Below are 72,089 nucleotides of genomic sequence, written 5' to 3' on the forward strand. Positions count from 1 at the left end.
CCCGACACTACAAAGCCGAGAAAATAGAAACCGGGTTAGATATATTACACAGCATACCGAAAGGATATACTATGAACAGTCTCGAAGAACTGGAAAATATACATTCATACAAGGAAATATCCACACGAAATGCTCAATGAACTCACGACTTTAAAGGTAAATACCATCATGAAAATTTAACCGACATAACAGAATGCGAACTGATGTAAAAAATAAGATACCGTCTGTGTTTCTTGCTGCCGCTTTTCGTACTTGGAACCATTTCTACAACCTTTTACGTATCATGTTCGTTGTACATTCATGAGCCAAGACATTATGACCACTGCCCACTGCGAGATTGAACGTCTCCCGTTGGTGTTACAGGCATCTGATGCAATAACAAAAGAATGCAAGAGGCTCTGACTCTGAGCACTATGGGACCTAACTTCTGTGGTCATCAGTCCCCTAGAACTTAGAACTACTTAAACCTAACTAACCTAAGGACATCACACACATCCATGCCCGAGGCAGGATTCGAACCTGCGACCGTAGCAGTCCCGCGGTTCCGGACTGCGCGCCTAGGACCACTAGACCACTGCGGCCGGCAGAATGCAAGAGGAAGAGAGACGAATGGGCAGTCATTATAGCGAATATACGGGTCGGGTCGCAAATGTGGAAACGCATTGATATAAGCGGTTTTGACAGAGGGTATATCGTTACGGCGCTGTGGCTTGAAACGAGAATCTCTGAGCCAGTGAGGCTGGTCGCCTGTTGGCGTACTACTGTCGTAAGCACCTGTGCAAAGTGGTTGAAGGATGGTGAAATAACGCGTAGGCCGCATGGTGTTGGACGACCACGTCTCATCACGAATCGTAGAGGATACTCCCCACTGTGTTATCCAGGATGGGCAGCGCTCTGTGGTAGATCTGACGACGAAGTACAATGCTGGTGCTCGCACAAGTGTTAAAGGCCATTCTTGAACATCAAGCCGCACGTCACACAATCCCTGCGTGTTTCTCTGTTGACCCAACGACATAGTTACGACTGCAGTGGCCGCAGAATCACTGAGTTTTCACCGTGGATCGATAGAAACGTGTCGCCTGTGAAATGAATCGCATTACTCATTACACCAGTTCGATGACTGGGTCCTCACACGCTGTCACCCAGGCGAATGGCTTCACGCCACAGATGCAGGCCAGTGAGAGCAGAATTACGCTATAGGGTACATTGAGATGGGCTTTCATGGTATCTGTGGTGCTAATAGAAGGGATCATGAACTACGTGAACATTATTACGGACCATCTGCATTGCTTCATGTTTGAAGTCTCCCCCTACGGCGAAGACATATTTCAGTAGGATAACTGTCCATGTTGCGAGGTCTCAGTCGTGGTATAGTTGTTTGAGGGGCATTATATAATGAACTCACATCGATATCTTGGCCAGCAAATGTGCCTGATCTGTAACGTTTCCAACATGTACTGGGCCTCAGCTGCATGCCCGTAGACCAACATCCCGTAATTTGCAGGAATTTGCGTGCGTAGACATCTGGTTCCACATACTTCTGTAGCACTGTAAAGAACTTGTAGAACCATCACCAAGCAGAATCTCCGTTGAGCTGTGTTTGAAAAGTGGGACAACATTCTAATGAAGAGGTGGTCATAAAGTTTCGGTTCATCGGTGTAAATCGCAATATATATTTTTCAGTTGGGTCACGTTTGATATTTTGGTCTTTTCCAAATTCACAGTTGTTGGAGACTACGTTGTTTTATACTGTCATAGTTTCAAAGTAAACCAATCGTCACCTTAGAAGGTTCCACGTTTCTTTTACATATGCTGCAAACCACACTTATGATTACTGTGATGATACGTTTTTCTACACTGTGATTTTATGTTCACGTACTTTTATCCACTTAATGATTCAAGTTTCTACATAATTGTTGCATCAGTTAAGTTATTAACCACAGGTACTGTAACTATATAAGTTGTTTCTTGGTAAACAGGACCTAAAGATGACGCAAATGTAGCACTGAATTTATTCGTGTGAATAATAAATACATTGAAAATATGGCTATGGTGTTCTGTTTCTGTTACTTACATTGCCAGACGCAGTCCCAAGTTCACAAGACGGGTGAACGTTCACCAGTAAACAACATACACTCCTGGAAATGGAAAAAAGAACACATTGACACCGGTGTGTCAGACCCACCATACTTGCTCCGGACACTGCGAGAGGGCTGTACAAGCAATGATCACACGCACGGCACAGCGGACACACCAGGAACCGCGGTGTTGGCCGTCGAATGGCGCTAGCTGCGCAGCATTTGTGCACCGCCGCCGTCAGTGTCATCCAGTTTGCCGTGGCATACGGAGCTCTATCGCAGTCTTTAACACTGGTAGCATGCCGCGACAGCGTGGACGTGAACCGTATGTGCAGTTGACGGACTTTGAGCGAGGGCGTATAGTGGGCATGCGGGAGGCCGGGTGGACGTTCCGCCGAATTGCTCAACACGTGGGGCGTGAGGTCTCCACAGTACATCGATGTTGTCGCCAGTGGTCGGCGGAAGGTGCACGTGCCCGTCGACCTGGGACCGGACCGCAGCGACGCACGGATGCACGCCAAGACCGTAGGATCCTACGCAGTGCCGTAGGGGACCGCACCGCCACTTCCCAGCAAATTAGGGACACTGTTGCTCCTGGAGTATCGGCGAGGACCATTCGCAACCGTCTCCATGAAGCTGGGCTACGGTCCCGCACACCGTTAGGCCGTCTTCCGCTCACGCCCCAACATCGTGCAGCCCGCCTCCAGTGGTGTCGCGACAGGCGTGAATGGAGGGACGAATGGAGACGTGTCGTCTTCAGCGATGAGAGTCGCTTCTGCCTTGGTGCCAATGATGGTCGTATGCATGTTGGCGCCGTGCAGGTGAGCGCCACAATCAGGACTGCATACCACTGAGGCACACAGGACCAACACCCGGCATCATGGTGTGGGGAGCGATCTCCTACACTGGCCGTACACCACTGGTGATCGTCGAGGGGACACTGAATAGTGCACGGTACATCCAAACCGTCATCGAACCCATCGTTCTACCATTCCTAGACCGGCAAGGGAACTTGCTGTTCCAACAGGACAATGCACGTCCGCATGTATCCCGTGCCACCCAACGTGCTCTAGAAGGTGTAAGTCAACTACCCTGGCCAGCAAGATCTCCGGATCTGTCCCCCATTGAGCATGTTTGGGACTGGATGAAGCGTCGTCTCACGCGGTCTGCACGTCCAGCACGAACGCTGGTCCAACTGAGGCGCCAGGTGGAAATGGCATGGCAAGCCGTTCCACAGGACTACATCCAGCATCTCTACGATCGTCTCCATGGGAGAATAGCAGCCTGCATTGCTGCGAAAGGTGGATATACACTGTACTAGTGCCGACATTCTGCATGCTCTGTTGCCTGTGTCTATGTGCCTGTGGGTCTGTCAGTGTGATCATGTGATGTATCTGACCCCAGGAATGTGTCAATAAAGTTTCCCCTTCCTGGGACAATGAATTCACGGTGTTCTTATTTCAATTTCCAGGAGTGTATATCCATACGACCAGTCAGTTGAGAGCAAGCAGAAGCATGTCGTGGACGTTCCGCCATAGTGTGTCGACATTGTTACGTCAGAAATCACTAACAGCAACGAAATAAACATCTCCAAATCAAGTGCTTAAGGAATTCTCCAGAAGATTTTGAATAGAGGAAAAATATGTGAAAAGTCTGAGAGATTGCTCACCTCTGGTATAGTGTTATGCTTCTTAATGTTCTTAGGGACGATGATCTTTATTGCTTGGTTGCTATACTAGATACGAGCTGACTTCATTCAAATGCTGGAATGTTTGTCAGTACTTAACACTCTTGGTTGTGTACTCCAGTGGAGGAACAGCAGTAAGCTTTACCTGCGTTCAAAGAGAGGTTCAAATGGCTCTGAGCACTATGGGACTTAACATCTGAGGTCATCAGTCCCCTAGAACTTAGAACTACTTAAACCTAACTAACCTAAGGACATCACACACATCCATGACCGAGGCAGGATTCAAACCTGCGACCGTAGCAGGCTCTCGGTTCCGGACTGAAGCACCTAGAACCGCTCGGCCACTGTGGCCGGCGCCTAGGGGAGAATTTTTTCTTTGGAACCTGGGTGAAAACGTTGCGGACTGCCCAATACATCGGCCTCATTTTTCAGAAACATTGGATGGTGCCGGTCGGTCGGCGGCCACATCCCAGTAGGCTGCTGCTATGGGCAGAGCATTGATGACCGCCAATAAAGCAGAGGATGGGCCCTTGTTAGGCAGGAAGCCAATGAGATGACTGTGTGTTTCTGCGAATTATCGTGGGACAGGTCAGTGGCGCCCAGACGTCCAGACTCTGCTACAAAACATATTTGTGAAGGCACGAGGCTTTTAGGAAGTTTATGGCCGTTCTTTGGAGTACTGTGGTTCCATCCAGGTCATGCTTTTAGCAGAGACACAACGTAAGCGAGTGGGAAAGAGGCCACGAAGCTGAATATTTTTTCCTTTTCTCCCAATTAATTTTTAATGTCGCTGGTTGTTCAAATCTGTGGATGCAGAGCAAGGGGCGGGGTCTCCCAGCTTCGAATGCCCCACTCCAGCTCGAGATTGGCTTGTGCTAAGGTGGGAGAAGTCTAAGATGTGAATGTGCTATACTACCGAGGTGGCGAGGAAAGCTGAGAGAAAGAGAAGACGACACTATTCTACTGGCGCTTCGCTGGTAAAGAACTGCAGGTCTTTACCTGAATGGTGAGACTTGAGTCTTTTGCTAGTGTGCCAGTCACCATCTGTGCTAGTCAGAGGTATTGCTCCTAGTATCATGCACACAACGTGTGATGTGTGGGTGTAGTTATTTGTCTTGAGTCGGCCGTCTAAATATTTGACATATTCCATCACGCATAGTCGTGGCACGGAGTCGAACTGGTTTGACAGACCAGCAGAAGGGGCCACCTGCACACTGGAATCCATTGGGGTTTCAGAGGCTCATAGGGAAGTACCTGCGTTCCGAATTAGCCGAACGCGAAACCGCCTACTTGCATTTTTCTTCGGACGAGCGCCATTAATAACAGTTTGCTGCCGTTCATGACTCCAGTCGCCGACTGCGTCGTGGTGTGCCGTCCTGACCAGCAGAAGGATAAAGTATTCGCTGCTACGGCGTAGGGCTCAAATCTATGCTTCTCAGCCCACTGTTCTTTGAAACCATATTTTTCTTTATGGAATATTAGAGTAGAGATGCTTAATAGTAGCGTACTTTTTGGGCCATACCACGGATTCACATGTATGAAGTCAGGTAAAGCGATTGGTTCTGGTTGGTGTCGTGTGTTGATCCCCAGCTGATCACTTTGTTCACCATAGACCGCATATTACTGAAAGCGTTTGTCCAATAAAAAATCTTTGTATGTCGTTTCTTTAGCCATTTTTTTTTGTCTTGTGATGTTAAGAATGAATGAATATATTGTTATTTAGACCTCAACTCCTCCCAGTGTTGTGATTAACATTTCCTTTGCCATTTTTATTAAAGTCCTGATTACAACTGAAACGAAAACAGTTATTTTCTGAAAAAATGATCACCGGTAACGAGACATGGTGTTATCAATGTGAACCTACCACGATAAAGTGCAGAATCAGTCTCTGACAGTTCGCCAAGAGCGAAGAAACTGCGAATGTGAAGTGCGAGTTGAACAACATCGAGAACAAGTACCCTTATAAGACTTTCGCACGGTTGTGTGAACGTTCTGTGCGTTCTCCTCAAACGAGAGGTGAACATGCAGAACATCTGAAGCATTATGAGACTGCATAGATCATTTGAAATACTAAGCCACTATCTTAATTTTTCTACATGTTTGTTATTAATCCAGTCTCGAAACCTTATTAACAGACAGGATAGGCCTCTGGAAATCCGATATGTACTGAGTTCCATGCGAATGCGGCGTATATTAGGCGGGTCAGACTGCTGGAACAGCCGAGGAGAAGCGCAACGAACATCGGTGATACACCCGACTAAAAACATCCGAGGACGTCAGCTGCCGTCGAGTACCACCTACAGTATAATCATAAAATGGAGCACGACAAGACTGGTGCCTTGACGTTAACCCTGTGTTTCTGTGACGGCGTAAGTAAGATCTCTAAGGGAATAAAGGCTCCCGAAAATCTAATAATCTTTAATGGAGGTTTTACTTTTAAGCATGCCTTGGGATTCGGTACTCTATTCAAATCTCGCTGGTCATCTCAACCTTCAGACCTGGGAAATGCTGGGCCAGTATGCGTTTGAATGATTATCAGTGCGGACTCTGAGAAACTGAGCTATGACAACACTTTACTGACAGACTGAGGACTAGGCAGCAGTTCGCAGAACTCGCTCAACACGAAAAGAACTGGCAAACTAATTGACGGAGTTGTCTCATCTTTGGTAGTGTAATAGTTTTTAGTTCCAGCAATCGCCATACAAGCGTTGTATTGCGTTGTTTTGTTTTGTCAGATGACAGTCGCCGGATAGTCAGTGTTTTGTTCCTAGTTGCACCTAGTTACTCGAGTAAACATGGCTGGTGCAAGGCTTACATTCGATGAAAGGAAGTCAGTTTTGAAGTGGTATTTAAAGTACGGAAACATTAATGAGGTTCAACGGCAATGGCAAAATGAGTATCAAACAGAGCCACCGTCACGTTTAACGATTCGTCTCATTCGAGACAAATTTGAAGCCGAAGGCTGTGTTAAATATGTACACAAACAACTATCTGGACGACCTGTAACAGTAACAAGTCCAGCTAACTCCCGTCGTGTGTTACAACAATTCACTCGCTCACCACAGAAGTCTGCGAGACAGTGTGCCCGTGAAACTGGAGTGAGTCGCTCAAGTGTTCGGCGAATTTTGAAGACAGCAAAGTGGAAGTGCTACACCCCACGATTGATAAACGCAGTGAACGAGAACGACCCAGATCCTACAATGGAGTACTGCGAGTGGTTTACTAACATGGTGCGCAACGATGAAGAGTTTGCAGAGATAATTGTGTGGTCTGATGAGGCACAGTTCAAACTCAATGGTACAGTAAATCGCCACAATTGCATCTACTGGGCCGCCAAAAATCTGAACGTCCATGTAGACAAAGCCGTGAATTTGCCAGGAGTAAATGTGTGGTGTGGGTTGTCTTACCGGGGCTTGATTGGGCCATTCTTCTTTGACGGCACAGTTACCGGTGAAGTGTACCTTCAGAAGCTTCAGACATCCATTTTACCTGCCATCCGAGACTCGTATGGACACGGAAGAGTTTACTTTCAACAAGATGGTGCCCCAGCCCACTACCAAAATCGTGTTGGGGCATATTTCGACGAAAATCTACCAGGAAGATGGATAGGCCGTAGAGGTGCTGTGGAGTATCCACCACGTTCCCCAGACCTAACTCCTCTGGACTTTTGCCTGTGGGGAACACTAAAGGAAGTCGTTTATCGACAAAAGCCACGCACATTGGATGAACTTCGAGAATCCATCGTACATTCATGTGCAAATATCCAACTGAACACGTTGCAGTCAGTAGTTCACGCTGCAGTACGACGGCATCGTTTGTGTGAAGAAGTTCATGGTGACCATTTCGAACACATACAGTGATATCTTTAAGTTGGACTTTAAACTACACTTTCACCAAAAATGAGACAACTCTGTCAATTAGTTTGCAAGTTATGGACTTTTAAACAGTGGATACATTTTTTGGACCCTTGTGTATTTCGCGGGAAACTGAACGCAGCTGTTCGGCTGAACACCCGAAAGCATACGATTAATCAGCCACGCCGAGAGAACCTGAGAAATCATATTCGTGACTACTGTGTAACAGTGCGATAACAGTGTGTATATTCGTGGAACTGTTAAGGGTTCGCGAAACTGAGGGCTTTACTGCAGCGTCTGCTACTAGGCCGCTGGCCTCAGCTGCTGCGGGTTTGATCCGCAAGGAGACCAGCCCAGCCAACCCTGGAGGAAAGAGCGTGATCCAGGACACGTGGTCAGTCTCTGCTGGCGGCCACTCAATTACACAGATAATTGTCCGGCCTGGGAACAAAGACAGCCGCCGTCGGGGTGCCTGGCAGAGGGTGGGCGCGCACGTCTCGCGCAAACCCAATTACCGACCCTCGGGGGAGGCTGGAGGTGCGCGCATCTGCGGACGGGCACTTCACTGCCCGCCCCTCACTCAGGGACCTGGTGGCTGACACACACGTGCGAGCTCAAGACGCTCCACAAAAGCTGCCCTTACGTCCGGCACCAAACTAACAAGACGGAGTTCCAACGATGGTGTTGGAAATATTTGCCGCATAAGCCAGCAGGCGATCTTGCACGATTGCAAAGTAATTGTTCACAATTTCATTCCTCCTCCTCCATTAATACAAATTTGTCGTCTTGATCGCACCTTATTTTTGACTCTAAGACAAAAACAAGACGTATCATGAAGGAATTATCCGATTGGGACGGATATCGGTAGATATGATGTACATGTACAGACAATGATTACAGTTTCAGAAAAATTTGGTGATTTATTCAAGAGGCTTCACTAATTGTGCAGGTCAATAATGCCTTGCTCCATATCTGGCCAATATCAACCAGTTATTTGGGTTGCCATTGACCGAAAGAGATTTTAGATGTCCTCTTCAAAAAATATCGTGCCGAATTCTGTCGAACTGGCGCGTTATATCGTCAAAATCCCGAGATCGTTGGAAGGCCTCCCCAGAAAGCTCCACACGTTCTCAGTTTGCCAGAGATGCCGCCATCTTTCTGGCCAAGGTAGGGTTTGGCAAGCACGAAGACAAGCACTTGAAACCCTCGCTGTATGGTGGCCGGCAACACCCTCAAGAAGTGTAAGCACCAGCTGGTTTGAAACTTCCTGGCAGATTAAAACTGTGCGCCAGACCCAGACACCAACTCGGGATCTTTGCCTTTCCCAGGCAAGTGTTCTACCATCTGAGCTACCCAAGCACAACTCAAGCCCCGTCCTCACAGCTTCAGTTCTGCCAGTACCTCGCCTCCTACTTTCCAAACTTCACAGAAGCTCTCCTGCGAACCTTGCAGAACTAGCACTCCTGGAAGAAAGGATATTGCGAAGACATGGCTTAGCCACAGCCTGGGGGATGTTTCCAGAATGAGATTTTCACTCTGCAGCGGAGTGTGCGCTGATATGAAACTTCCTGGCAGATTAAAACTGTGTGCCGGACCGAGACTCGAAATCGGGACCTTTGCCTTTCGCGGGCAAGTGCTCTAGCATCTGAGCTACCCAAGCACGACTCACACCCCGTCCTCACAGCTTCAGTTTTGCCAGTATCTCGTCTCCTACCTTCCGGAAGGAGTGCTAGTTCTGCAGGCTTCGCAGGAGAGCTTCTGTGAAGTTTGAAAGGTATGAGGCGAGGTACTGGCAAAACTGAAGCTGTGAGGACGGGACGTAAGTCGTACTTGGGTAGCTCAGATGGTAGAGCACTTGCCTGCGAAAGGCAAAGGTCCCGATTTAGAGTCTCGGTCCGGTACACAGTTTTAATCTGCCAGCAAGTTTCATATCAGCGCACACTCCGCTGCACAGTGAAAATCTCATTCTACAAGCTGGCTTGCCATGAAGGGCAGCAAAACGTGGCGTCAATATTGTCGACATCCTGCTATACTGTAAAGTTGCCACAGATGACAAAGAAAGAGGCCCTGCTATGAAAAGAAATGGTACTCCATAGCATCGCTCCTGGTTGTCTGAGCCCATGGCGAGCGATAGTCAGTTTGGCACTCATTGATGTGCAGGGCGTCTCCAGACACGTGTTCGATGGTCATCGGGTCTCAGTTGCAAGCGGAACCCATCGCCGAAAACAAGTCAACCCGATCAATGAGATTCATGGAACAGAACGTGTCTGGAGAAGCAATCGACAGCGATAGGAAGTCAAACCGACTGCAGCCCGCCATACCGCCCGACAACCAGGAGTAATGGTCTTGGGTACCACTTTGAGCAGGACCCCTGTCGTTGTTATCCGCGGCGCCCTTGCAACACAGCGGTACGTCTACGATATTCACGCCACGTTCTGCTGCCCTTCATGGCACGCAAACCTCTGCTTACACTTCTTCAAGGTGATGCCCGCCCGCATACGTCGAGAGTTTCAAGTGCTTGTCTTCGTGCTTGCCAAACCCTACTTTTGCCAGCAAGATAGCTGAATCTCTCCGCAACTGACAACGTTTGGAGCTTTCTGAGGAGACCTTCCAACCATCTCGAAATTATGACGCTGTAATGTTCCAGTTCTAACAATACATTTCAAGAGGATATCCAACAAACCTTCCGGTCAATGCCAAGCCTAATAACTGCTTTCAATTCCCAATTAGTAAAGCTCTTTCTCTTGAACAAATCATCGAATTTTTTTGAAACTGTATCCGCTGTCTGTACATGTATGTCACTTCTACCTATTTCGTTTCCCTTCAAAGCAAGCCATCCTGCGCTGACATTTCAGCAAGATAACGCCCGCGTGCACACGGTGAGAGTTCCTTCTGCTCGTGTTCGTGCTTGCTAAGCCATACCTTGCCCATCAGTGTCGCCGGATTCCTACCCAATTGACAACGTTTGGAGCGTTACGGACAGGGCCCTGCAACCATCTCGGGAATCTGAGAAAACCAAGACAAAGAAGTTCCGTTTCAACGATAAAAGCAAACTGTAATTTCTTGCTCTCATAGTTCACTTAAAATTATCCTCTCACTAGCTATTCTAGTCACGACGTAATCAACCAGTGGGCAGTCCTCTTTGGGCACTTGTTTGTAGATTATAGACGATACAGACTGATTAACATCGAAAGAAGAATGATAGGTAGAAAAATAAGAGCAGATAAAGAACAAGGGTGAAGTTGTTATGTATTTGACAGTAATTACCCCATCGCCGTGATGAGTTGCAGCCTTCAAAAACTTGGTTTCATGTAATTTTGTGCTGTTACGACTTCTGCAACACTCGTTAGCAGCAGACACTGGCTGCGCCAAAGGCTAAGACGGCGTGGAGTTTTACAATTATTTATTCAACATTCTTTACAATTTATCCCTCGTCGTCGCTACACAGCCCTGCGGATCCCTCCGCCTGGCTGCTGCTGTGTAGATTCTCCGACATTGCGCGCAACGCGCGCTGCTGGTCACACTCGGGAGCCACAGGCCACCAGTGTTCCGCTGAAGCCAGGATGCCCTGTGGTTGAGATGAACTCGTCGCCGCCTGGCGCCCCAGTACGGGCACGCCCACGGAGCCACGTCGCCGTGAGGTCAGCTGCCGACGCCTGCAGCACTGGCGGCTGGGAAGCCATCAGTCGCAATGTCCGCGAGGTCCCGTCATGGACGGACCACGCGCCATGGGGCCAGGTTGCCGTGATGTCCGGACGTCAGTCTCCGGCGGCGCCTGTGACCGAGACCGCGCTGTGGCTGGTCCTGCTGGAAGTTCTCGCTGTAGTTAGTCAGCCATGGTGCCGACCGAACTCGGGCCGACCTCCAGAGTTGAAGTTGATATCTGGCGGCGAACGGATGACTCCTGACTTCCGGAATTGTCACACTATGAAGACTGAACATTTGGACACGGACCACGTCCGTCCTCAGATCTGAACTGCTTCCTAATGGCTTCTGTCTGTTGCTGCCTATATGAAAAAAAGAGATGGGGCCCGTCCACGCCCGCACCAACGTGGTGACCAAACCAAAAGTTCTAGTGTCACCTCCGTAAACATGTTAGTTATCTAGTAGGTGGATCACAGGATGCTGGGCTGTGATGTTGTCCGTGCGTCTGGGTAAGGCTACGCATTAACACGGTCCATCAGGTGATAGATAGTGGACAAAACGCGAGTGAGGGTAGCGATTTGAAGAGCAGAGGGAAAAAAGTGCCATGGCTCGTGCCGTGGGAAAAAAACCTCTGCGACAGTGGGATGGGTAGTAAGAGCAGTAGTGGGTTACTAGCTGCGATAGCTCATGCAAGGTTGGATTTGTTAGTATAGGTATCATGCATCATTACCGTGACAAGCAATGGCGATGTGTCCCAGTTGCTGCGGCTGGTACATTCCTGGAACAATCAAGATCGTTATACAGTAGTGGGAGATCGGCCATAGATCATCTCACTGTGTGGGGGATGTGTGGAGCTTGTTTGCATGCAGTGTACGGTACGGCTTCCCTGTGTGGTGCCAGTTATTCGGCAGTGTGTTCCAGCTGGATATCCAGTAATGGCGTCTGATTAACAGGGGCTCGCCTGTGCCGTTATGTTTGCGTATGCTTGGCCATAGATGTTATGTCCTTGCAAGTATGTCTTTTGGTCTTTTATGTTTCCATCTATGGTTGTGGTCGTAGTTCCCCAGATTCAGAATAAACGGGTTCTGCGAATGTCTGGAGTTTCTGTATAGTCTTGTAGTGAGTTTGTGGATTACCTCCGTGAGAGTCTCAAGTCGGTATTCCCGGTGAAGGTCCGCGATGCGTGTGTATCGTGGAGCATTGCTTATGATTTTGAGTACTTTGTTTTGTATGAGCTGCAGACGGTGCAGGCGTGTAGGCGCAGCGTATCCCCAGACGGGAGCTGCGTACGTTATCAGGGGTCGGATAAGTGTCATGTACATGGACCTCGACACCCTTCTGTTCAGTGTGCTACGCCTGTTGAGCATAGGATAGAGCTGTTTGAGCCTCGCGCTAGCTCGGTTGGTCATGTGTTGTATGTGGTCCCCCCAGAGTAATTTCCGGTCCAGCCAGACACCGAGGTATTTGACTTTCTCGCGGAAACGTATTGGACGTGCATGTAGAGTTATTGGTCTGCAGTAGCGGTGTTTGCGCAGTTGCTTCGGTCTTTTAGTGAACAGAACGGCTTCGCACTTGTCGACGTTTACTCTAACACGCCATTTCTCCACCCAAGGCTCGGCCACTCTGAGTGCAGTCTGTAGGCGTGACGTAATGTTTGATGGTTTCCAATCTTGCGCGAGGATGGCGGTGTCATCCGCGTAGATTGCCATCATTGTGTTGTGTGTGGTTGGGAGATCGTTTATGTAGAGGTTAAACAGTAGGGGCCCTAGGATGCTTCCCTGGGGTACTCCCGCGTGTATACCGTGTCGTGTTGATTGTTTTCCCTGCACGTCAGTGTTGAAGCTCCTGTCTGTGAGGTATGAGTGTATTAGACGCAGCAGCCCGTCGGGGAATCCCGCGTCGCTGAGTTTGCGGATGAGGCCGTTGTGCCATAGACGGTCGAAAGCCTTTTCGATGTCCAGGAACACTGCCCCTGTAGCTTTGTTTATGTTGAAGCCATGTGTTATATGTTCAACGACCCGTAGGAGTTGTTGTGTAGTGGAGTGGTGATTCCTGAAGCCGAATTGCTCCGGTCTCAGGATGTCATTTGTTATGCAGTGCCTAGTGATGCGTTTGAGAATCACCTTCTCAACAACCTTACTGAGCGAGCTCAGAAGGCTGATGGGTCGGTAATTTTGTGGGCGTGCTGGCCTCACTTCCCCTTACTCAGCACTCTCCAGGCTTCGCTCGGCGCTCGGTTTGTGTGCGTCCTTGCGTCAGCCTGTTGGTAGACTACTGCTGTCAGCAAGACTATCTGTGCGTGCTTACTTTGCAACGCCTCGGTCGCCGGCGTGCTACTGTTTTGCCATTCTCCACTGCTTGAAGCAACGCTTACTACATGTGGCCGCAACAGTGCGAAGCTTAACTAACGAAAGCTGATCTCTGTGACTTTGATAACCGCGTATAGACGCTCAATCACGTCTTGTACGAAAGTATCCTAGTGTTTAGTTAGTGCTGTGTATGGAACGTGTGTATTTCATTAGCATCTTTATGTTTGTGTATTGTTTGTCGTCGCAGGTTCCAATCCTGCCTCGGGCATGCATGTGTGTGATGTCCTTAGGTTATTTAGGTTGAAGTAGTTCTAAGTCAAAGGGACTGATGACCTCAGAAGTGAAGTCCCATAGTGCTTAGAGCCAATGTTTGTGTTGTGATTATTATGTGTGATGAAATACGAAATAAAATGATTCTGGACCCAGACATATAAGGGAACTGGAAGTGAACCGACCAATTGTTGCGGCAGTTTGGAAATGGCGAGCGGCTCGGGCGTGACGATGAGTGCTCTCATTGGAGGAAACCAGCTGCAACACGTAAAGTGTCAGTTATCAAGTAATTTTAATCAGACTACAGTGTCATATTCACGGTCTCCTTTACAGATAACCACACTTACCTGACGCTCTCCCAATAAACCAATTTCGACCTCTCGCCTTCCATTCTGCAATCCTTACATGCTCGTTCCAATTCATATCTCCTGGCAACGTTACACCTACATATTTAATCAAAGTGCTCGTGCTGCACACCACAGCCTCGTCAGCAAACTGCCGGGGATTGCTGCTCACTCTGCCCCCCATATTGTTCAACTGGCGACCGCAACAGGCCTTTAGGAATATTCTGATACGAGTGTCAAACATTTGTGAAGGAACTTGTAAAGTTGTTAGCCGTGGCGTGGGGGCGTCGTATATTTATACAAACACGAGTTATAGCCAGTAGAGGGCGCGAGTGATAAGCTAATATAAGTGTCCAAAATCACAAAATCACATTATTTTGAATTTCGGGCAGCCACAGCCAAAAGTCCACGTGTTTATAAGGAGGCAAAAAAACCGCTCTGACTGTGCAAAGTTTTTTTAATTAAAAGCACGACCAGTTTCACACCAATTCCGGTACATCCTCAAGTAGTTCAAACAGGGATTAGAAAGGAAGTATTTTAAAATTTTTCTTTTTACACTAGTTTAGTAAATATTGTTGTATGGAGTAGAATGGTCCTCTGCACTACCAACTTACAATTTATGCAAGTAACTAATGTACAGTGCTATTTTACTCAATGTAACAATATTTACTAAGCCAGTGTAAAAAGAAGAAAAAAAATACTGTCTTTCTAATCCCTTCTCAGATCAGCACCCTGCTGAGGGTGCGCATAAATTGGCGTAAACAGGTCGTAGTTTTAATGAAGAAAATTACTACAATCCGAGCGGTGTTTTTGCTCATCTTATAGAAACAGGTTCAACAAATTAGGATATTCATCGTCATTAATTAAAGTCGTTTCACCTGAATAAAGACATAAAATATAATACAACATATAGCAACAACAACCACACATAAAATTTCTGATTTCATTACCAATTGCAAAATAACTGCCTGTTCTCCCTCTTAAGTGCCTGCTTCACTGTGTTCGACTCAGTTATTCATACCATTTTATACACGATATCTCGACAACCGAGCCAGCTGTTTTCTCCAGAGGCAGAGAGATGTCACTTAATGCATACCCGCAGCGAGTACCCGTAGCATCACAGTTCGCAGCACCTAAATTTAGAACACGATTAGATCGATCGTCGAAATACCGTGCGTAAAATGGAATCAACAGTTCGGCTGTACATCCAGAAAAACACCACCAAACGATCACGCAGAGAAAAACTTAGAGTGTTTCTAACTCAGTTGCGTGAACACAAGGAGGTGGAGATATTACGAAAATCCAACTAAAGTCAAATGTATCGTTTTGTTGTCAATGGGTAAGACGTAAAGTTAGCATAACAATTCCTTATTTGTGTTTTTGGTGTGGTCTTCAGTCCGAAGACTGGTGTGGTGCAGCTCTCCACTTTGTATTTCCGATGCTAGTCTTTTCTTCTCCGTATAACTATTGCAAATTAGGTATTCTTTGATGTGTCAGGATGAGTCACGTCAACCTCTCCCTGTTTTTAATAATGCAGTGGCCTGGAAAGGTCTTTTCTCTTCGATTCGTGAAACCACTTCTCCATCTGAACCATAGCATCCCCTTGCAGCACCATATTTCATAAGCTTCTTCTTTTTTTTTTGTCTTAGAGACACTTAACGTTCTCATTTCAGTTCCATACGAGACTACACCCACGATACATTCTTTCAAAAAACGTTTCCTTCACTTAAATTTATATTCGATATCAACACATTTATCCTTTTTAGAAAACCAGGTGTTGCTGTTGCCGATTTGCATTTTATATCCTCCGTACTTCAGTCACCATCAAGTAACGTTGCTGCCCAAGTAGCAAATCTCATCCACTGGTTTCAGTTTCTGATTTGCTAATCTAATACCCTCTGAGAAAACCTGATATAATGCGACTTCGCTCATTAGCCTTGTTTTACTTTTGTTGATATTCAACTGCTAACCTCTTTTGTAGACACTACCCACTGCCGTCTTTGACAGAATTTTTGTCTCATCGATAAGCCTGTTTTCATTTCTTCGCCGTGAATATTAATACTCTTTTGAGATTTCTTCTTGGTTTCCTTTACTACCTTCTCGATGTATAGACTGGATAACATGGGGGATATATTACAAACCTGTCTCACTCCTTTCTCAACTACAACATTTCATTCTTACAAGGTTCTGCCTTCTGATTTCTGCACAAATTGTAGATGACCAAACGCTCCCTGTGTCTGGTATCTGATAAATTCGGAATACCTCATCTTGTTGTTGGAGTGTTTAATTATTTTCCTATTATTTTAATTTTATTGAAACACTTCTCAGTTTGTAATTATTAATTTTCACCGAATATGGCGCTGACCATTAGATAGGTTCGTTTGCATGAATCTGGGCGCTATGAGCGCAGAGGTTCAGGGAGATGGTTGGCGGCTAGGAGCAGCGAGGAAGTAGAAGGCTAACATATCTACAGAGTTCACTCAGACGTCGGCTGTAAAAGGGGCCTAAATTTATTTAGGAATACCCATTTAGAGCGCCTCTTGAAAACAGTGCCAACAATTATTGTATGCTGGTTTCTTGTTAGAGAAATTCACTTAAAAAGATGTAGCAACATCCCTTAATCTCACTTTTGACAGTTTTCAGGAGCTGTCAACATGCAACATCTGCGCTGGGGGTCAGAGTCCACCACAATTAACCTCTTGCTGGAGGGGCATGTTCGTGAGAGACTTGTAGTAAGATCTCAAGCACACTGAAGGCACATAAGACTATCTAATACAGATCGTGAAGTTCACAATTCGAGAGGCTTCAGTTGCCAGAGCAATTTACGCTATTATGAGATGAACAGCTGGCTGACAGTCTGCAGTTGCACTCTGACGACCTTGTGTCTGTAGACTAGGTAACAGGTCTCCCTCTCTACCTCCCCCCCCCCCCCCCCCAGTCACTCTCTTCCTCTTCTTTTCAACCTCTCTCTCGCCTGCCCTCTCGCTCCGATCAACTCTGCACTTTCTTTCTAAATATCATCACATACTCATTTCGTAGATTTCGAATATTGAATCGTAACCTGTGAAAATCGATAGTAGGTACTCCAGTCTTGTGATTTAAATACAAAATATTACTTCGTCATCTGTACTCAAACGAAAGGAAAGCCGTTACAGCGCAAAACGTTAGAGTTATCCAGCCGTATTTAGTTTCCTCCCAGTGCGACGTTTGTAGCACTGACCTTCTTATTCACTCACATCTCCGTGATTAGTTGCGATTAATGAGCGTAACAATTCATTGGTTGATTCAAGATGGTGTACGATGCTTTCGAGGTTACCGGTAACTAAATCTACTTCCTTGGGTTCCGCGTGTTACAAGAAACGATGTACCAGCGCAGCTTAGCATTTCTTCTTTTTTCAGCATGTTGGACCAATTTTACTTGTGCGTCCTGAATGGTAATGCATCGTAACTTTTTACTCTGTTCTCAGTATCGGTTAAGGTATTGCAATCACGCCACACATATTACACGGTCGGTTTTACGGCTTCATTGACGGAAGTTGCGACCCCCTGTCGCTTGAGGGCTCCGAAATGCAGCGAGTAACACGGCGATGTGTGAGAAACGCCGTGCTGCAATCGAGTTGAAATGAGGAGTTGGTTCACACATGAAGCACTCTCTCCTTCAGTATAACAACGTCAGACCTTACACGAGCCCTGCGACATTTGCAACAATCTGACGCCTCGGGTTCGCTGTCATCGATCGTTCTCCATACTGTCCAGATTTAGCCCCATCCGATTTTCATCTGTTTCCAAAACTTAAAGAGTACCTTCGAGGACTTCACTTTGATGGTGATGGAGCGGCGCAAGCAGAGGTAGGGTTGTGGCTCCGATTACAGTGTCAAACATTCCACATTGACGATATCAACAAACTGGTCTGTCATTGGGAGAAATATGTTTGTCGCCAGTGTGACTATGTTGACAAAATATGTGCAGAGCTGCAGAAAAAAGATGTAGATATTAATAAACCTTGTTTTATTTAAAAATCCTTAAGGCTTCTCATATAAAAAATTCGGAGGTATTGCTTTTCGGCACGCTACCGTATCTTCTCTATTCTGCACGACAAAGGCTCAAACTGCTCCCTGTCCCCCACCCTCAGTGTCCAAATTTCTGCGTCATATAAAGGAACGCCGTATGTGACACACACTATTAGTTGATTTCTCAATTTGATATTTATATTACTGCAAAGTATCTTCCTATTGTTGAGAAATGCGAAATGTAGCGTTGCCGCTCGGGATTTTGTTTCACCTGCACACGTTCTTTCATTATTCTTCGTACTGTTAAGCACACCTGAGATTTTCTGCGTTTAAAACCAATTTAAACTACTTTCTAGCTCCTGTTTACTCATCTTTTATTTTTCTAATATTGGTTTCCATTGCATACTCATTTCGAGAATATTACACTGCTTAAAACATTTCTATACGTCCATTGTTTTAAAAGAGAACAAAATCATCTACAAATGTAAAACACCACATTCTTTCACGTTCACATTTAATTTACAGTAACTCTATCATACATTCATGACATAACGTATATCGAAAAGAGTGGAAGACAGCCAGTGATCATACCTTACGCATTTTCTAAGTCTCCTTAGGCTCCTTCACTATGACCACCATCTTTCGCCTAAAAAATCTGAACATATTTTCTGTTTACCCACTTATACGTTAATCATCATGTATTAAAGTTTCACACGTACATCGCTACCAAGAGTCTCCACCCGTTCCATATAGTACATATATATTACCGGGAAAAATCGCAACATCAAAAAATAATTAATGTAGAGTAACGAAATTGAGGGAATACATTTGTCTAGGTAACATATTTAATTATTTAACATTGAAAAATCACAGGTTAACGTAAGCGTGAGGTATGCCATTGCAAGTGCTACGTCAGTAACAAGCTGGTTCATTAATAACCGGTGTAACCGTCAGAACGTTGAATGCAAGCATGCAAACCCGCGTGCATTATGTTGTACAAGGGCCAGGTGTCATGTTGTGGGATGGAGTTCCATACCTGTTCCACTTTGTCGGTCAACACAGGGAAGACTAATACTATTTGTAGATGACACAGGACTTGGCCGATGACGTCCCATATGTGCTCGAATGGAGACAGATATGGTGATCTAACATGATCAATGTAGGAATCAGCATGGGTTTCGAAAAAGACGATCGTGTGAAACCCAGCTCGCGCTATTCGTCCACGAGACTCAGAGGGCCATAGACACGGGTTCCCAGGTAGATGCCGTGTTTCTTGACTTCCGCAAGGTGTTCGATACAGTTCCCCATAGTCGTTTAATGAACAAAGTAAGAGCATATGGACTATCAGACCAATTGTATGGTTGGATTGAAGAGTTCCCAGATAACAGAACGCAGCATGTCATTCTCAGTGGAGAGAAGTCTTCCGAAGTAAGAGTTACTTCAGGTGTGCCGCAGGGGAGTGTCGTAGGATCGTTGCTGTTCACAATATACATAAATGACCTGGTGGATAACATCGGAAGTTCACTGAGGCTTCTTGCGGATAATGCTGTGGTATATCGAGAGGTTGTAACAATGGAAAATTGTACTGAAATGCAGTAGGATCTGCAACGAATTGACGCATGGTGCAGGGAATGGCAATTGAATCTCAATGTAGACAAGTGTAATGTGCTGCGAATGCATAGAAAGAAAGATCCCTTAACATTTAGCTACAATATAGCAGGTCAGCAACTGGAAGCAGTTAAATCCATAAATTATCTGGGAGTAGGCAATAGGAGTGATTTAAAATGGAATGGTCATATAAAGTTGAACGTCTGTAAAGCAGATGCCAGACTAAGATTCATTGGAAGAATCCTAAGGAAATGCAATCCGAAAACAAAGGAAGTAGGTTACAATACACTTGTTCACCCACTGCTTGAATATTGCTCACCAGTGTGGGATCCGTACCAGATAGGGTTGACAGAAGAGATAGAGAAGATCCAACGGAGAGCAGCGCGCTTCGTTACAGGATCATTTAGTAATCGCGAAAGCGTTACGGAGATGATAGATAAACTCCAGGAGTTTTGTTGAAGTTTCGAGAACATACCTTCACCGAGGAGTCAAGCAGTATATTGCTCCCTCCTACGTATATCTCGCCATGAGGATAAAATCAGAGAGATTAGAGCCCACACTGAGGCAGACCGACAATCTTTCTTTCCACGAACAATACGAGACTGGAACAGAAGGGAGAACCGATAGAGGTACTCAAGGTACCCTCCGCCACACACCGTCATGTGGCTTGCGGAGTACGGATGTAGATGTAGATGTCGACACTCAATAGAGCTTGTTGGGTTACCACAGCTGTATATGGACGATCGTTACACTGTTGGAGAACACCCCTGGAATGCTGTTCATGAATGTGCAGTACAACAGGTAGAAACACCAGACTGACGTACAAATATGCTGTCAGGGTGCTTGGAATAACCACGAGGGACCTCTGGCTGTCATACGAAATAGCACTACTGACCATAACCCCAAGTGTATGTCCCGTGGGACTAGCATTCAGACAGGTTGTTTGCAGGCCATCAAATGACCTCCTACGAACCAACACACGGCCATCACTGGCACAGAGGTAGTACCAGCATTCATCATAAAACGCAACAGACCTCCACCCTGCACTCCACTGAGCTCTTGATTTACACCACTAAAGTTGCAAACGGCGATGGTTGGAGGCACTGGAACGCATGCTACAGAGCGTCTGGCTCCGAGCTGTTATTGAAGTAACAGATTTGTAACAGTTCATCATGTCACTTTGGTTCAAACTACTGCCCAAATTGCTGCTGCAGACGCAGTACGATGCGTCAGAGCCATACGCCGAACACGATGATATTCCCTCTCGGTAGTCCAGAGCCCTGTTATCTTTCGACCGTACATTCTAGTGACCACCGCTGGCGGTATTCATCTAAACTGGCTACATATTCTGCCGAGTCTTTCTGCAACGTAAGAAAAAAAAAGGTTCAAATGGCTCTGAGCACTATGGGACTTAACATCTGAGGTCGTCAGTCCCCTAGAGCTTAGAACTACTTGAAGCTAACTAACCTAAGGACATCACACACATCCATGCCCGAGGCAGGATTCGAACCTGCGACCGTAGCGGTCGCGCGGTTCCAAACTGAAGCGCCTAGAACCGCTCGGCCACACTTGCCGCCGCAACGTAAGAGAAGGAACATCCAGCTTCTTGTGGCCGTATTACACGACATCGTCCAAAGTGAGTGATGTGTTAATAATGACGTCTTTTTCGCCCTAAGAGTATTCTTGACTAAAATGAACTCTTCACGTCCAATCTCAATGGTAACTAACGTTCACGGCTGTTACAGCGCGTATTTAAAGCAAACCTGGTCTGCATCCTTATAGCGACGCTACTGGCGCCCATATTATGAGACTGGAGTGAAACCTGAAAATGTATCATATTTCAGATGTAGAAACACGCCTACCCACTTTCTTTTACATCCGCAATTCCTTGTTGGTGTTGTGAGTCTTTCCCGTCAGTGTATAATGTTTCTTAAGTATTCACTTGCGGCACCTCTTTTCATAGTCTTCTGTTCTCATCTTGCCTGGACTTTCTATCGTCCACCGTTTTACACAAGGCTACATTCCGCACAAACAGCTACCTTCGAAACGGACTTCCTTACATGTACATTTACATCCATTTCAATGCTAACAACTTTCTGTAACTTAGAAATGCTTTCCTTTCTATTGCCGGCCCACATTTTATATACTCTCTACCTTCACAACAAACTTTGGTTCGTTTAACTGATTGTGAGAGAGCGCAAGAGTGGGCAAGTGTTGGAAGGTGATAGCAGTAGAGATACGTACGTTGTTGTAATGTAATGTGTTGGCATGCTACACACGTATTGAATAACAATCTAAGATAGATTCACATTTCCCCAGAGTAGTGCAGGGTCCGTGGGCCAAATAGCTTTCAAACGAAGAAGACGAAGTATATCAGACCTTCTGCTGGAAAAAAATGTGTGAATCAACCATTTTGTTTTTATTGCAAGCCGTTGTCTCTGTGTTGAGTAAGGATCAGTTTTATTTGTAATTAGAAGCTCTGTTTTGTGAAAGCAATCAGCTCGGTAGTTTGCTGTCTCTGCATAGCTGGTTCATACTGTATTAGTGCCAATAACAAATACGCGGCAACAGCCTGCATGACGTATGTTTACTGAGGTGGATAGTGCCTGATTATTAAGTAAACAGTTTAGTAGATTGCAATCGAGAGAAGGAGGCTCTCAAGCTAATACAATTAACAGCCCACTGTAATGTTTAGCACAACAGTGTCGGAACATGAGTAGCATCATTAAATGACGAGACATTAGGTTCATTTTTCTGAACACTACAGCTACAGTTTTGTCATAATCGGAAATTGAGGATCTCCGTGAGACAGTGGCATAAACAACTGAATAAGTTGAGTTTTCCTTCGCCACGTCCTCGGACACCCATCGTGTGGCGAAAACTATCACTCCCGGTCGCGACCGGAATCCAGTTGAGATAAATTACGCGATGTACTTTTACGAAGATTAACTAGTAAACGTCTACTGGCGGACCTGAATAAACGTCATTCACTGTTAAACTGTTAAAACGTCTCATACGAGCCATACAGTGGCTGCCTGAAACAAGCAATCTGAAAGGACTTAACTCAGCACTTGGTAGAGAAAGTTATAACAGATGGTTCCAAATGTCTCCAAGACAGCTGCACCATAGAGCAGACGCTGGATAGCTGGCGTCCAATTTGAATGGACTTCCGAATGTAAGCTAGCGTTCTCAGCTCTCAAACACCGTCTAACGTAAGGTACAGGTCTCGCCCATTTTCCCCCTGCGTGCACACTCATTCTGGAAACGAATGCCTCCCGTTAAGAAACTGGAGAAATGTTCTTGGATCCATGATGGACCCTACGTAGAAGAAAAACCAAACAACCGCCATATTTCACTCAGTTCATATTTATTTTCTTTAAGCTACTAGTTTCTGTACTTCACTGCTGCCATCGTCATGTCCGGTCCAAGTTGTCTAACCACTGGAGGTACTCATTTCAGAAAACTGTTCACGGAATTGTAAATTGTCGTAGCTATGTTGGGAAAGTACCAGAGTTCCAAGCGCTAATAGAAAGCACTTGTGCTCAAATCGTTATAGGCACTGAAAGCTGGCTAAAGCCGGATATAAGCTCAGCCGAAATTTTTGCGAAGAACCTAACGGTGTTCCAGAAAGATAGGCTAAACACGGTTGGCGGTGGCGTGTTTGTTGCTGTTAGAAGTAGTTTAACTTGTCGCGAAATTGAAGTAGATACTTCCTGTGAGTTGGTCTGGATAGGGGTCATTGTTGGTAACAGGAATAAAATAATAATTGGATCCTTTTACCGACCTCCCAGTTCGGATGATACGGTTGCCGAAAGGTTCAGAGAAAACTTGAGTTTGATTTCAAACACGTACCCGACTCATACGATAGTAGTTGGTGGTGGCTTTAATTTACCCTCGATATGTTGGCGAAAATACATGTTTAATTCCGGAGGTACGCATAAAATATCATCCGAAATTGTGCTAAACGCATTCTCTGAAAGTTATTTCGAGCTGTTAGTTCATGAGTCCACGCGAATAGTAAACGGTTGTGAAAACACACTTGACCTCTTAGCAACAAATAATCCTGAGTTAATAACCAGCATCAAAACCGATATAGGGATTAGTGAACACAGGGTTGTCGTAGCGGGATTGAATATTGTAATCCCCATATCCTCGAAAAATAAGCAAAAAAATATACCTATTAAAATAAAGCACATAAAAATTCACTTGACGCCTTCCTGAGAGACAATCTCCACTCATTCCAAATTAATAATATAAGTGGAGACCGGATGTGGCTTAAATTCAAAGAAATAGTATCGGCAGCAATTGAGAGGTGTGTACCAAATAAACTAGCAAATGACGGAGCTGATCCTCCTTGGTACACAAACCGGGTTAGAACACTGTTGCAGAAACAACGAAACAAACATGCCAAATTTAAACAGACGCGAAATCCCTAAGATTGGCGGTCCTTTACAGAAGCTCGAAACATAGCGCGGAGTTCAATGTGAGACGCCTACAACAGTTTCCACAACGAAACTTTGTCTCGAAAACTGGCAGAAAATCTAAAGAGATTCTGGTCGTATGTGAAGCATGTTAGCGGCAAGAAACAATCAGTGCCTTCCCTGCGCGATAACAATGGAGATACTATCGAAGACAGTGCTGCCCAAGCAGATTTACTAAACACAGCCTTCCGAAATGCCTTCACAAAAGGAGACGAAGTAAATATTCCAGAATTCAATAGAGAACAGCTGCCAACATGAGTAACGTGGAAGCAAATATCCTCGGAGTAGTGAAGCAACTCAAATACCTTAATAAAAGCAAGTCTTCTGGTCCAGACTGTATACCAATTAGGTTCCTTTCGGAGTATGCTGATGCATTAGCTCCATACTTAACAATCATATACAACCGTTCGCTCGACGAAAGATCCGTACCCAAAGACTGGAAAGTTGCACAGGTCACACCAATATTCAAGAAAGGTAGTAGGAGTAATCCACTAAATTACAGGCCCATATCGTTAACGCCGATATGCAGCAGGATTTTAGAACATATATTGTGTTCGAACATGATGAATTACCTAGAATAAAACGATCTATTGACACACAGTCAACATGGGTTTAGAAAACAGCGTTCCTGTGAAACACAACTAGCTCTTTATTCACATGAAGTGCTGAGTGCTACTGACAAGGGATTTCAGATCGATTCCGTATTTCTAGTTTTCCGGAAGGCTTTTGACACTGTACCACACATGCGGCTTGTAGGGAAATTGCGTGCTTATGGAATATCGTCTCAGTTATGTGACTGGATTTGCGATTTCCTGTCAGAGAGGTCACAGTTCGCAGTAATTGACGGAAAGTCATCGAGTAAAACGAAAGTGATTTCAGGCGTTCCCCAAGGTAGGCTTATACGCCCTTTGCTGTTCCTTATCTATACAAACGATTGGGTAACACTCTGAGCAGCCGTCTTAGGTTGTTTGCAGATGTCGCTGTCGTTTATCGGCTAATAAAGTCATCAGAAGATCATAACAAACTGCAAAACGATTTACAAAAATATCTGAATGGTGCGTAAAGTGGCAGTTGACCCTAAATAACGAAAAGTGTGATGTCATCCACATGACTACTAAAAGGAACTCCTTAAACTTCGGTTACACGATAAATCAGTCTAATCTAAAGGCCGTAAATTCAAAAAATGTTCAAATGTGTGTGAAATCGTATGGGACTTAACTGCTAAGGTCATCAGTTCCTAAGGTTACACACTACTTAACCTAAATTATCCTAAGCATAAACACACACACCCATGCCCGAGGGAGGACTCGAACCTTAGCCGGACCAACCGCACAGTTCATCATGACTGCAAAGCCCTAGACCGCTCTGCTAATCCGGCGCGGCCCGTAAGTTCAACTAAATACCTAGGTACTACAATTACGAACAACTTAAATTGGAAAGAACACATAGAAAATGTTGTGGGGAAGGCTAACCAAAGGCTGCGTTTCATTGGCAGGACACTTAGAAAATTTAACAGATGTACTAAGGAGACTGCCTACACTACCCTTATCCGTCTTCTTCTAGAATACTGCTGCGCGGTGTGGGATCCGTACCAGGTAGGACTGACGGAGTACATCGAAAAAATTCAAAGAAAGGCAGCACGTTTTGTATTATCGCAAAATATGGGAGAGAGTGTCACAGAAATGATACAGGATTTCGGCTGGAAATCATTAAAAGAAAGGTTTTTTCGTTGCGTTCTCACTAAATTCCAATCACCAACTTTCTCCTCCGAATGCGAAAATATTTTGTTGACACCGCCATACCTAGGGCGGAACGATCACCACGATAAAATAAGGGAAATCAGAGCTCGTACGGAAAGATATAGGTGTTCATTCTTTCCGCGCACTATACGAAATTGGAATAATAGAGAATTGTGAAGGTGGTTCGATGAACCCTCTGCCAGGCACTTAAACGTGATTTGCAGAGTACCCGTGTAGACGTAGACATATCTCAGAACATAGGTTAAGGAAAGGCAAACCCACGTTTCTAGCATTTGTAGACTTAGAGAACGTTTTTGAAAATGTTTACTGGAATACTCTCTTTCGAACTCTGAAGGAGACAGGGGTAAAATACAGGGAGCCATAGAATTCAGATTTGCTTGATGGCTCCTGTTGTACTGCACCAGTTTTTGAGGTACATCTTCCCACTGTGTGCGTAAGGGCCTGAGGGTGGCGCCAGTGAAATGCCGAAACCGGCAGCTAAAAGCTATGTTCTCATCCAAAATGGTTGGGAATTTTTTTTTTATTCCATTTTTTGAAAGATATGTCTAGAATGATACTACGAAAAGGTTTTTTTATCCGTGCGTTACAGAGGTTTCTGCATTCCGGTGTTGGAAAGAGGGTCACGGTCGCTTTAACGCGGTCTAAGCCGGAGTCGCCCACTCAGGTGTAAAACTTGTCGTACCGTGGGGCACGTTCACGAAATGATTTATACTGCAGTACGCATGCAAACATATTAGCCGAAAAAGCTGACGAAACACATGTACAGGCTGCCGAACGCAACATATCCACCACAGCCAGATCGGCTTTTCTTGCCAAGAAGAACGAGGGAATTGCTTTCCAGGAGCAACTGGAATTACAATAAGGATGTGCGATCCTGAGATTGCAGACTAAAAGTAAGAAACGAAAACACTTTGTTGGTCAAATTTTGGTAAGAAGTGGTCTAAATATAGCTTTTAGTCCGCCATATTGAATTAGCCATCTTGAATTTTGAAAAGGTATCTTCATATGTGTGTCCCGCGACATCAGAAATATATAATAATTTATAGTTTTCATGCAGGTTGAACTAATAGTACATATAACAGTTTTTCGTAAACTTTAAACAGGTTTTTCTCGGTAAGTGATTTTTCAAAACTGCGCACAGCATAAAATAAAAACCGTTCAACGTATTATCTTCTACCTTTGACCGCCGAAATATATACACTTGTCTTGGAAGCTTATACCGATAATACAAGAAATTTATTAATGTTAAATATTTTTAGTAAAACCATAAAGAATGAAACATGTCCTCCAAAATCGAACTAGAGTTAGAGTCAGCACCATAATGTTAAATTTAAGGTTATTTCGTAGTGGTTTAGTATAATCCCCCCTAAATTTAATTTAATGTTGTCAGAAATTATCCATTTTTGATTCCACATAATCCCTGAGGGGCTACTCTGCATGCAGTCTGCATATCTCAAACTCGCAGGCCTTTGACGCCTTGATCAAACCATAATTATTGGCGCCATTTTTTTTCCACGAAAATCTAAAGTAAACTATTATCAGTTATAATCCCCAAACAAAACCATTGTATGTCTTTTCCTTGTCTCATGAAAAGATTTCCAAACTCTGACTATTTTTGGCTCATTTGAATGAGAACTCGGACTTAAAGAAAAATAAATAACAACTGATTGAAACACGTCTGTTGTTTGGTTATTTTTCAACACACTGGAGCAATATTGTCACACTGCACAACTAATGAGTCCGAACGTTCCACTGTAAACGGGCAGAATACACCGCTGCGGTCGGCAGCGCCTATATAAGAGAACGAGTCCCTGTCGCAGTTGTTAAATCGATTACTGCTGTTACAATGCCAGATTATTTCAAGATTTATCTGAGTTTGAACGTGGTGTTATAGTCGGCGCACGAGCGACGGAATACAGCATCTCCGAGGTAGCGGTGAAGGGATTTTCCTGTACGACCATTTCACGAGTGTACCGTGAATATCAGGAATCCAGTAATACATCAAATCCCCGACATCGCTGAGGCCAGGAAAAGATCCTGCAAGAATGGGACCAACGACGATTGAAGAGAATCGTTCAAAGTAACAGAAGTGCAACCCTTCCGAAAATTGCTGCTGATTTCAATGCTGGGCCATCAACAGGTGTCAGCGCCCGAGCCATTCAACTAAGCATCATCGATATGGGCTTTCGGAGCCGAAGGACTGCTCGCGTACCCTTCATGACTGCGCGACACAAAACTTTACGCCTCGCCTGGACCCGCCAGCACCGAACTTGGACTGTTGATGACTAGAAACATGTTCCGTGTTCGGACGAGTCTCGTTTCAAATTGTATCGAGCGGATGGACGTGTACGTGTATGGAGACAGCTTCATGAGTCCATGGGCCCTGCGTGTCATCAGGGGACTGTTCAAGCTGGCGGAGCCTCTGTAATGGTGTGGGGCGAGTGCAGCTGGAGTGATATGGGACCCCTAATAGTCTAGATACGACTCTGACAAGTGACACGTCTGTAAGCATTCTGTCTGATCACCTGCATCCGTTCACGTCCATTGTGCATTCCGACGGACTTTGTGAATTCCACCAGGACAATGCGACACCCCACATGTCCAGAGTTGCTACAGAGTGGCTCCAAGAACACTCCTCTGAGTTTAAACACTTCTGCTGGCCACCATCTCACCAACATGAACATTATTCAGCAAATCATGGATGCCGTTTAACGTGCTGTTCAGAAGAGATCCCCACCCCTTTGTACTCTTAAGGATTTATGGACAGCCCTGCAAAATTCATAGTATCAGTTCCCTCCAGCAGTACTTCAGACATTCCACGTCCTATTGCAGCACTTATGCGTGGTCGCGGGGGCTCTACACGATATTAGGAATGTGTATCAGTTTCCTTGTCTCTTCAGAGTATATGCATGTAAAACGCTGTATCTTCCCAACGAAGTTACAGATTTAAAAGAAGGGTCTCTCCACCCTCTAGCGTATACAAAAATCCCTTGAGTATCTCCTCAAAAGTGTACTATGAGTTGAACACTGATCACAAGCCGCTGGTGGCGATATTTGCACCTGATCATCACAACACAGAATGCACAGCCAGTACACCTGAAGTACTGATCCATGATTCTCAGTATATTACCATTATAAGGTTACACATAGGCCACAGGTCACCATTGCAGTGCAGACGCTTCATTTCGGTTACCAGCAAGTCGAGATGATGCTCCTGATGTCTACTTACAGGTCTGTTGGCAAAAAGACACCCGTTCACCAACAGCTCTGACGGATCTTCGGCTGACAACGTTGCACCTAGCAGATGCGATGGCTGAAGAACGGCATTCGCGGCATATTTGGAATTGCAAGTGTTGTGGGTGGCTACCAGGGTTTCATCCAAGACAACAGGTGACTAAAAGCTTCTTCACACCTCTACCAACTTTGTGTGGACCATGGAGTAATCTTGTTTTCATCAACAGCAGAAGGCAACCGCATGATTAAGATAGACTTCCTAAAGTTAGAGACTTTACCTCCGATCAGGGGCATTTGACATCATTGCAAGCCTGTATGTATGCTATAATATAAGAAAGGTCATCAAGCTAGTCGTGCATAGACGGGTATGCACCACATCTCGGCCAGTACCACGTCAACAGTTCCATTTCTGGCCACCACTGTAGGGTCTCTGTGGGTGCCACCAAGTACACTTCCGAAACCGTTTATATGGCGTCTGTGGATGATAGTAACGGGCTCTGTTCACATTTCCCCTATGTACTACAAATGTCTACCATCTGTTGTAGCCCAAATATTTGCAATCGAAGGCGTCCCTAAAGGCGTCCTCTCTGACAATAGACCATTCTAGTCCCAAACCTTATCAAACTGTTGTATATTCAGTGACATTCAGCATCTTCCACCCATCCATTCCACCCTCCTTCTAATGGTCCGGAAGACTGTCTGGTGCAGAGATGCAATGCAGATATCGCCCAGACTGTACAAGAGATGAAGTGATGGCACCAGTGGCAACATTTTTGGGCTGGATCAAATGGCTCTGAGCACTGTGGGACTTAACTTCTAAGGTCATCAGTCCCCTAGAACTTAGAACTACGTAAACGTAACTAACCTAAGGACATGACACACATCCATGCTCGAGGCAGGATTCGAACCTGCGACCGTAGCGGTCGCGCGGTTCCAGACTGTAGCGCCTAGAGCCGCTCGGCCACCCCGGCCTGCAACATTTTTGGGATGCAATTATTTATTAGCTGCATGAACCTAACGGGCCACGATAAATACTATGTCGTAACTCACATTCCAGTAATTACACAAACAATGATCATAATTATAATAATAAAATGATCCGAATCACTAATTTTATACAGGAAAACACACATAGAAAATATTCAGAAAAAGAAACAGAAGGTCATAAGAAAAATTTTGGGCCCAAAACTTGTAGACGAACAGTATCGGCTCAGAGGCAATATTCTAATATTCACAATGACACTTAGAAAACGTAGATTAAGATTCTATGGACACATCAAAAGAATGTATCCGGACAGACTTACAAATCAAATAGTTGAATTCTATGAAATAGGAGTAAATCTAAAACAGACCCAATGAAATGGATTGGCGAAATCAAAACAGATCTGAACCAGCAGGAATTACACCAGAGGACATACAAAACAGGGAAATCCTCAGATCCAAAATTCACAAGTGGCAAGTTGACCAAGGGGAGAAACCAAGGAAGAAGACTGCAACAACGTGGTCTCAAGAAAGAAAAGAAGCCCACAGCAAAAGAATGAAAGAAGTATGGGCACAAAGAACACAATATTTTAACAGTACAATGAAGACTGGATGAATGTCAATTCTGTTAGTGTTTTGTCCAGCTTGTTACTACTTAATCTAAAAGATTTAAATCACACACCTTTACTCAATAGGTGCCATACTACGTCTATCGACAGAAAAGTCGAACATAATTGCTTGATTGTAGACAACCTAGGATAGCACTTGGCTTTCTACAGCCGGACGAATACCAACTGTTACCACAAGTCCACTCCTCATTCTTGTGTATGGGCGTAAAACACGTGGGCTCTCACGCACCATTATCGACCTCCTGCTAGAGCAGTGGCCACCCTACAAACCCAGCGGGAATGATTCGGCGACACACAGTCCAGATGTGCCCGCGAAAGTTTTCACGCACATGACGAGTCATTCTCGTTGCAAACAACAGAGCTACAACCACAACCACCAGCACAACTGGACCAGCAGTCAGCGCATCGACTCCATCACCAAGGAGATTTTTACGTACCCAGACGTATAAATGGCAGAAGCAACCACAACAGATCCATCGCAACACTGAGGAGGAGATGTATAAACACTAATACCGGCGGAAAAGAAAAGTATACATCAATTAAGAGTGCCCAAAACGGATCCCTCACCACTCCCAGGCGGAGGTGTATCAACACTAGCACCAGAGGAAACCACAAGTAAACAGCAGTTAAGACAGCCTTTTTTGTTTTTTGTTTTCCTTGTTTTCAAGGTCCAGTCGTTTGTAAAATTAAAGCCACAGTGAAAATCAATTAAAGCTTTGCGCACATGTGTTGCACAAGAAGCACTGGATGTGAGAACAGCCAAAGCTGACAATTATTCTTATGGCAAAAGCAGCTGAACCTAAACGTTTTAGCTGATCTGTGTGGTTTTTCCAGCTAGTTTTCAACACTATGCACCAGTAAGAAGTTAGAACGTTCAATATTGTCTACTGTTTCTTTTTGAATGCTAGGTAAATACCAATTCGGCTACTTTGGGCAGTAAAAAAACTGAATGAACTGCGTTCTTTCAAAGTTTAAAGTTGTCCCATTTGCACAAAACCCTTCAGTAACACTCACAAAGAAAACATATACTAGTAAATGTAGGTTAATTCTTACAAAGAAGTAAACAGCAACCAGCCACTATTAACACTGCTATTTATTTAGTGCCTGATTGCTGTTTCCTTCTTTGTAAGAATTAACCTACATTAATTGTACACAGCCACGGTCTCACCATGTCCGTTTTAGACAAAATAGCATCAAACATATACTATTTTCTTTGTCGATGATTGTTTGCTCTGCTGCACAACAATGCTTGTAACACGAGCAAACAGGACTATTTCATGATTCAAATAAAATGGGAAATCATTAACATAAATAACAACACTAGTGGGGCAATGATCGAACCCAGTGGGACCCCTATTCAAACTTCTTCCCATGCTGATGATGTGGTGTCTCTGTTTGTATTACTCGAATTCGCTGGGGTAACTTTCTGCATTCTGTTTCTTAAATAAGCAATGAGTTTTCTGGTCTATGTATTCCATAAAAACTTGACTTCTCTACTAGAATAATATGACACAGTGAAATAAATGCCTTCGACAAGTCACAGAAGGTTCCAGTAGGTAATATTTCATGATATAAATATTATTACATGCTTAGAATATGTACGCTACTGGCCATTAAAATTGCTACCAAGAAGAAATGCAGATGATAAACGGGTATTCATTGAGCAAATATATTATACTAGAACTGACATGTGATTACATTTTCACGCAATTTGGGTGCATAGATCCTGAGGCATCAGTACCCAGATCAACCACCTCTGGCCGTAATAACGGCCTTGATACGCCTGAGCATTGAGTCAAACAGAGCTAGGATGGCGTGAACAGGTACAGCTGCCCATGCAGCTTCAACACGATACCACAGTTCATCAAAAGTAGTGACTGGCGTATTGTGAAGAGCCAGTTGCTCGGCCACCACTGACCAGACGCTTTCAGTTGGTGAGAGATCTGGAGAATGTGCTGGCCAGGGCAGCAGTCGAACATTTTCTGTATCGAGAGAGGCCCATACAGGACCTGCTGCATGCGATCGTGCATTATCCTGCTGAAATGTAGGGTTTCGTAGCAATCGAATGAAGGGTAGAGCCACGGGTCGTAACACATCTGAAATGTAACGTCCACTATTCAAAATGCCTTCTTTGCGAACAAGAGGTGACCGAGACGTGTAACCAATAGCACCCCATACCATCACGCCCCGTGATACGCCAGTATGGCGATGACGAATACACGCTTCCAATGCGCGTTCACCGCGATGTTGTCAAACATGGATGCGACCATCACAATGTTGTAAACAGAACCTGGATTCATCCGAAAAAATGACGTTTTGCCATTCGTGCACCCAGGTTCGTCGTTGAGTACACCATCGCAGGTGCTCCTGTCTGTGATGCAGCGTCAAGGGTAACCGCAGCCATGGTCTCCGAGCTGATAGTCCATGCTGCTGCGAACGCTGTCCAACTGTTCGTGCAGATGATTGTTGTCTTGCAAGCGTCCCCATCTGTTGACTCAGGGATCGAGATGTGGCTGCACGATGCGTTACAGCCATGCGGATAAAGTGCCTGTCATCTCGACTGCTAGTGATACGAGGCCGTTGGGATGCAGCACGGCGTTCCGTATTACCATCCTGAACCCACCGATTTCGTATTCTGATAACAGTCATTGGATCTCGACCAACGCGAGCAGCAATGTCGCGATACGATAAACCGCAATCGCGATAGGCTACAATCCGACCTTTATCAAAGTCGGAAACGTGATGGTGCGCATTTCTCCTCCTTACACGAGGAGATGTCAGTACTTCATTCTTCTCTTATCAAATACGGTAATATCCGCATTTAAAACAAATCGTACGGCTTACATCCGTTCCGTCTTCTTCACAGAAATCAGCCCTGACTTTTGGAGATGAACTGTTGTAACATATACTACCAGCTACAAATCAAACGTAACTTTTGCACATCATAATTTTTATGGAAATGAAATTGCAACACTCTAGAAAATTCCGCGGCACCGTTCCGTTTAGGCCCACGGACTGCCGCCTGCATTCACGACAGAGCCCACGAGAGAATCGCAGCCACCGCCTCGGCCATCCGCTCCTCAGAGTCGGGCCACATCACATCCGGGACGACGTGAGTCACTCCAGCCTTCGCCAGCCCAGCCTGATCCAGCTGTCCAGCCTTCTCCAGCCCAGCCTGCTTCAGCTGGACTCCGCGCAGCGCCGCAGCACCCGAGGCACAGCGACCTGCCATTACTGCGGTGTGTTCCGACCTTAATGTATGCTTACTGCTTCGGCAGGCGCGGCCAGGAAGCAATCGTCGTGCCGAAAGAATGGTCGAGGGTGGCAAGTAGCCGCGAGGACGCGGACAGCAGCCTGCGCTATCTGCCCTTGATCTCGCTCACCGGGGCACCGCGGAGCCTGGTTGTGCAAGATCTCGACCGAGCATTCGAGGAATCATACGACGATAATGGGTACAAAGATCTAGTTTACTGCATGTAAATTCATGAGAGGTTGAAGTAGACACGTGTAGCAGCCCTTTCACTGTCATGAAGACGGCGACACTTCTTGAGATAGACTCAAAAAGACGAACGGACGGTAGTTTCGTAATATCTTCCCTCGCGACTAGGACTGAAAAATATGTACTATACTCATAGGAGTATCGCAAGAACAGTATATTATTCAGAAGAATGTCGAAAAAAATTTATCGATGCCTTGATGTATCGATTTATACATGGTGACAATTATTGAACTATATGAAAAATAACGTAAATTCACCAACTGAGACATAGTCGCGTATACAAACAGTGATCCAATACTGTCAAATGTTTTTTATTTCAATCTTTGATCACAATATGTATTATTTAGACGATGACCGGTTTCAGTCCGTAATGACCATTCTCAGATCTATAATATTCAAATATATACACCTAGTAAGCAGTGTGTTTCAACATAATACAGCAGAACTTATCACAATACACTATCACACAACCAGGGAGATGTACAGAAAATATGGTAAAACATGCCTTTTTTACACCATGTCCTAAAGTGATTAGGCCGTAATCGTATATTCAAAACATATAAATATAATCAGCATAGCATCTTCATAAAGATCTAAAATAAGGTGTAGAATAGGCCGCATCGACCACACAGTCATTATTGCAACTGTCTACTGAAGTACAGTAGCTAACAGAAATCTGTTTCTCTACATCATCCCTAGATGTCGCTACTGTCAGCTTAGACGTAGTCATCATTTGCGCAAAAACATAATCTGATAAAAACCCATTATGTAATATATATGTAGCAGACTTTTAAATTTGATAACTATCATAAAAACTATTCGGGTAACTCTATTCGTCTATTAATGTATCACAATTTAGTTTCTGTGATAGCTATCAATTTTAAATTAACTTCTTAATGCCTGAATAAATTTCTAGATGAAAGATTAAAATCAAGAACTGTGGTACTTTAGAGGTGCCCGGAACACTCTGGAAAAGGCAGCACTTAGCAAAAGCCTTGGTAGCTAGATGAATAATCAGTATCTAGCGGCACTGGCATTCCAAGGCCGTTAACCTTTCAGTTATAAGCACATCATTGGCATGACACGAATTCGCGACACAAGGCGTTAAAGGGGTTAAAACGTCAAGCCTGACGCTGGAATGTTATTATATGAACAGCGAAAATATAGTAAGAGAGAATTAGTTTTCTTTTCATTATTTTGTGTGTGGTGCCAGGAAGAAAGGCTTTCGGGAACGTTGGAACTGTGTGAAAAGTTTGTCAAAAGTTGCTAAGTGCTCTGGTTCTCAAATGTTGGATGAACAGAGTTTCGATAACTTGCGCGCCGACAGTGTGCTGCTTCAAGAGAAGCAGGGTGAGTCAAATGACGTGTCCCACAGGACAGAGTCTACATTGATGATCCAATAGTCTTGGCCCATAGGACGCTTCATTACCGAACGATCTACCATCCCATCTTGTTCTGTGTTGAAACGTCTAATGTAGCGTGGAAACATCAGTAATTTGCGTTTGAGATATTGTCGCCGGATCTGACCTTTGTTGTCACCACGAACGAATGTCTGTCAACACTTGGAGTTTGGGTCCGCTGTTAGACGGCACCACATCAAAATCTAAAACTTGTTAAGCAGAACTCCGCATCACTTCTGCTAATGTTATAAGTTTTGTTGCTGAGTAAATTAATCCATTGGCTTATACAACCGGCTCATAATCGGTCGCTGGTTTCAGATCCGTTATCACATCGCCCAATGTGAGACGGGCCGAGCAGCTATACGTCAATGAATAGTATCAACAGGTTTATGAAAAATTCCTATAACAAACTACGAGATTTTGATAAAAATATGTAAAGAATAATGCACCGATTTTCGTAAATGTAAATAGTAAGCATAGGGTCAAGTATGGAGAAAAATATTATTAAGTCAGCAAGTTAACTACTTCTTGGCAATCGTTGGATGTACTATTACACAATGCCCACCCACAGTGAAGAGAACAGCTGTCAAAAACCTGAAGAAACACGTTTTGTAGCTTGGAGCCTCGCGAGACGTGCAGGAAGAGAGTCAGGGAGGTTTTGGAAGGTACCGACAGGGGTCTGGAGCCATGCCAGCTCCAGTGCCGGGGTCAAGTTGCACTGGGTTTCTCGACTGGCGACTCATGGCGCGAACAGTGTGATCGAAGTGGTCCCCTGGATTCTCGATTCGGTTTAAATCTGAGAAATACGTTTATAACCCTCATACTTTCTTTCTTTCTTTCACTGGTGCCATGTCCCGCATTGACGCAGGGTCGGCATTGTTAAGAACGGATTTGGCAAGGTTAGTGGAAAGGGGTGGCCGGATGCCCTTCCTGCCGCCACCCCGAACCCACTGGGACGGAATTAGTATACCCTTGCTGTCTGCGTCTAGCGTAAGTCATGGAAGAGTGCGGACGTGTTCAGATGTCTGCGAGTCGTGTAACTGAGGCGGAACGTGGGGACCAGCCGGGTATTCACCTAGCGGGATGTGGAAAACCGACTAAAAACCCCAACCAGGCTGGCCGGCACACCGGCCCTCGTTAATCCGCTGGGCAGGTTCGATCCTTGGGCGGCGCGCCTACCCGAGTCGAGGAAGCAACGCGTTAGCGCGCTCGGCTTCCCTGGCGCGTCGCTTATAACTCTCCTACCTCTCCGGCTAATTAGGTTTTCCTATATGACCGTGTACCTAATCTATGGGAAAAAGGCATCTACTATGAAGAATAATGCAAAACCGAGAGAAGTAGATGAAGTTATAACCGAATCGCCACTGCACAATACTTTAGCAATGACGGTTAGAAACAAAGGTCTGTTAACTTTATATATTTTTACTATGTAAACTAGGTTTTAATTAGCAGTAGTTCGTGGAAAATTTGGAAACAAGGTTTCAAAGTACGTTATTAATGAAAATAACCAACGGTTGCCAGTTTCTCACCGGAACAAGAATAATTAAATTGAAACTGAACTTTATACTCGTTAGCAATTTTACGTAAGAAGAGTTATGGCGTCATGACGTAGGAACAGTACCTAACGCACACTTTCAAGTACACCACACATGTCACAGTAGACAGAAAGTAATTAAATAGCAAACACATATAACATATAATATTAATTTACAAAGATCAATTAAAGTAAGATTGTTTACTGGCTCTGGACAGAGACGTTTTGCTAGCTTACTCACCGTAACACTCTCTGTCATAATTGTAGAAAGCAGAAAGATTGTTTGAATTTACTCATTGGTAACGACTGTCATTTACCTAGCAATTATTTCTTTGTAATGAAAGTTATAAATTACGCCACAAGCTATAAATTAGAAACTGTGCTTTGGCAGTGAAATTCAGTGTCCAAGTTACGTAAAGTTTTATTACACTACTGGCCACTAAAATTGCTACAACCAAGAAGAAACGCAGATGATAAACGGATATTCATTGGACAAATATACTATATTAGAACTGACATGTGATTACATTTTCACGCAATTTGGGTGAATATATCCTTAGAAATCAGTACCCAGAACAACCACCTGTGGCCGTAATAACGGCCTTGATACGCCTGGGCATTGAGTCAAAAAGAGCTTGGATGGTGTGTACAGGTACAGCTGCCCATGCAGCTTCAACACGATACCACAGTTCATCAAGAGTAGTGACTGGCGTATTGTGAAGAGCCAGTTGCTCGGCCACCATTGACCAGACGTTTTCAATTGGTGACAGATCTGGAGAATGTGTTAGCCAGGGCAGCAGTCGAACATCTTCTGTATCGAGAAAGGCCCGTACAGGACCTGCAACATGTGTTCGTGCATTATCCTGCTGGAATATAGGATTTCGCAGGGATCGAATGAAGGGTAGAGCCACTGGTCGTAACACATCTGAAATGTAACGTCCACTGTTCAAAGTGCCGTCAGTGCGAACAAGAGGTGACCGAGACGTGTAACCAATAGCACCCCATACCATCACGCCGGGTGATACGCCACTATGGCGATGACGAATACATGCTTCCAATGTGCGTTCACCGCGATGTCGCCAAACACGTATGCGACCATGATGCTGCTGCAAACAAAACCTGGATTTATCCGAAAAAATGACATTTTGCCATTCGTGCACCCAGGGTCGTCGTTGAGTACACCATCGCACGTGCTCCTGTCTGTGATGCAGCGTCAAGGGTAACCGCAGCCATGGTCTCCGATCTGATAGTCCATGCTGCTGCAAACGTCGTCGAACTGTTCGTGCAGATGGTTGTTGTCTTGCAAATGTCCCCATCTGCTGACTCAGGGATCAAGACGTGGCTGCACGATCCATTGCAGCCATGCGGATGAGATGCCTGTCGTCTCGACTGCTAGTGATACGAGGCCGTTGGGATCCAGCACGGCGTTCCGTATTACCCTCCTGAACCCACCGATTCCATATTCTGCTAACAGTCATTGGATCTCGACCAACGCGAGCAGCATTGTCGCGATGCGATAAACCGCAATCGCGATAGGCTACAATCCGACCTTTATCAATGTCGGAAACGTGATGGTACGCATTTCTCCTCCTTACACGAGGCATCACAACAACGTTTCACCAGGCAACGGCGGTCAACTGCTGTTTGTGTATGATAAATCGGTTGGAATCGTTCCTCATGTCAGCACGTTGTAGGTGTCGCAACCGGCGCCAACCTTGTGTGAATGCTCTGAAAAGCTAATCATTTGCATAAAAATTCAAATTGCTCTGAGCACTATGCTACTCAACTGCTGTGGTTATCAGTCCCCTAGAACTTAGAACTACTTAAACCTAACTAACTTAAGGACATCACACACATCCATGCCCGAGGCAGGATTCGAACCTGCGACCGTAGCAGTCACAAGGTTCCGGACTGCGCGCCTAGAACCGCGAGACAACCGCGGCCGGCAATCATTTGCATATCACAGCATCTTCTTCCTGTCGGTTTCCCTGACTAGGCCAGCGTGTCTTCTTACAAAATGTTAAGATTCCATGCGTCTTCTCTTTCTTAACAACAAATAGCATTTGTAACTTGACAACATATTTATAAGGCTAATATTCAGCAGAACTAATAAAACGAATTTCGTAAAACACGTAGAAAATGTATGATCATCCACAGAGTTGTGGTGCTGTAGGGTATACTCACTCTGGTGCCCTTCGGACCACGCAGTACGCTGCGAGGTGTGTGACACGCTGCATTGTCCTGTTGGTATTCGCCACTTCGCTGTGGAAAAAAAAACCGCATGGTGGTGTGCATTTGCCCTCAAGGATAGATGCGCACTTGTGTTGATCCATAGTACCTTCCAGAATGACGAGATCAACCAGGGGATGCGACGGAAACATACTGCACACCATAACGTCCCTTTCTCCGGCCTGGAACCTTCAATAAATTGTTGCAAGGTGTTTGCTTCCAGACGTTCCACGCCGTACATGCCAAGTACCATGCGTCTGACGGAACATTAACGTGATTCATCCGAAAATGGCACCTGTCCCAGTGGAGTGGACGTCTGGTTGCAGTGTTTGCGTGAAATTTCCAGCTTTCTACAGCATTCCTCGTCCGTGAAAAGCAGTCAGCACGGGTGCACAAACGTGGCGCCTGCTGAGGGGGCAATGTTCGTTGAACGGCCGTTGAGAAGTACCTGTCGGTTGCCCCTTTGATCATCTGGGCAGACAGTCGCACGACTATCCGCGCGTTCACAGCTTCGGAGCTGTAGTCCACATATGTAATCTATGGCCCGTGTTGTACCAGAGTTGCCTTCGCACTTGGTTTGGATAGTGCTATTTTCCCATACTTGGTATATTTTAACCGTGGCGGCACGCGAACAGTTCTCAAACTGGGCCGTTTTGGGAATGCTTCCACCATTTGCTCAAAAGCCAATGATCATGAAGTTTCCACACGACCTCACCACACTTTACTTAATGCACCATTGACACTTCCTTTCCTGTTTCAGTCGCGAATGGTCCGCAGGGACGACGATTGCTCATAGGTCTCCTCGTGAGTTCGAATTTCTTCTTTTCGCGAGATGTACGTATGAGGAAGCAATATATTGGCTGACTTTTCTACTAACGTACGATCTCGGTATTTTGACATTAAACCACACTGTGATATCGAAAGCTTCTCTTGTAGCGTATGCTTCTGGAGGTGGTTCAGCATTGCTGTGGTCGACTCGGTCTAAGATGATCCTTGTCAATTGCTGTGGGACTAGGCACCGTAGTTACGCCTGCCCTTTCAACCAGCCACATATAAAGCGATTTCGAACGTGTTATATGGCAACACTTCCTTGTTTCCGCAGTTATGTAGTCGACTACTGTTTAGGCCTGTAGCCGTTGGTGCTATGAAAGTGAAAGCTTTAAACAGAACTTATAGCTGTCAGGGATCTTCTCGGCCTTCTCGACTTGTAGTTTCAGTGGTGCCTCAGTTGCAGTGACGTGTTAACTGACAATGAACTCGACTGTTTATGAACCGTTTTTCCGTACTAGATCATGTGTTCAATAATGAACGATCAATAACACATGCTGGCTATAATGCCTAGCGGAAATGTTATCACTTCTACCCATACAGTTCAACTGATTAATTTCGCTGAAGCGTTCTCTGAATATACTCGTACACCACGTCAAATGTTGTGGAACGCTATTCGAAACCCGTGTTATTACCTATGTAGATCGCACTTTCAGATAAATCTGGGGGTCTTCTAGTTTTTGCTATGCTACGAACCATAGCAAGACTACTCTGTGCAATGGAAAAGAAAAGGCAATTATACGTGCTCTTCTTCACAGCAATTCGTCACGCTGTGGAATACTTTGCCTGGTGCTACTAACATTAAGATCAGAAGGGTCTCCTGAGGGGAGGAAAGTGAAGGTCATAGCTGTCGATCTGCAGCAAACTGTAGCAGTCTAAATTAAAAATTTTGCCATTTCGTAAGAATACTGAACGTATGAAACTGCCTAGACATTGATACAAAAGTTCGTAGCTCATTTAACAATTTTGGCACTGGCATAAAATCTTAATGTGGCCTGTTTAGTGTTGGTCGTATGCTGCAACTGTATGTAACTGGATTTCTCGTTAACGAACTGATAACTGACTTCATTACTTCCGATTACAGATTCTGTTCTAGAATCTGTGGAGATAATCCCCTTTTGAACATGAACTTAATTATGGAAATTACTTTTTTATGAATGTGATTTTAATTGCCATAAAATACATCTGACTGTAAATTAGACTGCATGGAAGAAAAATTCGCAAGAATACTCGTAATAACTGTTACGTGATATAAATGTGCTTGTTACAAAAACGCACTATTTAAATTTGGACGAAGTTTTACTAACTGTATCGATACATAATAATCTGTCAGTAATATTCAACTTTATTCTACTTTGGCTGTACTGCAAATTATGATCTGAAATAAATCACTGCTCAGCAGATTGACTTCCTATTCTTATTTTATGTAAGTTGCTGCTGTAACAAATTAGTTTTTTAATGCCTTTTCAAAAGTATTTATTACTGTTCATGCAAAAGGGCAAGGTGTAACAATGCAAATTTTACTGTGCATGTTTCTTTGAAAAGTATTTACAGATGACAAACGGAAATACTTCGAAATTAAGTCCTTTCAGTGACACAAAATTAAACTGTAACTAATATGAATAATGAGTATGCCCTCCTTCCATATTCTCATACTTGATAATGTCTGCTTCTACAAACTATTTCTATCACAAAAACTTTTTTTCTTGACTTTATAACAGAATATTAATTAACTCTTTTACAATCAGGACTTTTTTTGACTTACTGAGTATCACTGGGGTCATATAGACCCTGAGTAATTTAAACCAGACATGTTCTCAGTATTTTGATGAATAAATGGTAGAACATACACTATAGCTGTTCGGTGTAGCAGTAATGCACCTGTTTTCATAAATAGTACGTTCAAGAAACAAAAGAAAAAGAAAGATTAGGGTCTTACTGACGCCAGTGTTACTCAGCGCCAGAAAAGAAAAGGAAATAACACTAAAAATTAAAAAAAATGAAATAGTTTAATGTACTGTAAATATAAAACTGGAGAAAACGTCATTGGATATAAATGACTGAGAGAGAAAGGGAGCGAGAGAGAGTCACACCTTTCAGTAAAAAATAAATTTGAAAACAAGTGAGATGTGATATTTCAATGTGCTTAAGGGGTCATATTGACTCTAGTGTTACTAGGAAGGGTACAACAACAGTTGATGGAAGAAGCTCTAACAATGGGTATAAAAATAAGTGAGAAATGGTATTTTATCTGTCGTAAATGTTTTCTATAACAGGTGTTCAATGTAAGATTCGTCACTCTATTTTTCATAACAGTTACATTCAAGAAACAAACAATTACATTGGGATCATATTGACCCCAGTAGTACCCATTGGAAACAAAATTAAAAATGAATAAAATAATGTGTTATGTATATATTCATTATATTAATATAAATGAAACGTCACTAGGTAGGATTAACTCAGGCACAGAAATTCATATATTTTGAAAATAATAGGTATGAAAACAAGGGAGATACATATTTCTAATGTAATTATATTGTCATATTGACCCCAGTGGTATTTGGAGGGCTGACTAATCCAGATAGAGAAGCAATAATTAGAATATTGAACATACAAGTGAGTTCTCACTAATTACCAACATGTTGATGTTGCTGACCTCCTTGAAATCTTTGCACAACAATAATTACTGAACTCATATTTGCAACTAATAAACTCAAAATAATCATAAAAGAAGAAAAGAGAACAAACTACAGGGTATCCTCAATGCATCTGCCTAGAAAGGGAATCCAAGCTACAACATCAAACCGCTACACGTATAACACAAGGTTGTGGGAAAGGAATGGTGGATTTGGTAACAACTGTGTGCCTACCACCAGAACAAATATCTTATTCGCAAAAAGTCAGTCAATCATTAGTCTTATTCTCTCTTATTTACCATTACTCCACTACTCAAGCACAGTGTCATGTTATCATATCATAAAAAGCTACAAGCAATATGTGTTCTATTTATGAGGTAGTGGAATGGCCAAGAACTCATAGGAAATTTCGTTCCTACCGTCGAAAATCTGCTGTCAGGCACTAGCAATAACAACAAAGCTATGTTCATATTGATCATTCTCTTACTATTGCCTAATTGCATGTTCCAGAACGATTTTTGATTTCCTAAGTTACATAGAATCTCTCTCCCTCCCTCCCCCCCTCTCTCTCCGAGCTTCAGCACATCTAGAGCTCTTTGTTCTTTCTCTTGTCTTACCAAGTGACAATTAGCAACAATCCTACCTTTTTCCTCTTAACATATATATCTCCCTTAGTAACATCGTTGTTTATGCCTTTTCATTTCATGTTAACTTGTCTCATAACATATCTTCACATTGTATTTTCAATACAAAATATTAACTTCATCTTTTATCATCTGTAAACGTCTCACAAAAATTCTTGCCTCATTGCTTCTTTACATAAAACTGAGAAATGCTTTTCTTTCTATTGCCGGCCCACATTTTATATACTCTCTACCTTCACAACAAACTTTGGTTCGTTTAACTGATTGTGAGAGAGTGCAAGAGTGGGCAAGTGTTGGAAGGTGATAGCAGAAGAGATACGTACGTTGTTGTAATGTAATGTGTTGGCATGCTACACACGTATTGAATAACAATCTAAGATAGATTCACATTTCCCCAGAGTAGTGCAGGGTCCGTGGGCCAAATAGCTTTCAAACGAAGAAGACGAAGTATATCAGACCTTCTGCTGGAAAAAAATGTGTGAGTCAACTATTTTGTTTTTATTGCAAACCGTTGTCTCTGTGTTGAGTAAGGATTAGTTTTATTTGTAATTAGAAGCTCTGTATTGTGAAAGTAACCAGCTCGGTAGTTTGCTGTCTGTGCATAGCTGGTTCATACTGTATTAGTGTCAATAACAAATACGTGGCAACAGCCTGCTTGACGTATGTTTACTGAGGTGGATAGTGCCTGATTATTAAGTAAACAGTTTAATAGATTGCAATCGAGAGAAGGAGGCTCTCAAGCTAATACAATTAACAGCCCACTGTAATGTCTAGCACAACAGTGTCGGAACTTGAGTAGCATCATTAAATGACGGGACATTAGGTTCATTTTTCTGAACACTACAGCTACAGTTTTGTCATAATCGGAAATTGAGGATCTCCGTGAGACAGTGGCATAAAAAATTGAATAAGTTAAGTTTTCCTTCGCCACGTCCTCGGATACCCATCGTGTGGCGAAAAATTTCACTCCCGGTCGCGACCGGAATCCACTTGAGATAAATTACGCGATGTACATTTACGAAGATTAACTAGTAAACGTCATTCACTGCTACACTGTTAAAACTTCTCTTACGAGCCATACACTGGCTGCTTGAAACAAGCAATCAGAAAGGACTTAACTCTGCACTTGGTAGAGAAAGTTATAACAGATGGTTCTAAATGTCTCCAAGACAGCTGCACCATAGAGCAGACGCTGGATAGCTGGCGTCCCTTTTGAATGGACTTCCGAATGTAAGCTAGCGTTCTCAGCTCTCAAACACTGTCTAACATAAGGTACGTGTCTCGCCCATTATCCCCCTGCGTGCACACTCATTCTGGAAACGAATGCCTCCCATTAAGAAACTGAAGAAATGTTCTTGGATCCATGATGGACACTACGTAGAAGAAAAACCAAACAACCGCCATATTTCACTCAGTTCATATTTATTTTCTTTAAGCTACTAGTTTCTGTACTTCACTGCTGCCATCGTCAAGTCCGGTCCAAGTTGTCTAACCACTGGAGGTACACATTTCAGAAAATTATTCACGGAATTGTAAATTGTCGTAGCTGTGTTGGGAAAGTACCAGAGCTCCAAGCACTTGTGCTCAAATCGTTATAGGCACTGAAAGCTGGCTAAAGCCGGATATAAGCTCAGCCGAAATTTTTGCGAAGAACCTAACGGTGTTCCGAAAAGATAGGCTAAACACGGTTGGCGGTGGCGTGTTTGTTGCTGTTAGAAGTAGTTTAACCTGTCGCGAAAATGAAGCAGATACTTCCTGTGAGTTGGTATGAATAGAGGTCATTGTTGGTAACAGGGATAAAATAATAATTGGATCCTTTTACCGACCTCCCAGTTCGGATAATACGGTTGCTGAAAGGTTCAAAGAAAACTTGAGTTTCAGTTCAAACACGTACCCGACTCATACGATAATAGTTGGTGGTGACTTTAATTTACCCGCTATATGTTGGCGAAAATACATGTTTAATTCCGGAGGTACACATAAAATATCATCCGAAATTGTGCTAAACGCATTCTCTGAAAATTATTTCGAGCTGTTAGTTCATGAGTCCACGCGAATAGTAAACGGTGGTGAAAACACACTTGACCTCTTAGCAACAAATAATCCTGAGTTAATAACCAGCATCAAAATCGATATAGGGATTAGTGAACTCGGGGTTGTCCTAGCGGGATTGAATATTGTAATCCCCATATCCTCGAAAAATAAGCAAAAAATATACCTATTACAATAAGGCACATAAAAATTAACTTGACGCCTTCCTGAGAGACAATCTCCACTCATTCCAAATTAATAATATAAGTGGAGACCAGATGTGGCTTAAATTCAAAGAAATAGTATCGGCAGCAATTGAGAGGTGTATACCAAATAAATTAGCAAATGACGGAGATGATCCTCCTTGGTACACAAACCGGGTTAGAACACTGTTGCAGAAACAACGAAACAAACATGCCAAATTTAAGCAGACGCGAAATCCCCAAGATTGGCGGTCCTTTACAGAGGCTCGAAACATAGCGCGGAGTTCAATGCGAGACGCCTACAACAGTTACCACAACGAAACTTTGTCTCGAAACCTGGCAGAAAATCTAAAGAGATTCTGGTCGTATGTGAAGTATGTTAGCGGCAAGAAACAATCAGTGCCTTCCCTGCGCGATAACAATGGAGATACTATCGAAGACAGTGCTGCCCAAGCAGATTTACTAAAAACAGCCTTCCGAAATGCCTTCACAAAAGAAGACGAAGTAAATATTCAATCGAGAACAGCTGCCAACATGAGTAACGTGGAAGCAAATATCCTCGGAGTAGTGAAGCAACTCAAATAACTTAATAAAAGCAAGTCTTCTGGTCCAGACTGTATACCAATTAGGTTCCTTTCGGAGTATGCTGATGCATTAGCTCCATACTTAACAATCATATACAACCGTTCGCTCGACGAAAGATCCGTACCCAAAGACTGGAAAGTTGCACAGGTCACACCAATATTCAAGAAAGGTAGTAGGAGTAATCCACTAAATTACAGGCCCATATCGTTAACGCTGATATGCAGCAGGATTTTAGAACATATATTGTGTTCGAACATGATGAATTACCTACAATAAAACGATCTATTGACACACAGTCAACATGGGTTTAGAAAACAGCGTTCCTGTGAAACACAACTAGCTCTTTATTCACATGAAGTGCTGAGTGCTACTGACAAGGGATTTCAGATCGATTTCGCATTTCTAGTTTCCCAGAAGGCTTTTGACACTGTACCACACATGCGGCTTGTAGGGAAATTGCGTGCTTATGGAATATCGTCTCAGTTATGTGACTGGATTTGCGATTTCCTGTCAGAGAGGTCACAGTTCGCAGTAATTGACGGAAAGTCATCGAGTAAAACGGAAGTGATTTCAGGCTTATACGCCCTTTGCTGTTCCTTATCTACACAAACGATTGGGAAACACTCTAAGCAGCCGTCTTAGGTTGTTTGCAGATGTCGCTGTCGTTTATCGGCTAATAAAGTCATCAGAAGATCATAACAAACTGCAAAACGATTTACAAAAATATCTGAATGATGCGAAAAGTGGCAGTTGACCCTAAATAACGAAAAGTGTGATGTCATCCACATGACTACTAAAAGGAACTCCTTAAACTTCGGTTACACGATAAATCAGTCTGATCTAAAGGCCGTAAATTCAAATTCAAAAAATGTTCACATGTGTGTGAAATCGTATGGGACTTAACTGCTAAGGTCATCAGTTCCTAAGGTTACACACTACTTAACCTAAATTATCCTAAGCATAAACACACACACCCATGCCCGAGGGAGGACTCGAACCTCAGCCGGACCAACCGCACAGTTCATCATGACTGCAAAGCCCTAGACCGCTCTGCTAATCCCGCGCGGCCCGTTAAGTTCAACTAAATACCTAGGTATTACAATTACGAGCAACTTAAATTGGAAAGAACACATAGAAAATGTTGTGGGTAAGGCTAACTAAAGGCTGCGTTTTATTGGCAGGACACTTAGAAAATGTAACAGATGTACTAAGGAGACTGCCTACACTACCCTTGTCCGTCCTATTTTAGAATACTGCTGCGCGGTGTGGGATCCTTACCAGGTAGGACTGACGGAGTACATCGAAAAAATTCAAAGAAAGGCAGCGCGTTTTGTATCATCGCGAAATATGGGAGAGAGTGTCACAGAAATGATACAGGATTTGGGCCGGAAATCATTAAAAGAAAGGCGGTTTTCGTTGCGACTGAATCGTCTCACTAGATTCCAGTCACCGACTTTCTCCTCCGAATGCGAAAATATTTTGTTGACGCCGCCATACCTAGGGCGGAACGATCACCACGATAAAATAAGGGAAATCAGAGCTCGTACGGAAAGATATATGTGTCATTCTTTACGCGCACTATACGAGAATTGTGAAGGTGGTTCGATGAACCCTCTGCCAGGCACTTAAATGTGATTTGCAGAGTATCCATGTAGACGTAGACGTATCTCAGAACATAGGTTACGGAAAGGCAAACCCACGTTTCTAGCATTTGTAGACTTAGAGAACGTTTTTGAAAATGTTTACTGGAATACTCTTTTTCGAACTCTGAAGGAGACAGGTGTAAAATACAGGGAGCCATAGAATTCAAATTTACTTGATGGCTCCTGTTGTACTGCACCAATTTTTGAGGTACATCTTCCCACTGTGTGCGTAAGGGCCTGAGGGTGGCGCCAGTGAAATGCCGAAACCGGCAGCTAAAAGCTACGTCCTCATCTAAAATGGTCGGAAATTATTTTTTTTATTCCATTTTCTGAAAGATATGTCTAGAATGATACTACGAAAAGGTTTTGTAATCCATGCGTTACAGAGGTTTCTGTATTCCGGTGTTTGAAGGAGGGTCGCGGTCGGTTTAGTGCGCTCTCAGCCGGAGTCGCCCACTCAGGTGTAAAACTTGTCGTACCGTGGGGCACGTTCACGAAATGATTTATACTGCAGTGCGCATGCAAACATATTAGCCGAAAAGCTGACGAACCACATGTACAGGCTGCCGAACGCAACATATCCAGCACAGCCAGATCGGCTTTTCTTGCCAAGAAGAACGAGGGAATTACTTTCCAGGAGCAACTGGAATTAGAATAAGTAAACTATTATCAGTTATAATCCCCAAACAAATCCTTTGTATGTCTTTTTATTGTCTCATGAAAAGATTTCCAAACTCCGACTATTTTTGGCTCATTTGAATGAGAACTCGGACTTAAAGAAAAATAAATAACAACTGATTGAAACACTTCTGTTGTTTGGTTATTGTTCAACACACTGGAGCAATATTGTCACACTGCACAACTAATGAGTCCGAACGTTCCACTGTAAACGGGCAGAATACACCGCTGCGGTCGGCAGCGCCTATATAAGAGAACGAGTCCCTGTCGCAGTTGTTAAATCGATTACTGCTGTTACAATGCCAGATTATTTCAAGATTTAACTGAGTTTGAACGTGGTGTTATAGTCGGCGCACGAGCGACGAAATACAGCATCTCCGAGGTAGCGGTGAAGGGATTTTCCAGTACGACCATTTCACGAGTGTACCGTGAATATCAGGAATCCAGTAATACATCAAATCCCCGACATCGCTGAGGCCAGGAAAAGATCCTGCAAGAATGGGACCAACGACGATTGAAGAGAATCGTTCAAAGTGACAGAAGTGCAACCCTTCCGAAAATTGCTGCTGATTTCAATGCTGGGCCATCAACAGGTGTCAGCGCCCGAGCCATTCAACTAAGCATCATCGATATGGGCTTTCGCAGCCGAAGGACTACTCGTGTACCCTTCATGACTGCGCGACACAAAACTTTACGCCTCGCCTGGACCCGCCAGCACCGAACTTGGACTGTTGATGACTGGAAACATGTTCCGCGTTCGGACGAGTCTCGTTTCAAATTGTATCGAGCGGATGGACGTGTACGTGTATGGAGACAGCTTCATGAATCCATGGGCCCTGCGTGTCATCAGGGGACTGTTCAAGCTGGCGGAGCCTCTGTAATGGTGTGGGGCGAGTGCAGCTGGAGTGATATGGGACCCCTAATAGTCTAGCAAGTGACACGTATGTAAGCATTCTGTCTGATCACCTGCATCCATTCACGTCCATTGTGCATTCCGACGGACTTTGTCAATTCCACCAGGACAATGCGTCACCCCACATGTCCAGAGTTGCTACAGCGTGGCTCCAAGAACACTCCTCTGAGTTTAAACACTTCTGCTGGCCACCATCTCCCCAACATGAACATTATTCAGCAAATCAGGGATGCCGTGTAACGTGCTGTTCAGAAGAGATCCCCACCCCTTTGTACTCTTAAGGATTTATGGACAGCCCTGAAAAATTCATAGTATCAGTTCCCTCCAGCAGTACTTCAGACATTCCACGTCCTATTGCAGCACTTATGCGTGGTCGCGGGGGCTCTACACGATATTAGGAATGTGTATCAGTTTCCTTGGCTCTTCAGAGTATATGTATGTAAAACGCTGTATCTTCCCAACGAAATTACAGATTTAAAAGAAGGGTCTCTCCACCCTCTAGCGTATACAAAAATGCCTTGAGTATCTCCTCAAAAGAGTACTATGAGTTGATCACTGATCACAAGCCGCTGGTGGCAATATTTGCACCTGATCATCACAACACAGAATGCACAGCCAGTACGCCTGAAGTACTGATCCATGATTCTCAGTATATTACCATTATAAGGTTACACATAGGCCACAGGTCACCATTGCAGTGCAGACGCTTCATTTCGGTTACCAGCAAGTCGATATGATGCTTCTGATGTCTACTTACAGGTCTGTTGGCAAAAAGACACCCGTTCACCAACAGCTCTAACGGATCTTCGGTTGACAACGCTGCACCTAGCAGATGCGATGGCTGAAGAACGGCATTCTCGGCATATTTGGAATTTCAAGTGTTGTGGGTGGCTACCAGGGTTTCATCCAAGACAACAGGTGACTAAAAGCTTCTTCACACCTCTACCAACTTTGTGTGGACCATGGAGTCATCTTGTTTTCATTAACAGCAGAAGGCAACCACATGATTAAGATAGACTTCCTAAAGTTAGAGACTTTACCTCCGATCAGGGGCATTTGACATCATTGCAAGCCTGTATGTGTAGCGCTATAATATAAGAAAGGTCATCAAGCTAGTCGTGTATAGCCGGGTATGCACCACATCTCGGCCAGTACCACGTCAACATTTCCATTTGTGGCCACCACTGTAGGGTCTCTATGGGCGCCACCAAGTACACTTCCGAAACCGTTTATATGGCGTCTGTGGATTATAGTAACGGATTCTGTTCACATTTCCCCTATGTACTACAAATGTCTACCATCTGTTGTAGCCCAAATATGTGCAATCGAAGGCGTCCCTAAAAGCGTCCTCTCTGACAATGGACCATTCTAGTCCCAAACCTTACCAAACTGTTGTATATTCAGTGACATTCAGCATCTTCCACCCATCCATTCCACCCTCCTTGTAATGGTCCGGAGGATTGTCCGGTGCAGAGATGCAATGCAGATATCGCCCAGACCATACAAGAGATGAAGTGATGGCACCAGTGACAAAATTTTTGGACTGGACCAAATGGGTCTGAGCACTATGGGACTTAACTTCTGAGGTCATCAGTCCCCTAGAACTTAGAACTACTTAAACGTAACAAACCTAAGGACATGACACACATCCATGCTCGAGGCAGGATTCGAACCTGCGACCGTAGCGGTCGCGCGGTTCCAGACTGTAGCACCTAGAGCCGCTCGGCCACCCCGGCCTGCAACATTTTTGGGATGCAACTATTTATTTGCTGCATGAACCTAACGGGCCACGATAAATACTATGTCGTAACTCACATTCCAGTAATTACACAAACAATGATAATAATTATAATAATAAAATGATCCGAATCACTAATTTTAAACAGGAAAACAGACATAGAAAATATTCAGAAAAGGAACAGAAGATCATAAGAAAAATTTTGGGCCCAAAACTTGTAGACGAACAGTATCGGCTCAGAGGCAAATAGGAAATGAAACAATATTCTAATATTCACAATGACACTTAGAAAACGTAGATTAAGATTCTATGGACACATCAAAAGAATGTATCTGGACAGACTTACAAATCAAATAGTTGAATTCTATGAAACAGGAGTAAATCTAAAACAGACCCAATGAAATGGATTGGCGAAATCAAAACAGATCTGAACTAGCAGGAATTACACCAGAGGATATACAAAACAGGGAAATCCTCAGATCCAAAATTCACAAGTGGCAGGTTGACCAAGAGGAGAAACCAAGGAAGAAGACTGGAACAACGTGGTCTCAAGAAAGAAATGAAGCCCACAGCAAAAGAATGAAAGAAGTATGGGCACAAAGAACACACAATGTTTTAACAGTACAATAAAGACTGGATGAATGTCAATCTGTTAGTGTTTTGTCCAGCTTGTTACTACTTAATCTAAAAGATTTAAATCACACACCTTTACTCAGTAGGTGCCATACTACGTCTATCGACAGAAAAAATCGAATATAATTGCTTGATTGTAGGCAACCTAGGGTAGCACTTCGCTTTCTACAACCGGAAGAATACCTACCGTTACCACAAGTCCACTCCTCATTCTTGTGTATGGGCGTAAAACTCGTTGGCTCTCACGCACCATTATCGAGCTCCTGCTAGAGCAGTGGTCACCCTACAAACCCACGCGGGAATGATTCGGCGACACAAAGTCCAGATGTGCCCGCGAAAGTTTTCACGCACATGATGAGTCATTGTCGTTGCAAACAACAGAGTTACAACCAGCACCACCAGCACAGCTGCACCAGCAGCCAGCGCATCGATCACCAAGGAATTTTTTACGTACTCAGACGTATAAATGACAGAAGCAACCACAACAGATCCATCGCAACACTGAAGAGGAGATGTATAAACACTAATACCGGTGGAAAACAAAAGTATACATCAATTAAGAGTGCCCAAAACGGATCCCTCACCACTCCCAGGCGGAGGTGTATCAACACTAGGACCAGAGGAAACCACAAGTAAACAGCAGTTAAGACAGCCTTTTTTTGTTTTTTGTTTTCCTTGTTTTCAAGGTCCAGTCGGTTGTAAAATTAAATCCACAGTGAAAATCAATTAAAGCTTTGCGCACATGTGTTGCACAAGAAGCACTGGATGTGAGAACAGCCAAAGCTGACAATTATTCTTATGGCAAAAGCAGCTGACCTAAACGTTTTAGCTGATCTGTGTGGTTTTTCCAGCTAGTTTTCGTCACTATGCACCCCTAAGAACTTAGAACGTTCAATATTGTCTACTGTTTCTTTTTGAATGCTAGGTAAATACCAATTCGGCTACTTTGGGCAGTAAAAAAACTGAATGAACTGCGTTCTTTCAAAGTTTAAAGTTGTCCCATTTGCACAAAACCTTTCAGTAACACTCACAAAGAAAACATATACTAGTAATTGTAGGTTAATTCTTACAAAGAAGTAAACAGCAACCAGCCACTATTAACACTGCTATTTATTTAGTGCCTGATTGCTGTTTCCTTCTTTGTAAGAATTAACCTACATTAATTGTACACAGCCACGGTCTCACCATGTCCGTTTTAGACAAAATAGCATCAAACATATACTATTTTCTTTGTCGATGATTGTTTGCTCGGCTGCACAACAATGCTTGTAACACGTGCAAACAGGACTATTTCATGATTCAAATAAAATGGGAAATCATTAACATAAATAACACCACTAGTGGGGCAATGATCGAACCCAATGGGACCCCTATTCAAACTTCTTCCCATGCTGATGATGTGGTGTCTCTCTTTGTATTACTCGAATTCGCTGGGGTAACTTTCTGCATTCTGTTTCTTAAATAAGCAATGAGTTTTCTGGTATATGTATTCCATAAAAAATTGACTTCTCTACTAGAATAATATGACACAGTCAAATAAATGCCTTCGACAAGTCACAGATGGTTCCAGTAGGTAATATTTCATGATATAAATATTATTAAATGCTTAGAAAATATACGCTACTGGCCATTAAAATTGCTACCAAGAAGAAATGCAGATGATAAACGGGTATTCTTTGAGCAAATATATTATACTAGAACTGACATGTGATTACATTTTCACGCAATTTGGGTGCATAGATCCTGAGGCATCAGTACCCAGATCAACCATCTCTGGCCGTAATAACGGCCTTGATACGCCTGAGCATTGAGTCAAACAGAGCTAGGATGGCGTGAACAGGTACAGCTGCCCATGCAGCTTCAACACGATACCATAGTTCATCAAAAGTAGTGACTGGCGTATTGTGAAGAGCCAGTTGCTCGACCACCACTGACCAGACGCTATCAGTTGGTGAGAGGTCTGGAGAATGTGCTGACCAGGGCAGCAGTCGAACATTTTCTGTATCCAGAAAGGCCCATACAGGACCTGCTACATGCGATCGTGCATTATCCTGCTGAAATGTAGGGTTTCGTAGGAATCGAATGAAGGGTAGAGCCACGGGTCGCAACACATCTGAAATGTAACGTCCACTGTTCAAAATGCCGTCATTGCGAACAAGAGGTGACCGAGACGCGTAACCAATAGCACCCCATACCATCACGCCCCGTGATACGCCAGTATGGCGATGACGAATACACGCTTCCATTGTGCGTTCACCGCGATGTTGTCAAACATGGATGCGACCATCACAATGTTGTAAACAGAACCTGGATTCATCCGAAAAAATGACGTTTTGCCATTCGTGCACCCAGGTTCGTCGTTGAGTACACCATCGCAGGCGCTCCTGTCTGTGATGCAGCGTCAAGGGTAACCGCAGCCATGGTCTCCGAGCTGATAGTCCATGCTGCTGCGAACGCTGTCCAACTGTTCGTGCAGATGGTTGTTGTCTTGCAAGCGTCCCCATCTGTTGACTCAGGGATCGAGATGTGGCTGCACGATGCGTTACAGCCATGCGGATAAGGTGCCTGTCATCTCGACTGCTAGTGATACGAGGCCGTTGGGATGCAGCACGGCGTTCCGTATTACCATCCTGAACCCACCGATTCCGTATTCTGATAACAGTCATTGGATCTCGACCAACGCGAGCAGCAATGTCGCGATACGATAAACCGCAATCGCGATAGGCTACAATCCGACCTTTATCAAAGTGGGAAACGTGATGGTACGCATTTCTCCTCCTTACACGAGGAGATGTCAGTACTTCATTCTTCTCTTATCAAATACGGTAATATTCGCATTTAAAACAAATCGTACGGCTTACATCCGTTCCGTCTTCTCCACAGAAATCAGCCCTGACCTTTGGAGATGAACTGTTGTAACTTATACTACCAGCTACAAATCAAACGTAACTTTTGCACATCATAATTTTTATGGAAATGAAATTGCAACACTCTAGAAAATTCCGCGGCACCGTTCCGTTTAGGCCCACGGACTGCCGCCTGCATTCACGACTGCGCCCACGAGAGAATCGCAGCCACCGCCTCGGCCATCCGCTCCTCAGAGTCGGGCCACATCACATCCGGGACGACGTGAGTCACTCCAGCCTTCGCCAGCCCAGCCTGATCCAGCTGTCCAGCCTTCTCCAGCCCAGCTTGCTTCAGCTGGACTCCGCGCAGCGCCGCAGCACCCGAGGCACAGCGACCTGCCATTACTGCGGTGTGTTCCGACCTTAATGTATGCTTACTGCTTCGGCAGGCGCGGCCAGGAAGCAATCGTCGTGAAGAAAGAATGGTCGAGGGTGGCAAGTAGCCGCGAGGACGCGGACAGTAGCCTGCGCTATCTGCCCTTGATCTCGCTCACCGGGGCACCGCGGAGCCTGGTTGTGCAAGATCTCGACCGAGCATTCGAGGAATCATACGACGATAATGGGTACAAAGATCTAGTTTACTGCATGTAAATTCATGAGAGGTTGAAGTAGACACGTGTAGCAGCCCTTTCACTGTCATGAAGACGGCGACACTTCTTGAGATAGACTCAAAAAGACGAACGGACGGAAGTTTCGTAATATCTTCCCTCGCGACTAGGACTGAAAAATATGTACTATACTCATAGGAGTATCGCAAGAACAGTATATTATTCAGAAGAATGTCGAAAAAAATTTATCGATGCCTTGATGTATCGATTTATACATGGTGACAATTATTGAACTATATGAAAAATAACGTAAATTCACCAACTGAGACATAGTCGCGTATACAAACAGTGATCCAATACTGTCAAATGTTTTTTATTTCAATCTTTGATCACAATATGTATTATTTAGACGATGACCGGTTTCAGTCCGTGATGACCATTCTCAGATCTATAATATTCAAATATATACACCTAGTAAGCAGTGTGTTTCAACATAATACAGCAGAACTTATCACAATACACTATCACACAACCAGGGAGATGTACAGAAAATATGGTAAAACATGTCTTTTTTACACCATGTCCTAAAGTGATTAGGCCGTAATGGTATATTCAAAACATATAAATATAATCAGCATAGCATCTTCATAAAGATCTAAAATAAGGTGTAGAATAGGCCGCATCGACCACACAGTCATAATTGCAACTGGCTACTGAAGTACAGTAGCTAACAGAAATCTGTTTCTCTACATCATCCCTAGATGTCGCTACTGTCAGCTTAGACGTAGTCATCATTTGCGCAAAAACATAATCTGATAAAAACCCATTATGTAAAATATATGTAGCAGACTTTTAAAATTGATAACTATCATAAAAACTATTCGGGTAACTCTATTCGTCTATTAATGTATCACAATTTAGTTTCTGTGGTAGCTATCAATTTTAAATTAACTTCTTAATGCCTGAATAAATTTCTAGATGAAAGATTAAAATCAAGAACTGTGGTACTTTAGAGGTGCCCGAAACACTCTGGAAAAGGCAGCACTTAGCAAAAGCCTTGGTAGCTAGATGAATAATCAGTATCTAGCGGCACTGGCATTCCGAGGCAGTTAACCTTTCAGTTATAAGCACAGCATTGGCATGACACGAATTCGCGACACAAGGCGTTAAAGGGGTTAAAACGTCAAGCCTGACGCTGGAATTTTATTATATGAACAGCGAAAATATAGTAAGAGAGAATTAGTTTTCTTTTCATTATTTTGTGTGTGGTGCCAGGAAGAAAGGCTTTCGGGAACGTTGGAACTGTGTGAAAAGTTTGTCAAAAGTTGCTAAGTGCTCTGGTTCTCAAATGTTGGATGAACAGAGTTTCGATAACTTGCGCGCCGACAGTGTTCTGCTTCAAGAGAAGCAGGGTGAGTCAAATGACGTGTCCCACAGGACAGAGTCTACATTGATGATCCAATAGTCTTGGCCCATAGGACGCTTCATTACCGAACGATCTACCATCCCATCTTGTTCTGTGTTGAAACGTCTAATGTAGCGTGGAAACATCAGTAATTTGCGTTTGAGATATTGTCGCCGGATCTGACCTTTGTTGTCACCACGAACGAATGTCTGTCAACACTTGGAGTTTGGGTCCGCTGTTAGACGGCACCACATCAAAATCTAAAACTCGTTAAGCAGAACTCCGCATCACTTCTGCTAATGTTATAAGTTTTGTCGCTGAGTAAATTAATCCATTGGCTTATACAACCGGCTCATAATCGGTCGCTGGTTTCAGATCCGTTATCACATCGCCCAATGTGAGACGGGCCGAGCAGCTATACGTCAATGAATAGTATCAACAGGTTTATGAAAAATTCCTGTAACAAACTACGAGATTTTGATAAAAATATGTAAGGAATAATGCACCGATTTTCGTAAATGTAAATAGTAAGCATAGGGTCAAGTATGGAGAAAAATATTATCAAGTCAGCAAGTTAACTACTACTGGGCAATCGTTGGATGTACTATTACACAATGCCCACTCACAGTAAAGAGAACAGCTGTCAAAAACCTGAAGAAACACGTCTTGTAGCTTGGAGCCTCGCGAAACGTGCAGGAAGAGAGTCAGGGAGGTTCTGGAAGGTACCGACAGGGATCTGGAGCCATGCCAGCTCCAGTGCCGGGGTCAAGTTGCACTGGGTTTCTCGACTGACGACTCATGGCGCGAACAGTGTGATCGACGTGGTCCCCTGGATTCTCGATTCGGTTTAAATCTGAGGAATACGTTTATAACCCTCATACTTCCTTTCTTTCTTTCACTGGTGGCATGTCCCGCACTGACGCAGGGTCGACATTGTTAAGAACGGATTTGGCAAGGTTAGTGGAAAGGGGTGGCCGGATGCCCTTCCTGCCGCCACCCCGAACCCACTGGGACGGAATTAGTGTACCCTTGCTGTCTGCGTCTAGCGTAAGTCATGGAAAAGTGCGGGCGTGTTCAGATGTCTGCGAGTCGTGTAACTGAGGCGGAACGTGGGGACCAGCCGGGTATTCACCTAGCGGGATGTGGAAAACCGACTAAAAACCCCATCCAGGGTGGCCGGCACACCGGCCCTCGTCGTTAATCCGCTGGACAGATCCGATCCTTGGGCGGCGCGCCTACCCGAGTCAAGGAAGCAGCGCGTCAGCGCGCTCGGCTTCCCTGGCGCTTCGCTTATAACTCTCCTACCTCTCCGGCTAATTAGGTTTTTCTACATGACCGTGTACCTAATCTATGGGAAAAAGGCATCTACTACGAAGAATAATGCAAAACCGAGAGAAGTAGATGAAGTTATAACCGAATCGGCACTGCACAGTACTTTAGCAGTGACGGTTAGAAACAAAGGTCTGTTAACTTTATATATTTTTAATACGTAAACTAGGTTTTAATTAGCAGTAGTTCGTGGAAAATTTGGAAACAAGGTTTCAAAGTATGTTATTAATGAAAATAACCAACGGTTGCCAGTTTCTCACCGGAATAAGAATAATTAAATTGAAACTGAACTTTATACTCGTTAGCAATTTTACGTAAGAAGAGTTATGGCGTCATAACGTAGGAACAGTACCTAACGCACACTTTCAAGTACACCACACATGTCACAGTAGACAGAAAGTAACTAAATATCAAACACATATAACATATAATATTAATTTACAAAGATCAATTAAAGTAAGATTGTTTACTGGCTCTGGACAGAGACGTTTTGCTAACTTACTCACCGTAACACTGCCTGTCATAATTGTAGAAAGCAGAAAGATTGTTTGAATTTACTCATTGGTAACGACTGTCATTTACCTAGCAATTATTTATTTGTAATGAAAGTTATAAATTATGCCACAAGCTATAAATTAGAAACTGTGCTTTGGCAGTGAAATTCAGTGTCCAAGTTACGTAAAGTTTTATCACACTACTGGCCACTAAAATTGCTACAACCAAGAAGAAATGCAGATGATAAACGGATATTCATTGGACAAATATATTATATTAGAACTGACATGTGATTACATTTTCACGCAATTTGGGTGAATATATCCTTAGAAATCAGTACCCAGAACAACCACCTGTGACCGTAATAACGGCCTTGATACGCCTGGGCATTTAGTCAAAACGAGCTTGGATGGTGTGTACAGGTACAGCTGCCCATGCAGCTTCAACACGATACCACAGTTCATCAAGAGTAGTGACTGGTGTATTGTGACGAGCCAGTTGCTCGGCCACCATTGACCAGACGTTTTCAATTGGTGACAGATCTGGAGAATGTGTTAGCAAGGGCAGCAGTCGAACATCTTCTGTATCGAGAAAGGCCCGTACAGGACCTGCAACATGTGTTCGTGCATTATCCTGCTGGAATGTAGGATTTTGCAGGGATCGAATGAAGGGTAGAGCCACGGGTCGTAACACATCTGAAATGTAACGTCCACTGTTCAAAGTGCCGTCAGTGCGAACAAGAGGTGACCGAGACGTGTAACCAATAGCACCCCATACCATCACGCCGGGTGATACGCCACTATGGCGATGACGAATACATGCTTCCAATGTACGTTCACCGCGATGTCGCCAAACACGTATGCGACCATGATGCTGCTGCAAACAAAACCTGGATTCATCCGAAAAAATGACATTTTGCCATTCGTGCACCCAGGGTCGTCGTTGAGTACACCATCGCAGGTGCTCCTGTCTGTGATGCAGCGTCAAGGGTAACCGCAGCCATGGTCTCCGATCTGATAGTCCATGCTGCTGCAAACGTCGTCGAACTGTTCGTGCAGATGGTTGTTGTCTTGCAAATGCCCCCATCTGCTGACTCAGGGATCAAGACGTGGCTGCACGATCCATTGCAGCCATGCGGATGAAATGCCTGTCGTCTCGACTGCTAGTGATACGAGGCCGTTGGGATCCAGCACGGCGTTCCGTATTACCCTCCTGAACCCACCGATTCCATACTCTGCTACCAGTCATTGGATCTCGACCAACGCGAGCAGCAATGTCGCGATGCGATAAACCGCAATCGCGATAGGCTACAATCCGACCTTTATCAAAGTCGGAAACGTGATGGTACGCATTTCTCCTCCTTACACGAGGCATCACAACAACGTTTCACCAGGCAACGGCGGTCAACTGCTGTTTGTGTATGATAAATCGGTTGGAATCTTTCCTCATGTCAGCACGTTGTAGGTGTCGCAACCGGCGCCAAACTTTTGTGAATGCTCTGAAAAGCTAATCATTTGCGTATCACAGCATCTTCTTCCTGTCGGTTTCCCTGACTAGTCCAGCGTGTCTTCTTACAAAATGTTAAGATTCCATGCGTCTTCTCTTTCTCAACAACAAATAGCATTTGTAACTTGACAACATATTTATAACGCTAATATTCAGCATAACTAATAAAACGAATTTCGTAAAACACGTAGAAAATGTATGATCATCCACAGAGTTGTGGTGCTGTAAGGTATACTCACTCTGGTGCTCTTCGGACCACGCAGTACGCTGCGAGGTGTGTGACACGCTGCATTGTCCTGTTGGTATTCGCCACTTCGCTGAGGAAAAAAAACCGCATGGTGGTGTGCATTTTCCCTCAAGGATAGATGCGCACTTGTGTTGATCCATAGTACCTTCCAGAATGACGAGATCAACCAGGGGATGCGACGGAAACATACTCCACACCATAACGTCCCTTTCTCCGGCCTGGAACATTCAATAAATTGTTGCAAGGTGTTTGCTTCCAGACGTTCCACGTCGTACATGCCAAGTACCATGCGTCTGACGGAACATTAACGCGATTCATCCGAAAATGGCACCTGTCCCAGTGCAGTGGACGTCTAGTTGCAGTGTTTGCGTGAAATTTCCTGCTTTCTACAGCATTCCTCGTCCGTGAAAAGCAGTCAGCACGGGTGCACAAACGTGGCGCCTGCTGAGGGGGCAATGTTCGTTGAACGGCCGTTGAGAAGTACCTGTCGGTTGCCCCTTTGATCATCTGGACAGACATTCGCACGACTATCCGCGCGTTCACAGCTTCGGAGCTGTAGTCCACATTTGTAATCTATGGCCCGTGTTGTACCAGAGTTGCCTTCGCACTTGGTTGGGATAGTGCTATTTTCCCATACTTGGTATATTTTAGCCGTGGCGGCACGCGAACAGTTCTCAAACTGGGCCGTTTTGCTTCCACCATTTGCTCAAAAGCCAATGATCATGAAGTTTCCACACGACCTCACCACACTTTACTTAATGCACCATTGACACTTCCTTTCATGTTTCAGTCGCGAATGGACCGCAGGGACGACGATTGCTCATAGGTCTCCCTGTGAGTTCGAATTTCTTCTTTTCGCGAGATGTACGTATGAGGAAGCAATATACTGGCTGACTTTTCTACTAACGTACTATCTCGGTATTTTGACATTAAACCACACTGTGATATCGAAAGCTTCTCTTGTAGCGTATGGCTCTGGAGGTGGTTCAGCATTGCTGTGGTCGACTCGGTCGAAGATGATCCTTGTCAATTGCTGTGGGACTAGGCACCGTAGTTACGCCTGCCCTTTCAACCAGCCACATATAAAGCGATTTCGAAGTGTTATATGGCAACACTTCCTTGTTTCCGCAGTTATATAGTCGACTACTGTTTAGGCCTGTAGCCGTTGGTGCTATGAAATTGAAAGCTTTAAACAGAACTTATAGCTGTCAGGGATCTTCTCAGGCCTTCTCGACTTGTAGTTTCAGTGGTGCCTCAGTTGCAGTGACGTGTTAACTGACAATGAACTCGACTGTTTATGAACCGTTTTTCCGTACTAGATCATGTGTTCAATAATGAACGATCAATAACACATGATGGCTATAATGCCTAGCGGAAATGTAATCACTTCTACCCATACAGTTCAACTGATTAATTTCGCTGAAGCGTTCTCTGAATATACTGTACACCACGTCAAATGTTGTGGAACGCTATTCGAAACCCGTGTTATTACCTATGTAGATCGCACTTTCAGATAAATCTGGGTGTCTTCTAGTTTTTGCTATGCTACGAACCATAGCAAGACTACTCTGTGCAATGGAAAAGAAAAGGCAATTATACGTGCTCTTCTTCACAGCAATTCGTCACGCTGTGGAATACTTTGCCTGGTGCTACTAACATTAAGATCAGAAGGGTCTCCTGACGGGAGGAAAGTGAAGGTCATAGCTGTCGATCTGCAGCAAACTGTAGCAGTCTAAATTAAAAATTTTGCCATTTCGTAAGAATACTGAACGTATGAAACTGCCTAGACATTGATACAAAAGTTCGTAGCTCATTTAACAATTTTGGCACTGGCATAAAACCTTAATGTGGCCTGTTTGGTGTTGGTCGTATGCTGCAACTGTATGTAACTGGATTTCTCGTTAACGAACTGATAACTGACTTCATTACTTCCGATTACAGATTCTGTTCTAGAATCGGTGGAGATAATCCGCTTTTGAACATGAACTTAATTATGGAAATTACTTTTTTATGAATGTGATTCTAATTGCCATAAAATACATCTGACTGTAAATTAGACTGCATGGAAGAAAAATTCGCAAGAATACTCATAATAACTGTTACGTGATATAAATGTGCTTGTTACAAAAACGCACTATTTAAGTTTGGACGAAATTTTACTAACTGTATCGGTACATAATAATCTGTCAGTAATATTCAACTTTATTCTACTTTGGCTGCACTGCAAATTATGTTCTGAAATAAATCACTGCTCAGCAGATTGACTTCCTATTCTTATTTTATGTAAGTTTCTGCTTTAACAAATTAGTTTTTTAATGCCTTTTCAAAAGTATTTATTACTGTTCATGCAAAAGGGCAAGGTGTAACAATGCAAATTTTACTGTGCACGTTTCTTTGAAAAGTATTTACAAATGACAAACGGAAATACTTCGAAATTAAGTCCTTTCAGTGACACAAAATTAAACTGTAACTAATATGAATAATGAGTATCCCCTCCTTCCATATTCTCATACTTGATAATGTCTGCTTCTACAAACTATTTATATCACAAAAACTTTTTTTCTTGACTTTGTAACAGAATATTAATTAACTCTTTTACAACCAGGACTTTTTTTGACTTACTGAGTATCACTGGGGTCATATAGACCCTGAGTAATTTAAACCAGACATGTTCTCAGTATTTTGATGAATAAACGGTGGAACATGCACTATAGCTGTTCGGTGTAGCAGTAATGCACCTGTTTTCATAAATAGTACGTTCAAGAAATAAAAAAAAAAGATTAGGGTCTTACTGACGCCAGTGTTACTCACCGCCAGAAAAGAAAAGGAAATAACACAAAAAATTAAAAAAATGAAATAGTTTAATGTACTGTAAATATAAAACTGGAGAAAACGTCATTGGATATAAATGACTGAGAGAGAAAGGGAGCGAGAGAGAGTCACACCTTTCGGCAAAAAATAAATTTGAAAACAAGTGAGATGTGATTTTTCAATGTGCTTAAGGGGTCATATTGACTCTAGTGTTACTAGGAAGGGTACAACAACAGTTGATGGAAGAAGCTCTAACAATGGGTATAAAAATAAGTGAGAAATGATATTTTATCTGTTGTAAATGTTTTCTATAACAGGTGTTCAATGTAAGATTCCTCACTCTATTTTTCATAACAGTTACATTCAAGAAACAAACAATTACATTGGGATCATATTGACCCCAGTAGTACCCATTGGAAAAAAAATTAAAAAATGAATAAAATAGTGTGTTATGTATATATTCATTATATTCATATAAACGAAACGTCACTAGGTAGGATTAGCTCAGGCACAGAAATTCATATATTTTGAAAATAATAGGTATGAAAACAAGGGATATACATATTTCTAATGTGATTATATTGTCATATTGACCCAAGTGGTATTTGGAGGGCTGACTAATCCAGATAGAGGAGCAATAATTAGAATATTGAACATACAAGTGAGTTCTCACTAATTACCAACATGTTGATGTTGCTGACCTCCTTGAAATCTTTGCACAACAATAATTACTGAACTCATATTTGCAACTAATAAACTCAAAATAATCTTAAAAGAAGAAAAGAGAACAAACTACAGGGTATCCTCAATGCATCTGCCTAGAAAGGGAATCCAAGCTACAACATCAAACCGCTACACATATAACACGAGGTTGTGGGAAAGGAATGGTGGGTTTGGTAACAACTGTGTGCCTACCACCAGAACAAATATCTTATTTGCAAAAAGTCAGTCAATCATTAGTCTTATTCTCATTTCTAAGTTACCATTACTCCACTACTCAAGCACAGTGTCATGTTATCATATCATAAAAAACTACAAGCAATAAGTGTTCTATTTATGAGGTAGTGGAATGGCCAAGAACTCATAGGAAATTTCGTTCCTACCGTCGAAAATCTGCTGTCAGACACTAGCAATAACAACAAAGCTATGTTCATATTGATCATTGTCTTACTAGTGCCTAATTGCATGTACCAGAACGATTTTTGATTTCCTAAGTTACGTAGAATCTCTCTCCCTCCCTCCCCCCCTCTCTCTCCGAGCTTCAGCACATCTAGAGCTCTTTGTTCTTTCTCTTGTCTTACCAAGTGACAATTAGCAACAATCCTACCTTTTTCCTCTTAACATATATATCTCCCTCAGTAACTTCGTTGTTTATGCCTTTTCATTTCATGTTAACTTGTCTCATAACATATCTTCACATTGTATTTTCAATACAAAATATTAACTTCATCTTTTATCATCTGTAAATGTCTCACAAAAATTCTTACCTCATTGCTTCTTTACATAAAAAGATCTCTTTCAAAACTCAAGTTACTTTACTCTTTACCTTGTAGATTCTCACTTCTTTTCGCCCATTCAATAAGCTGTGTTCCATTTCTCTCTTCCTTACAGATTTTCATTTCATTATCATCTGAATATGGCCAAAAATAAAGTTCCAGTATCCTTAACGTTACGACAAAACTGTGCCAATTGAACAAATATGTAGATTAGGACAGTGGATGTATTACATACTCTCTTTTCTTTTCCTGAAACAGTGTCAATAGTTAGCAAATATTCCAAGTGATGCTGTGATCCATTATAAACCAAGAAATTTTATGACATCCACTATCCCACAAGACCGAAAAATGATCTAACATGAAACATACTGCAGCATAAGGTAATTATACTAACAAATGCAGAAGAAAATACACAAATCATGAAGAAGTCCTAATTACTCACTGATTGTAATCTAATAATTTTTTGCATTTATTTACAGATATTTACAGCTACTTCTTAATGATTTCAATAAACAGTTTTATGGTGGAGACACTGCGTTTTGAAAGTCTTTAGAGTTTCTACCACTGCCGCAATGTCATGTGCATTTGTTGTATGCAGTATGGACCATCATACACTAAGAAAAGTTGGTGGTGTTGCGATTTTCCTTTATGAGATAACCGGTGAACTTAACTGACACTTTCTCTACCACTTGTAATTCTTTCACATTTATTTTACCACATTATAGTCTCCTTCTTTTCTTTGTTGCCTTTTTAATATTGCTGGGAGCCAAATCAATTGTATCATGATGTTGTAGTCATCACTATAATGGTAACATTACTACTTCCCAAGAAAATCAACAATAGCTATAAATAAGGAAGCACTGTGTGAGTAAGTTGTTTTGCTTTGTGGAAAAGTTTGTACTTTGTTAGAACACTACAAATTCTTCACTCCATATTGTTGAAACAGCATAATTTATTAAACCATTTTCTGGGGCGATAATGGGTATAGCTAAGATGCATGTGCCAAGTCCGTTTATTCATTATCTCATCAGGTATGCTCACTGCCCAAGTAGAACCGTCAGGATTTGTGGGTCTGAAAAGGATATTTCGTATTATATAGTAATATCTCTTTGTAGTATTTGTTTTGTCACGAAACTTCTCATTCACTTCATTCTGAATGGGGCACTTATCTTGTTCTTTTGCAGTGTTACAGAATGATAACGAGATGTAATTTTCAAATGCTACTTTCCGAATGTAAATTTGCTAAATTTTTCTTAGCAATCCTCTAATTAGTCCAACGGGTGCATATAAAAGAGAGTCACCAACGATATTTTTGAATCCAGGTGTATACATCACAACAAAAGTGGATTCCAGTAAATAGTAAGCCATGATGGTAATCGATCATGAGTTATCTTAGCCCTCATTAAAAACTGCAATGCTCGATGGTCAGTCTACAGTTTAGTAGTTGAGATACAAATGGGAACAGAATTTCATGTAGGCCCAGGCAGTACCCAATGCTTCTTTCTACGTGTGTAATGGAGTAATTTCGTTCAGTCTTGGATTGTTCACAACTAGCAAAAGCTATGCTTCTTTGGTTATTAACACCATCCTTCTCAATTTATTGGAACAGGTCTATGCCAATATCCAATTTTCAAATGTCAGTGGCAATGCACAAGGCACACGAGAGACCTGGGTGGTATAAAATGGGAGCAGCATGAAGTGCATCCTTCAAACTCTGAAATTCAGTCTGAGTTCTATTATCTCAGTACTAAGCTGTGTTTTTTCCTGTAAGTTCACAGAATCTAGCTATGGCTAAATACTTCCAGTCCGCGAAACAACGATATAATTTATGAGAACTAGAGAACTTCGAACTTGGCATTTAGTGTTATAAGATGTTCCACTACTGCTTTTAACTTCTCTGTGTCCAATAGGATACATTCTGCCTACAAAATATGACCAAGAAACTTAATTTGGGCCCGGGAAATTAACTGTAATGCTAAAATTTGAAAATATCTTTAATAATGAGTTTAATGCGTGGATGTGCTTAGGCCAAGACTCTTCACAGTTAGTTTGTTGTCAGCATAATAAGTAATTCTTGGCCACAAAGTGTTCGGTGGAATAGCGTCTAGTCGCTCGACAAAAGCAGCAGCCGAGACATTAAGGTCAAAAGGTAACTTTTAAAATTTCTACATGTTCCAAATTCAAATTAATTTGTTATTCAATTTCTATTTCAAGCGTTGTGTTTCATGATAGAATGATAGTATTGATTTGTCTCCAACCAAAAACCAATCTTGTAGCCCCGTCTTTCCTGCTCACGATATGGAGCGGATTATTGTGTGAGTTTACAGCAGGTGCTATAGCCCCTTTACTTAACATCAGTGGTATGCATTGTCTTACCTTTTCCCTATTCAAAGAGGACTGGTATATGGTGGTACGAAAAACATTGTGTGTTCCTTCACTTCGAATTAGTACACACTTTTTTCTTTTATAGTTTTTGTTACATTACTGAAAACGTGAGAGTCAGAACTTAGAATTTCAGATAGATCTTATTTGTCTGCCTTGGAAGAACTCTCAACTTTATTTACTTTATCTTTGTGCAAAATTTCTTGGATGTCTGCGGACTGATCACTTTCATAATGCCATTGCATCATGTAAGTTACTAAAAAAAAAAATGTTTACCCAAAATTCTCGATTTAAGTGGAAAAAGAAACTCCAAGCAGTCCATATCCTCCTCTTCCTTTCTAATCCAATCTTCAAACTTCACATATACTAACACCCCATCTTGCTCCAGTGCCTTTAAAATTTCAAATCGATTTGTGCTCTTTCAGAAAGTCAACACCCAAAATTGTTTGTGTATTAACTTGAGATAATATTAAGAAATTTGCCAAAAATTCATTTCCTTGACATAACGAGATTTAAACGAGTTTGGTTCCTCATGTCCACGCTTTTGCCTGTGATAGCTCCTTTTATGTTTGTACATTGTAGTGGTAATGTCGGACAAATTGCTAATTTCTCGCAGTTATTAAATGCTTTGTCGCTCATAACTGTAATAGTACTCCCGCAATCCAAATCAGCAGATCATTGAAATCTTTTCGATTAAAAAGGTAAATATGCCGTGAGCTTATGTATTTTATGTATTGTTGTTCGCCGCGCACACTACATTTATTCTGTTGGTTGGAATGTCTTTGTAGAATTGATTATCGTTTCTATAATTGCTTCGGTTACACAGGGTGTGTTTCCTACTTCTGACTCGGTGACCTCCGCAATAATAAAAGCCACTTCAGGTATGCCAGTTGTTTTTCCTATGAGGCTGATGTATCACTGAATGTCTATCGTCATCTCGATTACCATAGAACAGCTCTCTCGAATGCCAGAGTTGCAGCTGGTCACGCCGTGGGTGGTAATTGGCTCTGTAATTATCATTATAATGATTATTACGCTGTGGCCGTTCCTCATTATCCTGTGGGCGGTAGTTTGCCTCTGACTGTTATAATGGTTATTATGCGGCTGTCGTTCCACATTGCCGAATTCCAGTTCTTGCAGCAAGACTCTGAAGGTTTAGACGTCGTCTTCACAACGACGTCTCAACACTATGTGTATTACGTGCATCGGTAGATTTGTCAAACAGATTCGTATTGGTTGTGACGGACTTTATGAATTTGTCAGAAATTGGTTCTTTCGCACCATGAACTCGGAAAAGTGAGACGAACTTGCAAAACGAGATTGGTCGTAGTTCTTGAGCATAATAATGTTGTGTTTAACAAGGTCCTGCGTTGTCTCTGACCAATAGGCAGACAGGAATGTCTGACGTAAATCATCATATGTTTGACAATTAAGTGTTAGTGAATCCATCCTTGTAGATGGTTCGCCCTCTAAGAAACTGCACACAAATTCTAATTTATGACCAATTGGCCACGTAGGTGGAAGAGAATAATAAAATTGTTGTAGCCTCTCCTGAGGATGAATTTCGTAACCAACATTTCTGAATACTTTGTACTAGTGAGGGAAAGCTTGTAGTCGAATCCGTCATTATTATGGCAGCACGAATTTTCTCTCCCAGTACAAGTTGTTTCCCCACTGTTTTGTCGTTGAAAGGTGTCAAGTCACGAGTAAGATCACGCACTTGCCACGTGTCAGTTTGCACAACAGAATATGCAAAATGAAAGTGATTAGAAGCTGCTTTCAGAGTAAGTGATTTAAGCTGTTTTACAGCAGTGATTACATCCACTTTTAAGCTACTTAGATAGGCAACAGTCCTTGATTCGTATTCTGAAATACTGAGGTGGCCTTCGTCTATCGAAGAAGTTTCGGAAAACCATAGTTAGTAATTCCGCTTTATCGGCAACATCACCATAACTATCGCACAGAGCACTCCAAATGCTATCACAATCTGTTTTGATTTTCTTCCAGATTTCGAGACAGAATTTCGTTGTGGAAACTATCAGGAGTACCTCGAACTGAAGTTCGCGCTTATTTTAGAGCTTCTGTAAAACTTTGCTAATATTGGGGATATTTCGTTCATTCAAATTTGGGATGATTTTTCATTGGTTCTGCAAAAGCTTTTTCACCTCTTTTACCATGTAGGATCCGTTCCATCTGCTATTAATTTATTTGGAATAAATCTCTCCTTTGCTATCGATACACTGTCTTTGAACTTAAGCCACTCCGGTCTGTGAGAAAAGGCAAATTGTCGTCTCACAGTGGTGACCTATAAAAAACTGCAGTCATCGTGATTCTTGTTACAGAATACCGTTGTAATTTTCGTTTTGAAAGCAACAATTATTATGGAAATATGGTAAAAAATTGTGTTTCATCTCCCTGTTGATTGAAGCATTGGTAGTCGATGAATTAAAACAAATATAATCCTTTAACAGAAGTGGAATACGTCAAGCAAATAATTGAGGGCGTAGGTTGCAAGTGCTACTCTGAGATGAAGAGGTTAGCACAGGAAAGGAATTCGTGGCGGGCCGCATCAAACCAGTCAGTAGACTGATGACCAAAAGAACTGAATAATGTAATGTGTAATATGGTCACTGCATGTTCTAACTTGGTTCGTATATGGAATGCAGTTCAGAATATGTACTCAATATTGGAATCAGTTCACACAATAAGCTAGTCCTTTCACAGTCAATGCTTTCATATTTGTCCACAGGGTATTAGTTCACGATAAAAGGCACACTGACATTGGTATGCATTTGATTTCCTGTTACTTCATTATACATCAGTTCACCGTAAAAGGTGGATCAAGACATTGGAATGTTAACTCATCAGTGCGCATCCCTTTAACATAAGTGTCTATGCATTATACCAGAGTCGCAGCCTTTGTAGTATTACTTCCGGAGACGTAACATTTGAATGGTCTTTGTCAATTATTTTTCCAGTTCAAAATTCACTGGAAAACGGTCTATACACCGCAGTTACAAACTCGTTATTCATGAGTCTGGACTAGTCTATACCCAAACTTTCAAGCTAATTTGTCATCCTACAATTGTTATCTGAAAACTCTTTCCCTATAAGTATACACCAAGGCTCCCATTCTCGCGCAATATTTTTACAGTTAAATTTTATTTAACATTTTGGACTGAAACATTCACAAATAATTTTAAGATTAACAAGAATCATCATCATTTCCTTGGGCCTTTGTCCCACTCCAACGCGAGGTCGGCCCTGTTACTATGGATTTGGCAATGTTAGTGCCAGAAGGTGGCCAGATGCCCTTCCTGTCACCATCCTGTACCCCCCCCCCCCCCCCCCCGGCCCCCGGGACGGAAGTAGTGTACCCCAGCTGTCTGCATCTAGTGTAAGCCATGTATTAGTGTGAACGTTTTTTTAAATGTCTGCGAGTCGTGTAACTGAGGCGGGACATGGGGATCAGCACGGTATTCACCTAGTGGGATGTGGAAAACCGCCTAAAAACCACATCCAGGCAAGCCAGCACACCGATCCTCGACGTTCATCCGGCGGGCAGATTCGATTCGGGGCCAGTGTGCCTACCCGAGCACAGGAAGCAGCGCATTAGCGCTCTCGTCTAACCGGGCGTGTCTCTAAAGTTAACAAGAATATTTAATAAAAAACCAATAAAAGGAACAAAATAAAACGCGTTCACTCTTTGACGTTAACAGAGGATGGCATCATATACAAATATTTATATATGAATTAAACACGTGTGTAAATATGTTTAGCCAATACCAAGATTTATCCATAGCAGCTTGGTCTACAGTAAGTGCGTATGTATCAAAATTGTAACGCAGAGAATGGTGTTGAAGGCTCCAGATCTCTATCTTCCCCTACAGTTCTTTCCATCTACAAAAATGGCTTGGTTCAAATGGCTCTGAGCACTATGGGACTTAACATCTGTGGTCAACAGTCCCCTAGAACTACTTAAACCTAACTAACCTAAGGACATCACACACATCCACGCCCGAGGCAGGATTTGAACCTGCGACCGTAGCGGTCACGCGGTTCCAGACTGAAGCGCCTAGAACCGCACGGCCACACCGGCCGGCTTTCCCTCTACAGTTCCCTCCAGTACCACGCGGCTTATTCCCTGATGTCTTAAGACGTATCCTGGCAGCCTATACCTTCTTCTTGACAGTGTTTCCCATGTATTCCTTCCTTCGACAATTCTGAGGAGAATCTCTCCTCTTGCCGTATCCTTCCACCCGACGTCCGACATTCTTTTGCAGCACCACATCTTAAACGCGTCGATTATCCTCCATTCCGGTTTTCCGACTGGCCATCATTCACTAGCATACAATGCTGTGCGCCAAACGTAAAATTTTCAGAAATTTCTGTCTCAAATTAAGGCCTATGTTTGGCATCAGTATATTTCTCTTGGCCAGGAATTCCGTGTTTGCCTGACCCAGTCTGCTTCTTATGTCCTCCTAGCTTCGTCCGCCCCTGGGCTACTTTGCTATCAAGGTAGAAGAATTCCTTAGCTTCCTTTACTCCGTGATCACAAATTTTGATGTTAGGTTTTTCGTTATTCTCATTTCTGCTACTTCTCATTATTTTAGTATTTTCCACGTTTGCTGTCAACCCATATTCTGAACGCATTCCATTCCAGCAGACCCTGCAGTCTTCTTCTGTTTCACTGGGATAGCAATGTCATCAGCGAATATTTCTGATATTTCTTTTTGAAATATCAATCTTGAACTTGTAACGTTCTCTGGCAGCACGCATCCAAAGTGAAAGTTCTGTTACTTGAATTTCAAAAGGACACTTCATTTTGTGAGGAAAAAGATAATTATGAATTTTACTATTATAAATAATTATTCAAA

The sequence above is a fragment of the Schistocerca serialis genome, chromosome 7 (assembly GCF_023864345.2).
Source record: "Schistocerca serialis cubense isolate TAMUIC-IGC-003099 chromosome 7, iqSchSeri2.2, whole genome shotgun sequence".
In the NCBI taxonomy this organism is placed as follows: domain Eukaryota; kingdom Metazoa; phylum Arthropoda; class Insecta; order Orthoptera; family Acrididae; genus Schistocerca; species Schistocerca serialis.